At 50.5% G+C, this 69,892-nt stretch overlaps 2 protein-coding genes across 2 annotated transcripts; both read left to right on the top strand.

Moving 5' to 3' along the window:
* The first annotated feature begins 2,565 nt into the window (after positions 1-2,565).
* On the top strand, positions 2,566-21,243 carry TSPAN15 (tetraspanin 15). The gene is made up of 8 exons (XM_076339406.1): positions 2,566-2,683; positions 8,056-8,241; positions 10,490-10,564; positions 12,985-13,080; positions 14,640-14,756; positions 18,277-18,324; positions 19,699-19,815; positions 20,291-21,243. Exons 1-8 carry the CDS (start codon positions 2,588-2,590, stop codon positions 20,441-20,443), a joined length of 888 nt encoding a protein of 295 aa, XP_076195521.1. The 5' UTR covers positions 2,566-2,587; the 3' UTR covers positions 20,444-21,243.
* A 13,025-nt stretch (positions 21,244-34,268) lies between these two features.
* Positions 34,269-34,817, top strand: NEUROG3 (neurogenin 3). Its single transcript, XM_076338161.1, has one exon. The coding sequence runs from the start codon at positions 34,269-34,271 to the stop codon at positions 34,815-34,817; it is 549 nt and encodes a 182-aa protein (XP_076194276.1).
* Positions 34,818-69,892: the final 35,075 nt, after the last annotated feature.

Raw genomic sequence — 69,892 nt, forward strand, 5'->3', positions numbered from 1 at the left:
TGCCGTGCTGAGTCACTGATCCCAGGCCTGAGCAAAGGGTGAGAGATGCAAACAAAAGATGTGGATCTGGAAGGGTGAATAAGGTGCATTTTGTCTTTTGGAAAAATAATACAAGAGAATATGGGCAGTAGAGGCTTTAATTGTGTTGTACGTTGGACTCGGCTCTGGGAGGAAGGACCTTTGTTCAGGGAACAGCTCTGAGAGCAGGACGTGAGGACCATGAGCATCCACCTTGGGTGGGGAAACGTGCAGCTAGACTGCAGCTTTATCAGCCAGGCTTGGGCTGGAAAAAAGCAGCAGAAATGCTGCTGGTAGCTCTGAAAATGTTAGGGTCTTTCCGACACTCCCCGGTGCAGGGCTAGCTACAGGTTCACCTCCCTTTTCTGCAGATCTCCTAAAGCCCTGGGTCTAACGCTCTGCAGATCATGGCTTTTGAAGACCGTTCACGGGATCTGCTATGCCCTGTACACACTTGCACCAACCCCGGTAGCCCTGAAGGTGAGGGAGGAAACGTGGAAGCTACTGATCCTTAATGTGAACAAAACCACCACTAGTTGAGCCATCGGGTGGCCTCAGGAGCAGATGTTGTAATGCACGATTGGCCTCGATGCTGGCAGAGATGCCAAGCTCTTGGCTGGAAAATTGCAGCTCTGTGCTGCGTTGGGCTGAGGTGGAGAGAGCACAACCCGGAAGGACCCTCAGCACTGCAGGCAGTTCATAACATCTTACATTAAACCACCATTTGCTGCTAAACTATACTAACTGGGCCCAGAAATCTTGCCATTTTATTGTCTAGACAAAGCCTAGGATTCAGACAAAGAAAAGCATTATGCAATTATTTTCATACAGCTTTGTAACAGAAACCTGTTTTGACGTATTAGCTCAGTTCAGAGTGAAAACAACAGGAAAATGGACACTCCTTTTAATCGGCTTCCTCCTCCAGCCGGTTGTGCCCTGAAATTTTATTTGCAGAAATCAGAGCGTTAGGAAAGTCAAACCAAAACTACTAATTTAGTTAAATACACAAACAAGGAAAACACGTAAGTAACAGGAATGTGTTTGGATGTGAACGATGCCCGTGAGACATGAAGAACGTGTGGTAGACTCCAATTCCCAGCGCTTACACGACATGCGATGCAATTTCCAGCCTGCACGCCATTAGTAAGTGTCAGGGCTATTTGCAAATTTGTCTGAAAACTAAAGTTGTTGATATTTTAGAAGATGAATGCTCTAGGCCATTGTATTATGTATTATTGTCAGAAACATAAGAGGTGATGAACTATTCTGTTGTTGGCAGGGACCCAGGCTGAATTGTTTGTTTCCCAGAAGCAGAGTTTAGCACTGCACGCAAAAGTAATGGCACATTTTGTAATAGAATTATCCAGGAATATTTTTTAGGCTTTATAAAAGAGGTTTTGGTAGCAACTTACTGGTTTATTGTATGTACCTAACAAAATGATGTGCGACCGACCACTTACGCAGTTTTACATATACAGCTCGGAGGTTTTCCACACTCTTTTTGCTAGATAACTTAAGAATAAATGCTGCCGCACTTCATCTTCTCTGATACCAGACGCTGATTTTCAATGCCGTCTGTCTCTGCTCTGGGCCAGGATGCAACAACCAACTCTGTGACAGTTGTCTGCCACTTTGAATGAGACTTTTTTTCCCAGAGGAAAATAGTCCTTTGTGGGACAGGAGTGCGGCACTGCGAGTTTGAAAGGGCTTATTTCATCTCGTAGGCATGAATGGTGTTTGCAGTTCATGATCGCTGTGTAAGACCCAACACTGACCCACTGTCACGGCAGCAGGACATGGATAAATGTCAGTGTAGGCAGAAAACGCGGCCAGTGCAATATGCCTGTTCTCTGTTGCACTTGCGCCGTGTGATTTGCAGGATGGGACCTTCTTTGCACGTGCAATTGCCTGGGTGTTATAATGAAAGGTAAATGCCCTAGTATTGCTTAATTGTGCTGCTGTAAAGCGCAGGGATTCTGCTTTGCGGTGTTTGTGCACGCTTAACCAAAAAACCCAGCATGCAAGCAGCAGCCTCGCATTTACGTATTATTGTCCACGCTGTCTTAAATGGCAGTTGCAGAGGTTTGTGGATGCGTGCGTTGTTCTGGGCTCCGGCAGCAGCCTTAGATGGCTGTTTGAGTAGCGATGTATTTTTTTCTGACGTCTCCAGCTGTGGGGCTAGTCCTGAACGAGCAACCCCTCGGCAGAGGCATTTGCAAAGGAAACTGAAAGGGGAAAAAAAAAAAAAAAAGAAACAAAGACGAAGCCGCAGCCGGGAGCGTTTCGGAGCTTTCCCTTTCGCTCCCGACGTTTCCCCCCGCGCTATTTGTGTTTCTCCGCCGTGCGCTGTGCCACCCCCGGGCACCCACTCGCGTAACCCTCCCCGCGCCCCCCCGAGCCGGTCCCGCTCCCGGAAACGGCGGCCAGGGCGCCCCCGAACCCGCCCGGCCGCTCCCTCCCCCGGGCACGGGCCGCCGGGAAGGGGCGGGGAGGGAGGGGCGGGCAGGGCAGGAAGGAGGGAGGGAGGGAGCGAGGCTGCGGGCGGCGGCAGGTGCTGCGGGGCGGGAGGATGGCGGCGGGGGACGCGGAGCAAGTGCGGTACTGCGGGCGGCTCCCCTACCTCTGCCTCAAGCTCACCCTCATCACCTACTCCACCACCTTCTGGGTGAGGGCGGCGGCTGCCCCACGCGTGGGCTGCGCGGTGGGGCGGCGGACGGAGAGCGGCGGCGCTCCCCCAGCCTGCGGCCGCGCATCGGCGGTCCCGGGGGCGCGCGTGGGGCGTGGGGTCCCGTACTTGACTCCCGCGGCGAGCGCCGCGTCTTCCCGGGAAGCGGGGTCCCTCCTGCGCCAGGCAGCGGGGTTTTGCAATAATTAATGCTTCCGCTGCTCAGCCGGCGGCTGGCCCACCTGTGCCTGTGCGTGTAGCTCCCTGGCCTTCCCGAGGGACCGACAAACTGGTTTTGGCGGATGGGGACTTGTAGGGGTTGAAAGTTTGGCAGATAAAATCATCTACGCGTGTATTAAGATATACCCTTTTTCCCCCTAGGGGAGCTGGGTAAATAAAGCCTTTGCCCTACAGAGTCGGTCGTCGGTGTATAGGATAATTCCTTTTCTGAGTGGCGGCTAGATGATACTGTGAAGCGTTAAAACAAAGGCGTGTACACTTGCTGTCCTCAACCAGGCGCCAGGTAAAACCCACGTGCTGTCTCCTGAAAGTGGTAAAGTCCCAGCCGGTGGGTCCAGCCTGTTACCGCTGACTTCTCGAACGTGGCAAATTCGCCCTGGCCAGGCACCCCCCGGGCTGGAAGGAGCCGTCGGGGCTCGTTGTAAGGACCGTGGTTTTAAAAGGTGCTTTTTCAGGCTCCGGGACGCGGGGGCTGATGCTGTCTGGCTGTGCTGGTTCCAGGCTGTACTGATGTACGAGATGCTTAGGCGGGGTTTCTTTCTGGCTCTTTCAGTTTAAACGCCACTTAAGCTCTTGTTTTGCTGCTCTGTGTTTCTGTGGTAGTAGACGCGGTATTTACAAGGTGGGAGCGTAAAGCTTGTGGCGTGTTGTGTGGGAGAAGAGGTTTAGATCCACCAGGTCTGATAGTAGGTGTTTGATTAAAGCTACGATTTAAGGATGAACAAACATTGAAATGCAAAGTGTTTGGGTGTAATTCAGACTTTTTGGGATCCTGGATATCTTTTGTCTTTCTTAGCAAACAAACCAACCAAGGAAAACCCTTGGTTTAAGACTCCCGAAGTTTCCTGCGTTACTCTACAGCAGTTACTCTGCAGGTGCGATTTTTGGAAAGGGGAGATTTATTGCATTATTTCTCAAACCCTTTTTTTGCAGCGTGTCCTTCATGAAGGATCGTGTGCGTTGTCTGCTCCACATTTTCCATTGGCAGCAAGAGCTGTCGCTGGTGGGATGTAAAAATTAATCTGGTAGCAGAAAAAGGGTCCCTCTGAAACATTTCTCCGAGTGTCCATGGAAGACAAAGCTTCTTTCAAGCAGCCTGGGGATTTTATTTACTCTTTGCAGTTGCTTGCTCTGGATTTTCAGTGCTCTGCCCTTGTTTATAACCAAGCGCTTTCATTTGACAGCTCTGCTGGGGAGATGGTTTGCTAATGGAGAGAGGGCGGCAGGCGCGACGGGGGCTGCGGGAAGGGGAAGGATGGGGGCTGACGGCATTTGCTCTCGGGAGCGCTGGCGCTGGGCAGTGTGCTCCCAGCATTCAGGCCAAACACGCGCCGTATTGTGTGAGGTAGGGCGCGTGGGTTTCTCTCTCAAAATTTTCTTTTATTCTAGCGTGGTGAAGTAGATCTCACTAGCTGTAAATATCAGCGGGCTGGTTCTTTTTTCAGCTGTGTTAGTCTTACTGACTTTTTTTTTTTTTTTTTAAATTGGTGTAAGTGGGAGTAAAGTTTGGCTGTGGTGTATTGGCTTGCTTAAATTTTGGGTGATTTGTGTTCTTTTGCTGCTTTTCGGGGCTTTGACGTACGGGATGCTGAGGCCATTTGGTTTCCTCCCTGCTTTTGCTGTTCCTCTGGTACATTTGTGAGTGATGAACACGTGGATTCGAGTCCCTAGGATTGCTTAAAATCACCAGGAACTAAATATCGGCCTTATCCAAAAGCAGAAAGGAAATTAAAGCATGGCTGGGGTTTCCCGAGGGGATGTTTGCTACGGGCCCTATCGCTGCTGTGTCTTCCCATGTCACCCAGGGCTTTTTTAAAAACCAGTCATCACTGTAACTTTTTCAGGCAAGTGTTTTGCTGGTGAACGAGGCTGTAATGTAATTTTTCTCGCCTGGCTGAAACAACATCCAGCATTTTAAACAGAAGGTGCTGTTGTTGAGCGGGCACTTCATTTAAGAATAAGTATTGTAAATACAGGGTTAAAACCGCTGCTTATAAATAAATGCTTTTCCTTTCTCTTGGGAAAGCAACTTCTGTGCGTGCAAAAGCCCCAGAGAAAGTCCCTGCTATTTGCTGGTGGATACTCATTTAATGCAAGTCAAGGCCAGTTAATTTTTCCTGCGGACACAGTGTGAATTGCTGAATTGGGAGCTGTTGTGAAGGATGCAGGATGTAAACAGTATGTATATTTGTGGGCTACCTACGTAAAAGTTGCGTTTCCACCCCTGGTCACAGGAAGGGAGAGCACAGTCTCTGAGAAGAGACATGGGTGGGATGATTGCTGAGTTAGCACATCTGCTTGGTGTAAATAATTGCTACTATTGGTTTGACCAGATTAAAGGTTTAAAAGACTTTTATTAAATCCTTAAAGAAATAGAAGATAATAAAAGTATAAATCCTGCTTGTAAGGAATGAGGAGGGCTTTTCCCCCCCATAATAGTTTTTTATGCTTCAAAACCTGTATAAAACTTGGAGCGCGTGTGTGTGTCTACTGTACGATAGGTTGATCTGAGTTTTTTATTCGTTAGCTGGTGCTTTTCCCCTGGCACAGCAGCGGTGCTGCTGAGGGCGGCGTGAAGCCTTCCCGCCTCCCTGCGGCACATGCCCTCTGCATGCCACGGTTTGCAGAACTGTTAATTTAGGATTGCTCGAGGGAGTTTTATTACAGGGGTATTTTGTAGTCCTCTTCTTGGGGAGTGTCAAAATTTTAATGTCTGGTATCCTGAAGCCTTCCAGAGCAGGCGGCTTGGTGCACTTCTAGAAGAGAGCAGCGGAGTGGGGAGAAGCTCCCTGTTTAATCCCCTGTGGGTCACGAGATAGCTTTAATGCTGTAATTTGTCTGGGATGTGATATCGGCCACCTTGGTCCTTGGGGCCAAGCTGGTTTTGGAAAACGAAAAGCAGGACTGAAGTTTCTTGTACGCTTAAAATGCTAGAAGTAGCCTTGGAGGGTGTGTGAGCAAAATGCAGATGGAAGGGGATGAAGATACATATGTATATAAATATCTCTATATGTGTCTATATATCTTAAGCTCTTAAAGTGGGAATGCATCTTGTATTTCTACTCACAGGCATCTTTGAATCTTTAAAACTAAAGACCACCTTAAATTGAATGTTTTGATGAGAAAACTATGGCCAAGACAGACATTTCAGTAAATGTTCTAGTCTTGAAACAACACACTTCTGAAATTCAGATCATCTCCATCAAGCTTTAATCCCTGTGTTTTATGTCCAATGGTTTGTTTGTTTTTTTACAATCTTCTAAACAAAGAATCTACCAGGCAAATGTTGAGTTTGTTAACGGTGCTTTAGGGTTTGCAGGATAGACTGTCTTTAAGTTGTGTTATCTGTTGCGTTCCAAGCAGGGTAAATGCGGTCCAGACACAAAGGTATCAGGTTTTTAGGTTTTGGGTTGGTTTGTTTGTTGTTTTTTAAATAATAATAATACTAGAACTCCTGAATCACATACACGTGTACAGTCACCAATTTTATATTTTGTAATTGTTTTGTATGGTTCTGAAACTCTTTCCTGGATTGTTATATCTGTGTTTAAAAATTTCAAACTGATCTGTTTATGTTGTCTTCTGCTTGAAAAGTGATTTATATGTTATTACTCAAATCATTGAATTTTTTAAAAAGCAAAGCTAACGCTACAAATTGACCATTTAGTAATAAAAAGAACTAATTACAGTTTTACAGTAGAAGCATATAAATGGTAAATTTGGGTACCTGTTATTTGTCCACCATGTTTTCTCTTCTGCCTTCCATATTCAGTACAATCTCTGAATTTGTCAGAGGGAGAGTTACTCTCTGAATTTGGTCATGTAAAATTTTAAGTTGCTTTTTAAATAGCTTCGGTATATTTATTTTTATGGGTGAACCCTTCTAAGATTTTCCCTTTTTAAATGACAACTTGGTGGCATTCCTCACGTAACGTCCTTTGGGTTTTTTATTCTTACCTGTAGAAAATCAAGAATTTCCAGGAAGTTATTTATTTTAAGATATCCCATAAGTAAAAAAAAAAATATTTCAACTGTTGGGCTCACGATCTTGCAACTAAGTACGTTGTGTGTCTGTGTAGACCTTTGTGTGGGACATACCATGTGAGATCAAAAAGCTTCGTATATTTAAGAAACGTGCTCTCCTCGCCGTTGGTGTGCAGGGAGCAGACTTGGGGTTATTGCCGAAATGTTGGGTCAGAAAAGGGTTATGCTATTTATCAGATTGCCAAAATCATTGATTTGAATCTGGGCTCTTCCCTGAGGATGTGCCTGGCTGTTGGAGTTGGCAGTAAAGTTTTTCCACTGCAATTTTCATGATTAAGTGTTGTGGGCTTCCCCCCCCCCCCCCCCCCCCTTTCTCAAATTCAGTATAATTCAAAGCAACTTGCAGCACGCTGTAGGTTTAATACCAAATGATTTTGACTTAGCTGTAATTATTTTGATTGAAATACCGTTACCGTGTTAAATGAAATGCATCGCTTCTTGCTTCGCTTGTCAGCTTTATCTGGTAGTGCTCAAGAAAGTGGCATAATTTCAAACTTGCAGGGTTTTTTTGTTTGTTTGTTTGTTTGTTTTTTAATCTGGTGCATTTCCCCCAATGGCAGGAGGAGTGGAGGTATAGGATACACCTGGCCATATTTACTGAGCCTAAATACAATAGGAGCTGATAGGAAGAGACATACAAGCTGTTGGTTGCAGACTGGTTTAGAAATTGTGTTGTTAGGGGCATATATACATACACACACAGAGAGGGAAGGACGGACAGACACGCAAAAGAGGAATATTAATGCCAAGGCATTTGCTAGCGTATGTAATATATGTGATCTCAGATGAGTAATAAATTACATTTCAACCAGTGACATATGTTTCAATTTGTTTAACTTCCAGAATGTTAAAACATTATTAAATATATTTTTGAAATGAATGAATCTTGTTTTTTTCCTAACTCGGCTTTTTTCTGCTTTAGTCTTTGAGGTGTTTTTTTTTTACCCATACGTCTGATTTGAGTGTTTCATTGTTTATAATTAATTCTGAAGTGAGTAGTCACAGGTTCACGTGTACTCACAAAACATCATCTCTCTGTTTATTGGGAGAAAGAGTAACACTTGTGCTCTTCTCTTTTTCTGTTCCAGGTGATTGGAGCCCTTGTCCTCGCGGTTGGGATTTATGCAGAAGTTGAAAGACAGAAGTACAAAACTCTAGAAAGTGCCTTTCTAGCCCCAGCAATTATTTTAATACTTTTGGGCATTATAATGTTCCTCGTATCTTTTGTGGGTGTACTGGCTTCTTTAAGAGATAATTTATGCCTTCTTCAAGCCGTAAGTGTTCGTTTTTTTATTCTTAATTTTTAAGGCTCATTGCTCTTGCTTTTCAGTGTCACCTGAATTCAAACCCATAACTATGTCTGCATTGAAAAATATTTTTAAAAAGTTGCTTTTTTGCTTTTAATTAAATCTGAAACTGCTCTATGGCAGTGGTCCCCTAACCGTGGTCTGTGGATGTCCCTCCATCAGGGAGCAGCAGTATTTCGTCTTGCCAGCGACAGGATAGGCGAGGGTCAGAGCCCGGCGCTGAGAAAGCTAGCTTTCCAATAGTTAAGGGCTTTATGGAAAACAACCAGGAATGTGAATTATTATCAGCCGGCGTGGATCTTGTGCAAACTCAGCTGTTGACATACCATTTGACGCTAAGCCTGGCACCACAGTGCCTGCTTTTTCTCTGGTCTGGCCATAGCATAGGCACATGCCCTGCTTAGGGGAACAGTGTTGGAGAAGAAGAAATAGTGCTGCCCCTCGGCCGAAGGAAAAGGCGAAAGCTGGCTGCAGCTTCCCCCGTCAGTACAGGGGGATTTCCTAAAGCTGTGAACCTGCTTGATGGGACGTTAAGTGCAGAGATGAGCTGCAGTCTCTTACGGTTCACTTCTCGTTTCAACCCGGAGGAAGCCGCTAGAGAAAGAAACCCCAGGTCGGGCTGTCGTCCGTCAGGCTGGCGGTGGCTGGAGTCTGTCTGCCTTTGGCTGGGGAGTGGAGTATAGGGGGGCAGATGGAGAGAGGTGTGTTACGACGTTAGCTGTATAGCACCGCAGGGCTTTGAGAGAAGGGCCCTAAGGGGGAAACGAAAGGGGCACAGGTTTTCTGTCCAGTGTCTCTGAAAGGGGAAGTTTTAGGGAAATTCCTGTATAATGCTGTGGTTGCAGATGGAAGTTGCACATATGACTAATAAACAGGAAAGCGCGAAAACATAATTTTCACCTTCACGTCAGTTCAATGTAAAGAAATGGTAAATACGTGGTATGTTACATAGGCCAAAGCAAGAGGTAACTGTGGATTCTTAAATTAGGCTGGAATTTTACTGAGAGTCTGTCCTTAGGCGGTGGTGGCTTCTTTCACTCTGAGCATGGTGGTGTGTCCTCGTCTGATGCCGAGACGACATTTTCTGTTCCTGTTGTGGTAGCAAACCCGGTAGGGTATTTAAACGAAGAAAGTCCCTGATGTCTGCTTCTCAGGCTGATTCCAGATTTAGCAGGAGAAAAGAGATCTGTCTGGTGAGTTTGTGACACTGATACTGGGTACTGAAAGCACAGAAATTAAACGAGCTTTCGGGTCAGGGCATTAGAGATTATTTTCAGATGAGAGATCCTAAAACTTCTTTCCTGACAAAGTTCACCATTAAGAAGCAGACCTAAATTCGTGTAACAGCCATCTTTTATACCTAAACAATCCTTTGGGTTGGAAAAACATTTCAAGGACTGGCACGTCACAGCTATCTCATGGTGTTGCTATGGATTTCTTCATCATATTCATATTTTGCAGGCGCTTTGATAAGTAGTCACAGATGCGTATGTTGTGGTTGTGTGTGAGTGAGCACATATATATATATATATATATATATATATATATACACACACACAGAGATGAATAAATAAATTGAGAGCGAGCAGGTATAATTTTTCTTACCGCTGAGCATAGTAAGTGCCCTGTTAGTGCCCATCATGCAGCCTCTGCGCTCAGCTGGCTCAGTGATGTAGTACTGCTCAGTTCCCTCTTCTGAAGCAACACACTAAAAGGTACCAAGCCCAGAATTTTGCTTTGATTTAACACTGGCAATTTAGTAGAAGGTGGCTTGGATTATCTTAAAGCACTGCTTTACCCAAGAAATGAAAGCTAACAGGTAAGTACTGTTTTTGTAGGAAGCATAAAAACATAAAGTTCGGTGTGGTTTGTAGCAGTCCATTAATACGCTTCTCTGGGATGCTGTTATGGAGAGAAGTATCTTGGCATGGTAAATGCATCTATTGGTTTTGAGGCCATTCAAAGCAGAAAAATAATGTGTTTGCCAATTGGGCAAAATCCAGAATGACTCAAGTGAGGAAAAAAGGCTTTCTTGTGACATGAACAGTTTTATAAGAACAAAACCATAATTTTTTATCTTTCTTGAAAATGACATCTCATATGCAGAAAACCAAGTATGTTGGCAATTGAATGTTACAGACTTAAGGACGCTAATTGAAAGAGTAATTGGGGTTTGTTCTGTTTAAGGACTCGCTTGCAATTATTTTTTCTGCAGTTCATGTACATTCTTGGTATCTGCTTGCTGATTGAGCTGACTGGTGGAGTGGTGGCTCTGATCTTCAGAAACCAGGTGAGCCGCTTGCGTTTAGGTTTTGATCACCAAGAACGTTACTTACAATCCATGATGTTACAGCTATGCTACTGAGCAAATAAAAGGCATTAAAATTGTCACCTGAGCACTAATTGATGGAAGTCTGAAGGCAAGTCCAGACTTTTCAGGGCCTTTCAGGTTCGGGGATGGGTGGGATTGGCCACCTGTTCTGGAGACGGATTCCGGATTAAAGAACTTGGAGAAAATCTGGTAACTAAGAATGCGCAATACAGGCAAAACGAGTTTCTAGCTCTTCATGTATTACAAAGTGCTTTCTTCTCGTTTGCCTTCTGGGTCTCAGATGGCTGATTTGGAAAGTTTCCAGCTGGATTTGGAGACTTTGTTATTTTTTTAGTGGCCAAAATGTTTTACCATATGTAAGGGACAGCTCTTCCCTGCCCACATCCATAAGCAACATAACTAATTTCCGTAGGAGACCCCATCGTTTACAAGCATGCTATAATTATATAAAAACCTTAATTTTTCTAAATGGAAAGCAGCAGACTTTTTTTTTTTTTGTGTTAGAAATGTTTTAAAACATAAATGTGTTCACCATGGCAAGTACTACATTTCTGTGCTTTGATTTTATTCTTTCAAATCTGGAAAAATATGAGCATTAAAAGGAGATGCTGAATAATAAGACCTCTTCCCTCCCCACCCCAGTCCTACCAATCTCACTTCCACAAAAAGAAGTCATACGTACTATGTGACATATGTTATTTAAAAAAAAAAAAGCTTTAAAAAATATTTTTTTAAAAATACTGTCATTGTTATTTTGAAGCAGTATTATGTTCTCTCTAGCTAATGTCTTCTTACTCCGTGCCCAACCGGAGTTGTGAACTTGATTTGAGAGCAGAGGATGAGTTACATTCGTTTCTAAGAGCTGTCGTTAGCTGTTGCTGTAGCCTTGCGCCTTGGCCCCGCGCAAGGGGGGGTTGTGGTGGGAGCGCCACACAGGGAGCGGATCAGCCAGCCCGGTGTAGGAGTGTGGGCATCATGGGATGCAGAGAATTTGGTTGACAGAAAAATAAGTAAATGCCAAAGATGGTATTTGCTGAGAGGGAGAGGAAGAATTGCTGTTGACTTTCGGACAAAGAAAATGTATTGTTGGGGGTTTTTGTGCAGTAAGCGTTTTCCCGACACGTGTATTGGGTGTCTGAGCAGGACAGCTACACTCAGGGACAGGTTTCTTTGCTTGTTTTATGAGGTTAATGGAGAAGTTCAGGTTAGTATGGGGAGGAGAAGGAAGTATTTAATAAAAGCTTAGGGTAATAGCCTCTATTTAAATGCTGATTGGTTTGCACATCTCATTGTTTTTTTCCATTTCTTTCTCTGTTTCCTTCTCAAATCTGTTGAGTCTAAGTGAGGTGAAACAGGCAGCATGAGAGTAGTTGGTATTTGCTGCTGTTTGTTCTTGGCCAGTTAGGATAGTCCTGCAGAAAAATCCCTTCTTATTTCTAATCATTGATGTGATAATCATTTTTGTTCTGTTTTGTTTTTAAATGTTGCAGTTTGTAATACTGAGAAAATGAGTAGGTGTATTTCAGGTTTCTTTCTGACATGCAAGGATTTAGCTTTGATCATTTTAGCAGCTGCCTTGAAAGGAAAGTTGTTACATTCTAGTTATGTTTAGTCTCAATTTTTGCTATGCTATGATGGTGCTGGATGTTGAAAACATTTTTTTTTTTTCCCCCGTCATCATCTGAACTTTGAAAGTGTTTTGTTGATTTAATTTCTAATATGCCAAGCTGAGGAGATACTGTTTTATATCTGCCACTGCTCCACTGCCATATTTCTCAAAACCATGACTATAAAACATACAGATATGAGATCTTTTCCACTTTTTTTCTGCTTAAGGTGGAATAAAGCTCATTATCTGGCTATTATGGATTTCTTGGAAAATAAAATGGTGAAAATAAAATTCATGGAAGATGGTGAGCAGGGAGACATGGCTCTTGGCACCATGGTCTGCACCACTCCCTGGGCGACAAGACCCACCACCCAAACCTGCCATTCTGTCACCCACAAGATGCCGGGGATCCCCAGTGCCCAGTGGGAAGGATCCTGCCTTCCCATTCTCAGCCTGGAGGACAATGAGACCATCTCTGGTAGACGCTTGGAGAGTCTCAGAGAAGCAGCACCTCGCTAGAGAGGTGTTGCACTGTTAGCACTTCTCAGCACAAAACCAGCAGCGAGGCTGCTTCCTTAAAAGAGAACGGATGGTCAGTCCGTGCAGGACTGTGCTATGATTCATTTTTAACTGGTATTTGGTTTTTTTATTAAAAGAAGAAGAAAAAAAAAGCCTTTCCTCTTGTGCTCATCAATTACACTTGTCACTTTAACCTGTTCTTTTAATTTTGTTTCAGCGTTTTGAATCTTGTTTTACTTCTGCCTTCTAGACAATCAACTTTTTGAATGATAATATAAGAAGAGGAATTGAGAATTACTATGATGACTTAGACTTCAAGAACATCATGGATTCTGTACAAAAGCAGGTTTGTTTGGGTTTGTGTTTTTTTTTTTGTCTGGGACTACTTCAGTGCCGAGGTGTGGTAGGTCCTTGGCAACAGCTTTGAGTTTTTCCAGTGATGTGATACTCAAATTCTTACTGACAAGGGGGATGAGATCTCATGCATCATCTGTTACGGCGTTGCTTCGGGCAGGGCTCCTCCAGCATCCTAGCTGGCATTTGAAGCCCCCTAAATCACTGCAAGAAGCAGGGACAAAATGCAGCTTTTGCCTTGGTAGGCGTGATTTGGATGCTCAAGGCCAGATCCTGCAAACATTTAGGCTTATACGAGCCCCACAGCTGGATTCAGACAAATTCAGCCTAAATTCCACCCAAGTTCTTACCCGAAGTGTTTCTGCTGGCTGGTCCAAGACATTCAAAAGCATCTTGTTAACAGGAGGCACCACACAAAGAGAAATCAGGTGGCAATTAGGCTGTTTGAACCTGGGCTGTTGTATTTTCACTCGAGGGCACATGGCAAGCTCTTTAACAAGGTGGTTATTCAAAAGAAGCATATATACCTGTAATTAAAATTCAGAAATTGTGTTGAGCCCGGCTGAGCATTACTTAATGGCATGTGTAGTTGACTCACAGCCTCTTTTTTTTTTTTTTTTTTAAGGCTGGTGTGTTGAAATGTTTATTGGATTATTGAAGAGTTCTGCCATACAGTTCAGAGACTATAGAAGAAGCAGAAAATGTTCAGAAATGCGATGTCAGGGCCCACGTGATGACAGTGCCCATGCCAAATAATGATTAAAAAAGAAAAAATTAACTTGGGAAGTGATATGTATATTTTATGACATTGTTATGGAGATGGCAGCCTGCTTTGAAAAACAGAGTTAGCATGGAAAGTCTGTCAAAAGCCAACCATCCTGAGGAAATTTTGTCATTAGACTTCATAATGCTTTAAAGTTTCCATGCGCTGCCCATAATTATGTGCATGTACAGCGAATATACATTTTAGTGATTAAATAAACTGCTGCTTTTCCCTGTTTAAAATGTAAAACGAATATTTGTACTAAGTCAGTGTAAACTTACAGTATTTGTTTGCCAGATCTCAGTTCTACTAAATCACACCCAAAATGTTTTGGTGAGACTTTTTTTTAATGCCTTATAGCAACACTTTCGTCTTTTAGACTCATTTAGAAATGTAGTTGCAATCCTTAAAAAAAAAAAAAAAATTGAAGTATATTACAGCTCGAGATGGAGTGAATGTAAAAACATTGCTTAATGATGTCCAGACCTGAAAAGATTATTTTTCAACTCGGAAAAGATGGGAGGTGGAACTTAGCACCGAGTACTTTGCTCTGGCACCCTGGGTAGTAGCTCGATGAGTGACAAAGGAACGCTACCTATATCTTTAATTCTTTTCAGTTGTATCTATCATATACATTCATATGTGCCTTGCTGATAAAATGACAGAATTGCTGGGTAGCTCAGTGCTCTTAAAATTGCTTTATTCTTACTTTGTTTTCTAGTTGTTAGAAGAGTTTCTGTTGAGATACGAAATTTTTTTTCCTTTGCCTTTTGTGTCGTTTTTTCCAGTTTAAGTGCTGTGGTGGGGAAGATTATAAAGATTGGTCACAAAACGTGTACCATAACTGTGCGGCGCCAGGACCACTGGCCTGTGGGGTGCCGTACACTTGCTGCGTCACAAATAAGGTAAGTCCAAGTCCCGGCTTCTTGGCATCGCTGCTCTCTGCGAGGTCGCCGGCATTTGCTTGGAAAGGTACCTTACTTTAGAAAGTCTGGGGGAAGAAGCGAAGGAAAATGGGTCCCTCCTGAAAACGGGAGCTATGGATCTGTGGGTCTTGACAGCTTGAAAAGGAGAAAATAATGAATTAGACGTGTTGGCTCTGGTCCATGTTACTGTCCCACTACGCAGTCCTAGAAACGCAGAAGGGATCTTGGGAGCTCCTCTAACCTCATGGCTCGCCTGGACCAGGGCTGCTTAAAATTAAGTTTTGCTGGTGTTTTCCCCAAGGTTTGCTGCTCCAGCTTTGCCAGGAAGCCTGGGCCCCAATTGTTTCTGTGGGTGGGGGTTGGAGTGATGTGCACCAGCTGCTGCATGAATTAAAACCCAAACAGAATGATCCCGTCATCCAGAAAAAGCCAGAAATGTGGGCAAATGACCTTAGGGTCAGTGCATCCTTGTGGGTGCAGGTCTAGACTGCAGCTGCTGCTCTACCGTAACCCATCCTTGAAAACTGCCCGCCTTGCCACCTTGTAAAATCCTCCCTGGAAGGACACCCTGTTGGCTGGAGTCTGGACCAGTTTCTCAGTCTACGATGAACTGGTATTAACTGGTGCTGGCAGCACTAGGAGCAGGCGTTAAGTTCCATATAAATGGACCTTGTGTTTTATATAAATTTTAGCAGTTTTAATTCATCGTTCTTCATTTGAGGGATGGATGTAATGCTGAATTTGATAAAGAACTATTCCTCAACTTAAAACCAGTATGGGCAATCCCTGCCTCACTGGGTTTTGGTCTTTGGTCTGAACATAAGACAGAGAAGTTGAGTATGTGTAAGTGCAGACGGAGTAGAGCTCATGATGGATAGCCTACTGGTGCCTGTTATGTGCTGCCCTTTCAAGGTCTGCCTTACGGATGGGTGTTTAATTAAAAAAAAAAAAAAAAAAAAGGAAAAAAATGTAATAATTGTGCTAGTAATCCTGCTGGCTGTTGCTGAGAAATGTGTATAAGGTGAAGGTGGTTATTACATATGCTTACACATTTTTTGTGTATGAGAAGGAGTCTGTTTAAAGCTGTGCTGAGCTTTGATTTATTCTCAGAAACCAAAGCTAAACAGTTATGTTTTAAGTCTTAGATGTTTGAGAATAAGCGAGCCGTGTATATGAAAATAATATGTGCTGATCCACAGCAGCACGGAGCAGACGAGCTCAGGATTTTGCCCTCAGCTGATGGCAGAGGAAGATAGAGCTGGCTAGTAAAGAGCAATCTGGCTTTTTATGGGTCATTCAAAATACTGCTTGTTTTTCTGTATCTCTCATTTCTCTGTTGAAGTCTTGCTTTAAAAGGTTAGTCCATGTGTGTGGAAATACAGCAGTACTGTGAAGGCGAAGCGCTGCAATAACCAGTGACTAATAACGCTAGGTGCCTTTTCAGCCGTGGCACAAATAATCAAACACATTGAGGATTTCAAATGCAACCTGTCTGGCAGGAAAGCACTAAAATAAGAACTTCTCCGAGGAAAACAGGGAGTATATTCTCCATGTGCTTCATTGGCAACTGGGAAGGTGGGGCTGAGACTACTTGCAGCCTAAAGGTAGCCTGCGAAGTATTAAGCTCAGTGAAGTTAATTGCAAGGTGGAGAGAAGCCCCAAAATAACAAGCAACCTTCTTATTTAAGGGTAGGCTGTTCAGCAAGACGCTGCAGTACGTTAGGGCTTGTGGCTTTGCCACCCCGGGATGCCATCGATGTGCCTTGTAAAGTCCAAGCGGCGTGGACGCATATTAGGCAGGATGACCCTAGCACGTGGCTGTATGGCTGGCTGCCTTAAGAAAAAAAAAAAAACCAACCAGAAGATGCATACCTCTTCTATTTTTGACAAATGCTTCCAAATACAGGCTGGTTTCTGTCCTGGAAAACTACAGATATGGTTTGTGATTACTCATTCACTTTGTAGTCATGGAAAACTCCCCTTAATGTTGGAGGTTGGATTCTGATCCTCTTAAAAAGCCCTGTGCTAAGACGAGCCAGGCTCATGCTGGGGGGGACTCTGAAGGGACTATTTTCAAGTCAAAGTATTTATTAAAGACTTACACTAGTGTAGCAGATAAAAATTAGTCCCCAAGTGCCTATAAACCTCTGTTTCTAACGCATTTCTCTCTGTTGTGTATGTTTTCTTGTGCCATGGTGTCCTGTTAGCAAATCCTGTGTTTAAAATTAAACGATGTGACTCTGCTCTGGTTGTCACATGTTTTGCGGATGTCCACGTGTTTGTTTGTTAGGCTTAAGCATTTTGTAAATGTGAAATCACTCACAGCAGACGCAGCAACACGCTGATGCCTAGTATTGCAAACCTTGACTTCCAAGGTATTTATTACCTGTGGTTGACAGATGGGTAGTCCTCACGTTTTCGCAACAGACCTGTGAAATAGTCAGAGTTCTTTTTTTAGGAACGCGCTGAACCTTGTTTGTCAGATACTTGCGTGTTCAAGGTGAGAGCCTGTTTTTTTGGGATCTTAAAAAACTTGAGCCTGGCTGGTGTTTCTGCCATTTTGTAATATCCAGCTTCCTTCCATCTTTTGCAAACATCCCTCTTCCTTCTTGGGGAGGTGACCTGGGAACCTCAGCCTACCGCTCTGAGGGCACCAGCATTTAGAAATCTCATCTCTATATCTTGTCTTAATTTTGAGGGAGGGCATATCAATACGGTAGAGTTTGCTCTGCCTTATTTCCCTCATTTGTGTATTCTCATTTTCCTCCGTGTCTTTGGTTTTGTACATTGCTTCCTTTGATGCCAGTGGGCTTTACGTTGGCTGATTTGTAAGTGAAGGACAGTATTTTCATGTTAGCTTTGCCAGGCCAGGTAGAGCTTCGGGATGCAAGCAAAATATGAAATGGCTATAGAAAATGCGTTAGTAATCTGTGATGAATGCAAGCATTCAGTCTTTTTTAAAATATATGAATTTTATATTCATATATATGATATATAAAAACATATTATAATAAATTTGGTCTTGTAAAATGTTCATGTAAGCATACATAGTATTGGACGTTATTTGGGGTTTAGATAATTCTGAGCTTAAATTTCTCATCGTGGTGGCATGATGGACATGTTAACCCCTGGTTTTCTTAATAAGATGTGTTAAGTTATTAAGGCCTTAAAATTAAAACCAGCTGTTTGTTCTGTGGAAACAGCTGTGGCTTACAGCTCTGTTGTAGCTAGCTTTGGTTTCTGATGCCACGCTGGTTTTGCTGGATAGATACAGTTCAAATGTCTTGTGTCGTGACACACTGGCAATACTGACTTCTCTAAAATCATGTAGAGCTCTATCTAAATCTGACCCTGGGGCTGCTGGAAGAAACCAGTGTTGGGCTGGGAAATAACCCTGTTGTTGCTTTTATATGAGCTGGGTGAACACAAGAAGAGTAAAAACATTTTTTTTGTGATTTTTGTTTTCTGCTATAGTTTATATTTGTTGTTTTCTTTTCAGACAGACACTATCAACACTATGTGCGGATACAGAACCATTGACAAAGAGGTAACGTAACCAGTGTCCACCTTGTCGTGGCAAAGGGTGGTGCTTCTCTGCATTTTTTTGGTCAGTTATAAAATTGTCTTCTGCATACTTAAATCTACCAGACAGTGAAGTCAGCAATTATAATTATTTTATCTGGAATAACTTTCATATATTAAAAAAACTAATCTTGTTTGATTATGGTATCTTCCCTTCTTTGTGTCTTCCATGATTCCTTGTTTGACGTGCATGAAGCGCGTCTTCCCAAAGCTCATCCCCCTTATGCTAATTCCACAATTAATGCAAAGAAAACTGCTTTCATACTTTTAAGTAGTGACTTCAGTTGGGGAAAGCTTTTAATACTTAAAAGCCAAAGTTTCTCACTGAGTAAAATCAGTTTTGGTAAAGCCAACTTAGCTGTTTCTAAGTATTTTATATCCCAGTAGTGGGTGTTTTATTTTTAAGCCTGTAATAGTTATTCCTGGAAGAGGAGTGGGACTTCCCAGGTTGTGTTGGCAGCCCTCTCCTCCCTCCAGGAGCAGGATGGGGCCGCCTCCTTCTTCAGTCTTCCCTCTTGGGAATAGCCCCAGTGACTCCAGAGTAGAGACTGCCGGCTCAAGGCACTAATTGCAGAGTGATTAAGAAGGGAAATCAGTAATTGGATCTGCGGCGGGTTCTCCACTCCTAGCTTTGGAGTGCTGGTGCGGGGAGTTGGTCTGAAAAAGCCCCTTTCCCCAGCTGATTTGCGGCACTTGGCGCACAATGCCAGCTTCAGTTGTTGGTTTTTGGGATTACCGGTTATCTTTACATATGACCTGTCTTCATTTAGATTCATTGATTTATGGCTTAATCACCTAAACGCTCCAGCCTGGCTCTAGTGCCCAAAGCACTTAAGCATATGCTAAACTTTACTCCATTCATCTGCTTAGGACCCTTTGCAGCCTCAAGTGCTTTCTATATTATGGGTTGGGGTCATGGTGCAGCTTGCAGGACTGAATCTGAAATCCTCTTGTTCCTGCCCTTTTTAGAGTCTATTGCAAAGCACTTGGTCCGCAATTTATATTTTTCTACTGCTGTACTTTCAACTTGGAAGCAGAGATGAAAGCTAAAGAGAGACTTCTGTACTTTCCAAGTGGTCTAAAATGAGAATCGGATGCATTTCATTTAGAAAAGTAGTGGCAAGGAAAGACTTAAAAAAAAATAAAATAACTTGTTCAGGCATGGAGCAACCAAAAAACAGGTGGAAGAGTTAGTGATGAGATCTGTGTCAAATTCAGTGGGTTTAGAGAGATGGGAAGGAGGACCAAATTTGCCTCCTTGAAATTTGAATTATCATGTGTAACTGTATCATATGCCAGTGCAACTGCCTGTTTGAATGTCTGCTCTGTTATTTTGCAGCGCTTGAGTGTTCAGCATGTTATATATGTCCGTGGGTGCACGAATGCAGTGCTTATTTGGTTTTTGGACAACTACAGCATCATGGCCGGCGTGCTGCTCGGCATATTACTACCCCAGGTAAGAAGGGGCCAGTGCATTATCCATTAAAGGGAGTATCTGATTTGTTGCTGTGGTATGTGATATCCCATTTTACCATATTTAATTATAATTTTTTACTTAAATTTAACGTAACTGATAAGCTGAGGTGGCATTCCGGTATTTTAGTAGCATTACTGTGATATATTGCAGGGTTTGGTTGGTTAATTTGGTTTGCTTGGGGTTTTTTTGAGTCCTCTCCTCCCCCTAGCTGCGTCCACTAAGACTTTGCTCCAAGGCACAGGGGTGGTAATTAGCTGTATTAGCTCTTCACAAAAATAATCCATTTATACCCCTATATGCCAAGAAGAATAACAATGTGAGATTCTCTCTGTATATATACCGCATACCTGCCCATATATCTGGCATATGGATACATAATTTGTAAAAACTGCCGCAAGAAGCGTTAGATAAGCAGTATTTGATCTCTGACTAGAGATGCCCCTTCCTTTCACAGTTCCTGGGAGTGTTGTTATCCTTGCTTTACATAACTCGGGTGGAAGATATCATCACCGAGCACAAGCTGAGCGAAAGACTGTTTGAAGAAGCACAGCAGAGATCTGCCTCCGAGTTTGCTGGAGCCGGCTGCTGCATGTGTTACCCGGGGTGACTTTGGAAACCTCAAATATAGTTAAAAAAAAAAAGCAAATCCACCTGTTCTGGTTTGTGGTGGCTTCTGCGGCTATTACAGACTGCGGGTGTAATGAATCGGCCAGCAGACCGGCGGCGGGTTGGCAGCGTGCCGATACCGCCCTAGCCTCGTCGCTCTCGGTGTGTCTGCAACCAAAGACGTACCAGAAAGGCTCCGTGCTGCCGACGATGCTGCTGCGGTATCGCGATGCTGCTGGAAGGTGGATTGTGGATAACTAAATCTTTTTTTTGGTGATTACTGAGTGATACGCAGCCGGGAAAACTATTTTGGGAAGATTTGAAGGTAGATTTCTAGGAAGAGCCTTTGCGTCTTGGGATGTCATATTTAAATGTTTGTCCTTTCCAACTTTATTTTCTTACTTCTTACTCCTTCCAAAAAAGACTTCTTACTGATCTACATGGTGAATATTAAGTATGTGTTTAGTAAATTTTTTATGCTAATCTCAATCAATTTACTGACAATAATGGATGGGATGCTGAACACTTTCATCGCTCAGCCTTTTGTGCCTTTTAATAATGGGGCAGATGCCAATGTCGTATCAATCAGGTAATGCTTGATATATTTTTAATGCAATTTATTGCTGTCTGGCTTTTGTATAAACTTAGGGGATGTTTGAATCTTGTCTGTACTGTATTTTTCCCCTTTAGTAAATTAACTAGGTGATTTATTTTCTTTTTTTTTTGTAGTTCTGTATGTTGAGATGTTTCTAATTTTTATTCTTCTTGTCAAAATAAAAAAAAAAACTTTTTCTAAAAAAAGTGCAAAGATTAAAATGCTTCTTATTTTCTTACCTAAGTTAAGCCTGTCTGTCAGATGCAGAGTCAAAAGGCAGAAATACCTCGAGCTGTGATTCTGGTTTGGGCACCGACTTGCCTGGGGTTTTGGACAGAGTCACTGAAGGTCTGTGCCTTGTTTGCTTCTCTTAGTGACTTCTTGGGAAGTCACCGAGAGCTCAGGGGTTTTTGTTGTTGCTTTGTCCTGAGCATCTCTCTGCAGTCTTTCTGGCCCCAGCCAGGCTTGCAGGTGAAACGCACAACCTAATTACTGTGATGCTTCAAATAAACAAATTCAGGGTGAGAATAAAGCGGATTTGGCTTATATCCTGTCTTTGTGAATCTCTTCTTTTCTGACGCTCCACTAAGCCACACAGAGGAATATCTGATGTCATTCTCTCCTTGCTGCTTTTCTTCTGCTTTTTAAATTTCCTTTTCCTGGACGTGTTTTCTGCTTTCTTTAAAACTCAGTGTTTGCTGCTTAGCTCTCCGCCTTCACCAAGGATTTCTGAGGAAGCTTCATGCTTTTCCAGGAGCCAAAAAATGACTCATCCAGTTCTTCAGTGTTTCTGACGGTGTCTAGGGATAAGAGATCCTGCTGTGTTATCAAGCCCATCATCCGCAGTGCGAGGTTATTTCCTACACAGCACACTCTAGCGTTGGGTCCCGCACATGGTTACATATTTAATTGCTCCATATCGTTGTCACCTAAATTTTGCTGGTCTCTGTCCTGAATAATGTATTTTGGTAAGTTAAGAAGCAAGGTGTGTTTTAAGGGTGGATTTGTGTACAAAGAGAGGAAGGGGAAAAGGAGGGGGCAGCTTTGGAGGAACAAGCTGACTGCTGGTGAAAGAGAGGAGGATTGAAACCAGAATTGGTTTATTGTGGAGAGTGGGCTGGGAAGGTGGGAGCTGAAAGCAACAAGAGCTAAGGTGTTGTCAGAGGCAGAGCTGTGCCCTGGCCTTTAGCAAGGGGAATGATGCTCGAATTTGAGATGGCAGGAAGGCTATAATGAATTGTGAAGGAGGGAATGACAAAGGTAATTTTTCTTTCTTTACTAAGTGTTGTAAACGTTGTGGTGGTTTGAAGTACAAGATACCTGGAAAAGTAGGAGATGACGGAAGCGTGGTTAAAATTTGGGTGGTTTAAATGGAACAGGGAGAGTATTTGGGGATACCAGGGAGCAGTTCTCCTTTAGCAAGGAAATTTGTGAGCTGTACTGAATTTTCAACCATCCTCAGTGCTCTTTGTCATATGCAGTGTTTGAGGAGGGGGGTTACCTGACAATCATGAACTAAACATGTGTGACTGTTTAATAAATGATTAATTCAAATACTGTTGACCCTTCCCATTCCCTCAGATCTGAGGAAATTAACTCTTCGCTTCACAGGCCCATGGTGACTGGAGGGAAGGATGATGCCCATCAGGAGGTGGCTGGAGGAGAGGGAGGCAGCAGGTCTCTGCTCAGCTGCCTCCAGGCACCTGAGCTGTGGGAGACGATGGGGAGACTGTGATGGGGGGATGAATTTGCTCTTAAGCACGAGGCTTGGCTCTTCTCAGTGTGCTGTGCTCATGTCCCATTAGTAGACAGATCTTTTAATGGGTTTGCAGTGTGCACAAGGTGTTTTGTGTGCTTACAAGTAGCTGGTTTTATCCTGAGCCGCTGAGCCTGCAGGGGTGTGCTCTGTCCTGCCTAGTTCATCTGCGTGAGTGAGGTCCGGAGGGGATGTGGTGTGGCATTAGTGAACCTGCAGCTCATCTCTGGCTGATGCTCCACACACATCGCTCATCCAACTACCAGCATTTTCTTTTTAAATATGCACATCCCCATGTCCACAAGCTAATCACCTGGAAGCATGTGAAGGGCTAGACTCAAAATGTTGTCCTGGTCTGATTTTTGCGTCTGGCTGTAAGTGAAAACCACTGTGGCCACACTAGCGAAGATCATCTGGGCTTTTCCAGACAGCTGACGTGAAAGTTGATTTTAAAATGGGTGAAGAACGCTGATCTAATTCAATCCCTGCCTTCCTGGCAGGAACAGCCACATCTGGACCACTCCTTGCAGATGCATCCTTAAACCTGCTCTTAAAAAAGCTCCTTGCCTGCTGTTTAAAAGGCTGAGGCAACTCTGCAAAATCCCGGAACTGTTACGGGATTTTTTGTGTGTGTGTGTGTAATTTTAAAGTGCTCTGACAACTGTGAGCTTCCCATGGTTCATCCTCCGCATGCTCCTGCTTTCCTCGTGCTTCCCAACGCTCTGCCCTCTGTGGATGTTGGGCAGCTGTTTGTGCTCCCTGCTTGCAAAAATCACCCCCGCCGGTCCTTGCTGCCTGACCCCTGCGTTGCCTCTCTCCTGCCAGCACCCCGGAGCTTTCCTGCCTGTCGTGGGACGGCTGTACGGAGCAGCTGCCTGTTCAACGACCAGGAAACTGAAGGGTTGCAACAACTCCTCAGTGTCGGCTGCCTGCTGAGCTACTGGGCAGTGATACCTAATTTAATCGCTCTGCCTCCCCTGTGGGTTTAGGGAGCAGGGTCATTGCACCAATTCAGCAACGTGGAGGGGTTTTGCACTGAGAATTATGTGCCATTCAGCTAGAAATAGAGATTTACCTTCATATTTCAAATAGTTACAGGCTATCCAGGCACAGTCTTGGCACAGCACTTGGGCAATGCATGCTGGTGAGCTGAGGGCTTGGCTGGAGCATCGTGCATGGTATATACTGTACTATGATGTTACGTGATAAAAATCTTTAATTAGCGCAGTTCCGGAGGAGAAATGCTGAGCAGCTCTCCCTCTGGTGGTGTGGGTATGCCATATCACAAGGCACTAATTAAATCTCTGCTCGCCATGAATTAAATCTCTACTTGGCGTGTCCATATGGCACCGGGGTTTCTCTGATGGCCCTGTCCCCTGCCCTGCTTCAAGAGGCCCCCTCGCGTGGGTACAGCTTCCACGGGCTTCATCCCCCCCAATCTGGAAATCCCTCGTTAGCCCTGAACCTCTGCAGCAATTAGCATCTGTTTATGAGGCAGAGCGGGCACTCGGGATGTGGCTGCTCATTACAACCTGACCTGGAAAACCAGCCTCAGAGGCAGGGTGAGCTAATTTCCTACTGATGGGAAAAAAATCGGTGTTTAAGATCTAAAAACCATCTAGCTAAAAGTTGTTTTGCAGATTTGTATTCCTAAGGCCCTTTTCTTCGCTAGGACTTCCCAGCGCTCGTGACTTTTCTGTACAAGCTGATTATTAAAAGGTGTTTGCCTGGGTTCAGGAATTGCTTCTTGGTAAGAAATAATCTGGTGGGTGTTCAGCCTCGGACTGCAGGTTTTCCCACTGCCCGGGATTCTCTGGGCTCCACTGGGCCAGGGAGGTCAGCTCGACCCGGAGCACATTGGTGGCACATGAAGTTGCTCTGGGTTTGCATCTTCGTTTGATGTCTACGCCTTTCTGGGGAGGGGGGAGAGAGGGCGACATCTATATCTGTGGTGGTGAGAGCAATGCTGCTGTTTAACTTGTCAAAATTACGTTCAGTCCATTGTGCTTAAAACTGATCCAGCCCCAGTCTGTTTTCGTACCCGGGATGGGAGTACTGCTCTCATTTGGATTCAGCTCCTGGCCTGAAGTCTGTCTCTGCAGCTATAAGAGCTAAAATTTTGCCTCGCAGCAGTGATAAGAGCCCTCAGCAAAGGCAGCTGTTAAATCCCCTCAGGAAAGTGGGTGTCCTGCCCGTTTCCAGCATGCTCCCTTGAAGGAGGTACTTTTTCTTCCATGGAAAGTTTTTTCCTTGATGAAGAGGTAGAGGTAGGTGAAAGCTGCTGTCCTGGAAAGGAGAGAAGAAGAGCCGATCTGCGTGGGATGTGCACAACAGGGCAAAGCCGCCTCGTGCTTCTGGGCGTTGGGTACCCGTTTGCAGATCACACCCCTGTCACAGCGCTCAGCCCTCTCTGGAGATTTCTTGTGGTGCAGCGCCACGGGTGGGGGTGTTACTGCCTGCAGCAGGTTTTGGGGATGGGGAGGCTTTGCCTGGGGAAGCACAAGGAGCTGCCAGCACTGGCTGAGCATCGCTTACTGCAGCACTCCCAGGATGCTCGGTGACCCCGCAGTGGGAACCGTGCGGGGCTGATCCCTTGGCTGGAGCAAAGCAAAGCAGCACGGTCTCCTCCTGCTTGAGGCTACAGCTTGCTGGGTTAAAATAAGCATAACAACGCCCTGGGGGGTTTGGAGGGTGCTGGGACAAACCTGTTGGCTGAAGGGCAAGAGCTGGGGGGGAATGGGCTGGGGTGTCAGGCTGGTAGGTGCCTGAGTGAGGAAGGAGCTCTCTGTGAGGTTCCTGGAGCTATGTGCAGGTGCTGGCAAAGCCATTGAGCTGCTGGAGAATATTGGGTCTTGGAGAAGTTTGTGTGCAGGGCTTTGAAGTTTCTGGGTTTTTTCAAATGTAACTGTGTCTTGCTGACCAGGACAGCTGCTTCCTTCCCATGTTTCCCAGCGATGGTGCTGGGCACTTTCCGGTCTCATGCAGCACGCTCCTTTGCTGGGATGGGTAAGGGCAAATTCAAAGGGCTTCATGCTGGTGCTGGGAAAGGTGCCTACACCGGAGGAGCCGTGCAAACAGTGCCCAAAGCTCGGCTGCAGGCTGCAGTGAGTCAGGGTACATGGTCCTCTGGGGGGATGGCCAAGTCTGTGGTGGAAGGGGAGAAGATGCAGGTAAGGAATGTTAAGTGTGAGCTCTGAAAGCCTCGACCTTTCCAATCATAAAAGTAGGGAGCCTGTGACGAGGTCTCCCTCAATCCAAGACCTTTGCTGCTGGTGCTCACTGAGTTTGGCAGCCGTCATGCTGGAATCGGGTGTATATAACGCTGCTGTTGGGACATGCCTTTGCCTCTCTTGGGTCTTCTTCTCACCATTCTCTCGGTGGTGAGGGGCTGTGCAGCTGCAAGCCCTCCTGGCTCATCTCAGGGCATCCGAGGTGATGGTGATGATTTTCAGTCCCCTGGCTTGCCACATCATCAGGCATATTCCAGGCTTGATGTGGCTTTGCTGGCTTGCTTTCCTTGTAAAATGGCATCGCTAAACACAGCACTGAACAGGACTGCTGCTGCTAATGGTGCTCACAGCCCTCCCGGGGTCCCTCTCCCTGTGCATGGGGCTGGGAGACACGTGGGCATGGCTCTGGGAAGCTTCCTGGCCCAGCAAAGGGGACAGATGCTGGTGCTGTGCCTGTGCTCACCTCAGCTGAGACAGTGGCTCAGGTAAAAGCAGTCCATGCCCTGATGGTCCTCAGCTTCCCAGCATTTGGTATTTCCTAAAATAGTGTTCATTCTCCAGGAAAGGAAGGTGAAATATCCAAGTCCCCCAAAACAGCTCCATCTCTGGGCTTAGTTCGGTTCCCAGCCAGCTGTTAGCTTATTTCTGTATAAAATGTATTTGTGCCACCAAAAGCATCCGGCCCACCTAAGGAAATGAGCTTTGTAAGAAATACTCTCTCTCAGTCTGGGATGTGTGTGTGTGTCACAGGGTCATCCCACAGCCCTCATCCCAGGAGCAGGGACAAAGGGACAGGGACAGATGTGATGCACCTTTTGAGCATCCCATGGCGAGCGGCCCCATTGCCTAACAGTGGAAGGAGAGGCCATCATCACCCGTGGGACAGCTGGAGCACCCCTGCTGCACCTTGCCCTGCCTTCTCAACCCCGGTGCCCTGTGAATGGGGCAGGATGCGGCCCTGCCGTCCCCAGCCTGGCAGCAGCAGCGGCGGCACGCCAGCCCCCCGCCCCGATTATTGTTGGGTGTCAAAAAAGACATTGAAAAGCAAGGAGGAGAGCTGTGAAGAGGGTCACTTTAGTGGCTCTTTCTCTCTCTTTTTTTTTTCCCCCCGAGAAGGAAGTTAGAAAAGCAGAGCCCTCAAAGCCGCATTGAAAGGGTGACAGAGACAGGATAATGCATAAGATGGAGGGAAGGAATCTCAGAGCACTCGCCACGGTGTTTTAATGATCTGTTAACAATTACCCCTTTCAGGGCAGAACATATGGTAGATGGTTTGCTTTAAAAAAAAAAAAAGGGACAAAAAAGAAAAAAGAAATTACTTCAGAAACTTAAATGATGGTGGAAAATGGTGAGGATTACGGTGAAGAGCTGGGGGAGGGAGGTGTAGCCCCCGGAGCAAGGGGATATCAGATGATGAGGGGATGTGGGATGATGTGTCCCTGAGCACGGGGGCTTTGCCGGAGCCAGAGACTCCAGAAAGGTGCTGGTACCCAGGAGCTGCCGGGGGTGGCTGGAGCAGGGCGCCCGAAGGAGCCGTAGTAGGTTTGAAGAAATGTGGTAATGAAGGGGTGCTGATAAAACCCAGGAAGCTGCTGGGACCTCAGGACATGTACATTCATGTGGGGGACAGCAGCCTTGTGCCCCCCACATCTCCGGTGCCAGCGCTGTGCCACAGGCCTGCGGCAAGGTCGGGACCCAGCTCAGACCCTCGCACGGCTTCAAAGGACTTGGCAGTGCTTCATAGGGTGGCTGGGGATGGTCTCCATCCCTGAGGGGTTTTGTGGGCAAGAGCCCCATCCCTGCAGGCTGCCTTTTGGGCTGTGGGCTGGAGCATCCCCCACAGCTCGGGCTCAAGCCTGGCTTGCACGGGCACGGCGGCAATGAGCCGGTGCTCCCCTCCCTGCAGCTGGGGGCTGGTGTAGCCACACAAATGGCTAAAATGCTCTGGATGCGCCCAGGTGGGTGAGTGCTTTGAGGTTTCCCTGCTGTTACCTGCCATGAGATCACTGCCTTTCTCCCACTGTTACAACCTGTTAGCATGAGGTTCAGTCATGGCTCCCTAAAACCGTATTGCCAAGGACGGATACAGGCTGCAGGTAACTTGTCTTGCAGAGCTGGGCTGCAGCTAAAATTATGTGTTATGATTGCATGGTGTTTTGTGTGAAAATATCCAGAGTTTTTTTCCTTTTTGTTGCAAATACATAATTTCTCATGGAGATACAGAAGTCAGGCTGGCTGCTCACCTTCCCAGAGATTCTGGAACGGGCTGGCAGGAGGGGCTGTGCCACTCGTGGTCTCCCCTGCTTCATTATACACCTTGACTCAGGGAAGAAAATGATCCCTTTTGGATATAAACTTGTCTTCCCCTCAGCACTGCAGTTTTGCAGGGCAGGAGAAAGCTCCGATTCAAAGGTCAGGGTCTCAGCAGATGGACCCCAATGCTGGATGAAGGGTTGGGAGAGCGGTACAAGCATCTGGAACCAAGGTGGGGTGTGTGCAGATGGGCAGGGATAGTTGGGGAAAGCTGGGACGGGGCGCCGAGGCTGCCTGGTGGGGACACCAGCACAAGGCATGCCAGGAGAGGGGCACGAAGATGTGGGGATGGGAGAGAGGGGTGGCAAGGCTGGGCACAGAGGAAGATGGGTGAGGGGGGATGCTTCTTCCTGAGACTGGAAGGAGGGAGAAGGCGGGAAGAGATGGGGCTGGTACAGGGATGGTCAGGGAGGGGATGGGGTCATGTGTTGGGGATGTGGGCAGGTGAGCTACGGCAGCTGGCGTTGCTTGGGTTGGTTGTGGGGGCTGCAACCACATTCAACCCACCGGGATGGTTGGTACCAGAACTGTCATCATAGCTCTGAGGGCTGCCAGATGTGTACAGCACAGCTGGGAATGGTGCTGGGAGGAGCATGAGCTGGTCCTGGGCAGGTCACAGGGCCAGTGGACAAAATATCCACATCCCTCCTGCTCGCAGTGGATATTTGGCTTGAGCAGTGACCCCAGCACCATGCTGGGCACATCGCCCAGCAGTGGCAGTGATGTGGCAGCAACGTCAGTTTGCAAAGGAAGGGTCAAAGCCCCCACATCTTGCTCTGTCTCATGTTGAGGGCTTCAATGAAGACCTGGAGAGGGGTTAGTGGTGTGTGAGTCCCTCAGGGCACCTCTGCTTTTGTTTCAGGCCAGGCGGGGAATTTCTTTCCAGACTCCTGGCTTTTAGCAGCTTTTTCATTTCTCAAAAGCCAGCTCTGGTGCCTTCTGGTATGTTCAAAGTTTGACCGGTGGAGCCTCTAAATCAGAGAGAAAAGCACATCTTTAATTATTTTTGGAGGTTGGAAAGCACCATCTGTCTGTTTGATGGGCAACTGGGGGGTGAGGAGTTTCAGAACGAGCCAATATGACCAGTCCACACCACTTATAACCTCATCATGCATCAAAATGCCAGAAGTTAGATTTTAGCCCTTACAGGAGAGAAGTGCTGATCAGGAAGATGGCAGTCTGAGATCAGCATATCCATGGTCTGTGAATATATATTGATGGCCAAAGGAGGGTTGATGCAAACGAATACTGAAGCCTCAAGTCTGTGTTGTCCAACTGGTAGCTGAAGATGACCACTGCCAGATGGTGAAGTCCGAGTGCTGGAGATATCCTGCCATAAAAGCTTCCTTCTGTGGAATTGTAGCTGTGGAGACAGTAAATTTCTAATTACGGTTATTCTTTGAGATTTCCATGCAGGCAGATACACAATCATGGGCTTACTCTGAGCCACTGGGGCTGCTGGCAAGTTAAAGACGGACATGTGCTTGAACGCCTGTTAAGCCCCCGTTGTGTTTCATTCAACCATCAGAGGAATGTTGTGGTGGTGGTGGCTTCTGCGAGATCTTGCCAGAAACTTGTAAAGCTTAAAGCACTTGGAAAACCCAGATGAGAGAGTGTGCTGGATGTGTAACCCATCCTGTCTGCCCAGGCTGTCATCAGGGTAGAGGAGAAACCCTCTTTCTGGCAGGAGAAATGGGCTGGGGCAAGGAACCACTTGCCACAAGTGGAGAGGGGAGCAAGCCTGGCAGAACTGGCAATGGTGGGAGGCAACCGACTCCCAGAGAGGTGAGGACCATCTTTCCCTACCCGGGCAGATACTAAGATGGTTGGGTAAATACTTTAAGGTAACAGGTTTCACAGCACCCACCTGTAGGCATCACAGCCCAGTATCTGACTGACCTTTTTGTACTTGGTATTTGTTCCTTGCCTTTCCTTTCTGTGGTATTTCTTTTCCTCTCCTCTCTCTTATCCAGAGATAATCCAGGTTTTTGCTATGCTTGAGATTGTTGCATTCTAACCCAAAATATGTTTCAGTGTCAGAACAGCTGTCTGCTCTTGCAGCCTTGTGAAGCCATCTCCTGTGAGGCTGCGTTTTAAGCACGGAGAGAGGTTTACTGTAGAGCAGGATCTCACACTGGAAACTCTTGGGTTTTCTTTCCCTCTGCACTATCAGGGCTTCTCCTCTTCTGCTGCAGTGACAGCATCCCTCACCCCAGGGCTCCATGGGGTTATTCCTGCCCCCAAGTGGCCTCAGCCCCCAGCCCTTGTAAGTCAGAGTATGTGAGATGCTGAGCCCGGCTCCCTGTGGGGCTACAGGAAAACCCATCAGCTCTGGCATGGATCAGGCCTTTGAGGCAGATTTCTGCAGCACAGAGAGGGTGAGGGCTGCCAGATGGTTACGGAGGGGATCGGTATTTGCAGCTGGCGGGATTTGTGCCAGTGCTGTCCATGGCAGGAAGGGGCTCTAACCTTAGGGAGATGGTTACTCCTTGCACAGCCCCTTCTGCCTTGAGCAGAGCTCACTTTGCCTCCGCGGGCAAAGCCAGCAGCCCTGGCCCACGCCGGGGAGAGCTTTTGCTAGCCAAGCCCTCGGTGCATGTACCAGTTGCTCTGGACACTTTCTCTTGTGCCGGACCCCGGCCACAAAAGGCGGGAACATTTACGGTGGTGAAACGTCCTTTTCCCAAGCAGCCTTTGCCGCTCTGCCCGTTCCCCGCCCCGGGGGGCCGCTTGCTCGGCGCTCGCCGGGTAATTAATGATTTCCCGGGGAGGCTCCTTTCACCCCGGCGGGTACCCCCGGCCCCTGCCCGCCCTGGCCGGCCGCCTCCCCGGGGCCGCGGCGGCGTGTCCCCGCGGCGCTGCGCTCTCCCTGCCCGGGGCCGGCTCCCTCCCCGGGGACGCGGCTCTGCGCCCGGCCGTGCGCCCCGTCGGGCGGCTCCAGGGGACGCGCTCCCGGCGCCGCTTGCCGGGGCTTTCCTTTCTTCTCCTTTTTTTTTTAAAAAGTATTTTTCTTTTTGCGCCCCTTCTCCTCTCCCTCTTGTAGGAAGAGGAGGGAGGGGGGAGGAAGGGAGAAATATTGTCTGAATTCACAAAGGGGGGCATCTGGTGCACCTTGCGCCTGGCATCTGTGCTCCTTGTGTCCCGAGCAGCGCGCTCGCACCGGGACGAGGGGCAGGAGGGGCAGGCGTGCATCTGTTGGGCGCCACAATAAAGTCACAAAACAGAGGCGCGGAGCCGGCCCAGCCGCGCTGCCCGCTCAAAGGGGGACGCGGGGCTGCGGCTCCCAGGTATTATGCGCCGGGTAGGTAGGGCCGGGGCAGCAGCTGCTCCGGCTCTGAAGGGCTGCGCTCCGCCGAGCCGCTCGACATATGGCCCCGCAAATCACGGTACCTCCTGAGCAGCCCCGGCCGGGGGGGGGAGCGGGGCAAGGAAGGGGCGGCCCCGCCGCAGGTGCCTCCGCCGTGCGCTCCCCGCTGCCGCCGCGGCCCCGCGGGGAGGAGGCGCGGGCGCGCACCGGCGGCCCCGGGGCGGGCGGAGGGCGCAGAGCGGCCGGCGGTCCCTCGGCCCCGGGGGAGAGGGGTCGGGAGCGGGCCCGACCTTATCCGCCCTCCCCTCTCCCGAGCAAGCAGCCCCCGGCGGGCGGGCGGGCTGCGGCCGAGCCCCGGCTCGCAAAACGTCCCCGACGCCTGGCAGGCGAGAGATGCGCCGGGGCTGGGCTGGTTACCATATGTTTTCAATAAAATAAGACAAATAGGGCCGGGAGATAGGGATTGCAGTAAACCTGTTATAAAGCAGCATAAACTAGCCCAATGTAAACGGCAGAAGGGCCCCTCCTGGAAGGGCCGTTGGGTGCCAGCTCCGCGCCGGGGCGGCCCGGCCAGGTGTGAGCGGGAGCCCGCCGCGGTGCCCCCGGAGATTTTTATCACGTTTGTGGTAATATGGTGCTTGTTATGCTAACTATGAGTAAACATACCCGGCCGGGCTTTGTGGCGACGGGAGGGAGTTATCGGAAAGTGGCAGTGGGAAGGTGATTTAACAATAAAGTTGTCTTGTTTGCCAGCAGGTGATGTCTGCCCCCAGCCCCATGATTAATGCTTCCCAAAGCACTCCACTTTACAATCTCTTGTAATTATTTATTAAACGAAATCTATTTATTATTATTTTAGCAAACAGCGGTACCAGGTGGGGCTTTCTTTTCCTCTTCAGCTTTTGTTTGAAGGACGTTTGAAGTGGGCAGTCTGAGGCTTGGAAACTCGCTCGCCAGATTTTTTTGTCATCCAATTGCACAGGCACAAAAAAAACCCCGCCGGGCCCTTCCTATTCATCCTCCCCTGCCCTCCGGGCCGCCCCTCGAGAAGGGGCGCCCGAGCCGCCGCGGTGGCCGGCCCCCCTCGGCCCCGCTCCCCCTCCCTCCGAGCGCCGCCGCCGCCGCGGGGGAGCGGGGCTGCCCGCCCGCCGCGCCGCGCCCCTGGAGAGGCAGCGCGCACCGCACCGCCCCGCATCGCACCGGCCGCGGCCGCCCCGCGGGGCCGGGGAGCGGGCCGGGCCGGGGGAGCTGCCCCCGCCCCGCCGCGGCCCGGTCGGCCCGGTCCGGCCGCTCCCGGCGCCGGTATCCCCGGCCGCGATCCACCGCGCCGCTTTGGTGAAGGAGCGGGGGGCTCCCGCCCTGCCGGGACTGACCCCTCCCGGCGGCCCTGCCCGCACCCCCGGGGGCGTCGGGCCGTGCTGGGGGGGCCCGGCCCCGCCGTCCCCGGCCCCCCGCCCTCCGCCGGGGAAAGGTGCCCCGGGCCCGGGCCGGTCCCCGCCGCCCGCCGCAGCCGGTGCGCAAAAGTCCCCGGCACGTTTTGCGCACCGAGCCCCGGCGGCGGAGCAGTCCTCCCCGGGCCCAGCGCCGGGCTGGCGGAGCGGGGGTGGCCGGGGGCTGCGGGGGGACCCTTCCCCCGCGGGACCCAGCCCCCGTTTCCCCGGGAGGAGCAAAGACACGGCGCGGGGGGGGCAGGAGAACGGCGTGTCTCCCCTCCCGGTGCCGGCGCTCGCCGCCCGCAGGGCAGCGCCCGCAGCTCCGCCAGTCGGTGCCCGGGCGGCGCGGGGCTGTCCCCGGCGCTGCGGGGGCGAGGAAAGGGGCCGCGGGAGGCGGCAGGGTCCCCTCGCTCTCCCCCGGGGGCGGAGGGGGGGTCACGGGAGCGCCCCGCAGCGCCGGGGAGGCGGGAGGTGGTTGTGGCTCTGCCGAGAGGAGAGGAGCCGGAGCGGGGCCGCGGAGTTCCCCCAGGGCTGGCACCGGCGGGACCCCGCCGGGGGCGCGGGGCCCGGCGCTGCCCCGCTTTGCGCTGCCGGGTATTCGGGAGCCCCCTGTCACCGCCGGGGCCCTGTGCCGGGGCCGCCCGCCCCGACCCCCGCCGCAGCCCTCCCGCGGAGCTCCGGCGTGCGCGGTCGCCCCGTTCGGGGTCGGCGGCTCGGCTCGGGGGTCCCGTCCCGGGGGAGGGCGGGCGGGGGCCGGGCCGGCGGGAGAGGGTGGGGCTGGGGGTCCCGGCGCGGCGCGGCGTGGGAGCCGGAGGGGTCTCGCGTGGCGGGGCCGGGGCGGCGGGCGGTGCCGGGCCCGGCACGCTCCCGCCGGGCTGATAAGATAAAAGCGTGCCAAGGGGTGGGTGCGGGCGGGGGGGGCGCACACGCCGCCCGGCCGGGAAATCCCCATTGTCTGCCGGCCCTATATATATAGGGGCTTAACGGCAGTCGTGTGCCGGCCGCGCAACCTTTCCTGCCCGCACTCGAGGGAAAGCGGGGAGGGGGGAGCGGCGGGGGGCGCGGAGCGAGAGCCACTCTCCTGCCCCGCAGCCTCGCCCGGGCTCAGCAGGTACAGCCGCGGGGGAGAGGGCTCCCCCGGGCCGGCCGCAGTGCCGCTCCCCGCCGGCTAACGAGGGCTTGGCTTTGCAGGATGGCCCCGCAGAGCGACCGCTCGCCGGGCGAAGGGCAGCCCTATTTCGGCGGCGCCGAGGACGCCTCCTCCGCGGCCGGCGGCGGCTCCGCGGGCAGCCGGGGCGCCTCGCCGGTCCGCACCGCCCTGGCCCCGCGGGAGGCGGCGGCCCGCAGGAAGGGGAAGGCGCGGCGGGGCCGCGGCAAGGCGCGGAGCGAGGGGCTGCTCAGCAAGCAGAAGAGGAGCCGGCGCATGAAGGCCAACGACCGGGAGAGGAACCGCATGCACCACCTCAACTCCGCCCTGGACGCGCTCCGCAGCGTCCTGCCCACCTTCCCCGACGACGCCAAGCTCACCAAGATCGAGACGCTCCGCTTCGCCCACAACTACATCTGGGCGCTCACCCAGAGCCTCCGCCTGGCCGAGCAGGCCCTGCCCGAGCCCCCCCCGCCGCCGCCCCCTCCCGCGGCCGCCGCCGCCTCCCCCGGGCCCTGGGACTCGTCCTGCCCCGCCGCCCCGCCGCCCGCCGCCCTGCGCCGCGGCCCCGCCGCCTTCCCCGCCTTCCTCTGAGCCCGCCGCCCGCCTGCTTTCCCCCCGCTTTTGGCCTTCAGAGAGCCGGCGGGGCGGAGGGGGGCCTCCCCGCGCTGGGCGCCGGGGGGCGGCGGGCGCCCCGCTACCCCCCGCCCCGTCCCGCTTGGCTGAAGCGCAGCGGGAGCGGCCGGACAAAAACAAATCACGGTTTTGTACTCGGAAACGGTAAATTATATTAATTTGTCGCTATCGGTATTTATTGATTGTATTTCGTAACAAATATATATTTTGTATATAAGAGTGTTTTTGCCAGCGGTGGTCCGGCTGTTTGTATCGGGGAGGGGAGCCGCGGCTGTATTTTGGTTTTTTTTCGAAGAAGAAGAAGAGGAGAATAAAGTGTGCCGCGGTCAGACCTGTGCAACGCCGTGTTTTTCCCACCGAGGTTTCAAAATCGCGCGCAGCCCGCGCCGGGGAGGGCAGCGCCGGCCCTGCGGGGGCTTGCGCGGGGCCCCGGGCGGTGTGCCCGGCGCGGGGGCGGTGTGCCCGGTGCCGGGGTGGTGTACCCGGTGCGGGGACGGTGTGCCCGGCGCGGGGGCACTCCCCTGCGCGGGGAGGAGCGGCGATGGAGAGCGGCGCAGCGGGGTCCCGCGCCAGTGCGCACGCCGGCGTGTGCCCGTCGGGACCCACGCGCGCATTTAAAACCGGCCTCTCTTTGCTGACGCCCTTTCCCGCAGGGCTGCGGCCGGCCCGTGTGGTACCCCGTCCCGCCGGGCAGCCGCCCCGCTCTGCCCGTCGCGTCCCGGCAAGGTGCGCCCTGCTGCAGCCCTCCCCACGCAGGCGGATTTTCAGCGCCCGGCTCGGCCCTGGGGCTATTTTGGGGATGTCCCCGGGGCACAGCGCTCCAGCTCCCGGGGCGGTGCGGGTGCCCGGGGCAGCGTTGCCCCAGCCCGACCCCGTCCTCCCCGGGGGAGGGCTTAGCCGGGGCAGGCGCGGTGCTCGGGGGGCAGCGGCCGCAGTCGGAACCTGCAGCCCTGAGCGGGGGGCTGGAGCGGGGCGGGGAGCGTCAGGCCGGTTAAAAACGCAGGAGGTGGGAAAAGCAACACCTCCCACGCCACGGCAAGAAGAGAAGAGAAGCCGCATGAATCCCGCGAGTCCTTCCCAGCCCTCTCCTCCCAGGGACTCAATTTGTAGCTGGTAGATTTACGGCCGGGCCGCCTCCTCTCTCCGCGCTGCCCCAGCGGGGCGGCAGTCGCTAGACAAAGCGGCCCGCGAGGCCAAAAGCCCATTGTGATGCTAATTGTTCTCAGCTGAGCCCGTTTGCCCGCGGCAAAGAGACGCTATTGAGGCAATTTGTAGAACAAAAGAAATTTGGTTACTGGAAACAAAGACGCACGCACAAACACCCCCCCAACACCTCCCTCCCGCACCGCAACAAAAGGGGCGAGAGTGAAACCTGACCGGGTACGGGATCCCGGGGGCCGTGTCCCGCCGCCCCCCCCCGCCCCGCCGACGGGGGGGCATCCCCCTCCATCCCCCCCTCCGCGCTGCTCCCGCTCCCCGGGAGCCGTGGGGCGGGCGGGGGTGGGGGAGACCCACCGGCGTGGGGAGGGGTTGGGGGATGGTGGGTGCGCGGTGCGGTGCGCGGTGCGCGGAGCGGTGCGCAGAGCGTCCCCTGCGCCCCGTCCCGCATCGGCGCCGCGGGCTCTGGCCATGGTGCTGAAGGCGGCGGCCCGGGCCGGGCCGGGCCGCGGTGCTCCCCCCAGGCCTCCGTGCGCCGCTGCTTCCCCCCCGCCGGGGTTCAGCCTTCGGGGTCCGCCCTGGCCGGGGACTGGGTCATGGGGAATCCCTCCTGGTGCGGACCCCTGCCCGGTGTGTCTCTCCTCGGACTTGCTGGACCCAGCCCAGGCGCAGGGTAGCTGTGGAGTGCTTGTGCATTCAGGTGGACTGCAGGCAACATAGCCCAGTCCTGCGGCGAAGGGAGAGGCCAGCTTGGCCCTGGTGCTAACCAGACACTTCGCAGCTCAGAAAACACATGGGGCTTGGTGGATTTTTGAGAAGCAGTGATCTGTTCTTGTGCACTTGATCCAGTCTCGGTCAATGAACTGTCCCACAGAGAGGGGCTGCAGGTGCCCCATGCACCTGGGAGAAGGGAGCGAGGGCACCGTGGTGCCCGTGCTGACAAGCAAGGCGAGCAGGTCTCACTTTCTAGTTGAGCTTTTTTTGAGATCTGCTCTTTCTGCTGCCTCCTGGGACCCGTTCATCCATGCAGAGCCCCACTATTTTGCCTATTCATTGCTTTGAGAAGCAATACCCACATTGCTGGAGAAACACAGGCCATGGGGCAAGGTTGAGGACTAGGAAAAGGCAGTGTGTGCCTATCTCTGTGTGTACTGTTATAGTCCTGAACGTGATCTATCTGCGTCGTAGATCAGATAGGCAGAATGAAAGACCTAATAGTATTCCTCCCCCTTCCCCCCTTTCTGGCTGAATTGCGTATTGTTTTCATACTCTAACAGTCTGCAAAGTGCTCCAAGGCCTCTGTGTGTGGCCACAGGCGAAACACCGTGGTTATTTGGGTGATAAAATCATTTAATGTTTTCCCTGCTAGTCCAGCTCCACTCTGATATCTCCCTACGGGAGGTATCACCTTGCCTTAGCTATCTGCGTGTGCTGCGGGACTGAGGAGGATAACACCACACTCAGTCTGCAAAAGTAGCATTTTTGCAAAAAATTGTGAAAGGGAGCTCAGGGTCTATATGGGCAAGAAAAGAGGCAAGAAGAGCCTGAGAGCCCCGTGAAGAGCAGGTATTACAAAAGTCCCAAAAGGTGTTTATACAGCAGTATTTTCAGAAAGTGGTCACTTTAGTAGGTTTTACTGTGTTGCAGATTCTTTTCTCTGGAGGCTTAGGATGCTTCTGGTCTTCCAGCCGTGGGGCTATATGCTGGGGGGGGGGGCGGGGGGGGCGGGTGGATTTACTACCTCTGGAGAACTAGTGACTTCTTTAGGGGCTTGAATGCATTTTTTTTTTCTTTGCCTCCACATTATTAGGTTAATCATTGCTTGAACTGGTTGCTATGGTTTTGGCAAACCCATGGAAACTTGATAATGAAGACTGAAAGACTCCTTTTCCATTTATCTTTTCTCTATGTTTAGTGCATGATGGTCTCATTTCTCTTGATGGGGCTGTCCCAGCGCCAGTGCCCAGCCTTTATAACCACGGCTGCTGTAATGGCCTCCGGACTTTTTGATGTGGAAGAAACAGGTGGCCGCTGGGACTGCAACCATTTCAGAGACACCGGCTTGTGCGCTCGCATACTTGCAGGTGACGGGTTGAAAACAAACTTAGCCTGGGTGCTGCCAGGTTTGGTTGCTGAAATCCCATGCAAGGCAGACTCAGCTTTTATTTTTGCAGCCAGGGGAGACCCCCTCACTACAAGCTGATGTTTTCATGCCCCCAACACTCAGTTTTAGGTCTCTCTCTGTTTAGACAAGAAGATTTTTGCATATGTGATATTATCCTCTATTACAGAAATAAGGAGGCTTTAAACCTGCCTCCTCCTGAACCTTCCCTCCCCTTCATAGCTGCATTTTGCTGCTGAACTCTGGCTGTAGGGATATTCAGCAAACACTGCCCATGCCTCCAAAGTGGAGTCTCCTGCAACTGCCTCACCAATGCTCTGTTCTGCTCAAGGTTAAAATGGGGGATTGAGGATAACAAACAGTTGAAAACAGAGCCTGTAAATTATCTGCATGGCTCAGAGAGGCCAGGCTCATTGCCAGGGCCAGGGAAGGGGAAACACCGGAGTCCTTTCCTCAGCAACAAACTTGTCCCCCTCCTCCTTGCTCCTGGCCGGCTCCCTCGTGTCTGAAGGCTGGCGAGAAAATGAAGGTGATTCCCATAATCCCAGGGCAATTCCTTTGACCTCAGGCCTCCATTCTGTGCTCTAAATATGGCTTTAAGTGAGTCGCCTCCTGCCCTCTCACATTGTCTGCCTTTGACATTGCAGTCAGGTTTCCTGGCGGAGGAGGCAGCCGGGGCTGCAAACCACTGCCTGTCCCCTCCACGCCACTGGGAATCAGTGGGGGCTCCTGCAAGCAGAGCAGACTCTCTTGCCTCGTGCATCGGGGCACCCCGGTGTCCCCTGGAGGTGCTCCTGTGCCAGGCCATGGCAGGATGCTCGGCTGTGGCTGCACGTCCGTCCTCCCGCACCGCCCGCACGTTTCAGTGTAGCCGCGCTCGCCGGCAGAGAAAAGGCGAAGAATCGGGATTCTTTCACATGGTCAGCCCTCAAAAGTCTGCCTTTCCCCCCCTCCTCCCAGCTATAATGACAATCCAAAGAGTTCCTGATAGGGTTTTAAAAGATGCTTATTCATTCACCGTCCACCAAGCATGAAAATCCAGCTCATTTGTTCATTTGTTGCCATTCTTCACCCAAACGACCCCACAGGGGCTGAAGCCTGTTGCCGAAAACTTGTCACTCACACTTTTAACTTCTTTTTGTTGTACTTCTCTTTATTTCATTCTTCTGGGTCCCCACCTCCGCCACCACCCCACCCTCTCCTCCGGTCACAAAGGCAAGTCTGGGAAGCTCTTTAAAGCTGCAGTGCCCCCTTTTAAAAATCAATACAAAAAAAGCAATAGCTGAAAGGAGATCCCAAGTTTGTGTAAGGAAGGGGGAAACTCCATCCCGTCTGCACAGCCCAGACGGGGAGGGTGGGAGGGGGGACGGCGCCAGGTGTCAGCGCCCCCAAGCCGCCTTCAAGCCCTGCCTGGGGTTCAGGTGGCACCCTTGCCAAAAGAGTTGGGCCTTTCTGCATTGAAGGAAATGTAACCTGAATGTTTAAGGGGCTTTTAAGGAGAGGGCAAAGGCATCAACCAAGCAGTGAGCTCCCCAAGGAGCAGTCACTGGCGTGGCCTCTCTCCCCACAGTATCCTCTCCTCCACTCAGAGGCTTTTCAGCACGTGACTGATGCAGCAGCCCTGCTTTCTAACAAGAACTGACCCAGGGCACATCTCCCCTTTTGAGCTGTGGGCTTCATAGTGAAGAAGAAAAGGATAAATCAGTGTGTATTTGTATTTGGAACTGGGCTAGGCCGTGCTAACTAACTTCTGAGCAGGTCCTATCTGCTTGTGAATCCAAGTCCCTGGCTGGCAAACTTAGACTCTTCCCAGCTTAGACTGTTTAGTGATGCTCTGCCTCCCTGGAGGAGGAGGAGCATGATAACGTCCATGGCATCTTTCTTCATTTCCAGACACACAGTGTCCTCAGGTGGGTTTTATGGCAAAAACTTGGTGTTGGTTTTGCTCGGGTCATCCTGCTTCCCTGGTTAATGCTCTGACTGGGGATGCTCCTAGAGAACCCACGCTGGGGCAAGTAGGAGACATGAGTTTGCTGCTGCGCACTTGCTGGCCCCTCAACAGCTCCATGCACCCTTGTAGTGGTGTCCACTGGGGCATGGGCGAAAGCAGGGTGGTGGGGATGAGGCATCTGGGACCACCTCAGCCCCCCCCATCATCGCTGGGTCTCCTGCCCTAGTGAAAGCATAGGGCTTCCCTCCCTGAGGGACACACACAGGTTTTGTGTTTAATGGTCCCCATGGACATTTCTGATTGCATTTAATCCCTGCAGCCAGGCGTTGCACAGCTGCAGCCATGAAGGAGCCGTGAAGCTTTTTGCTTTCATTTCAGCCACAGCTGCGAGGTTTTACCTCATTTTTCCGGGGCCTCAGATGTGATTTTTGCCTGGACTTTGTGCAGTTCTGCCTGGAGCGGGCCCCAGCGTGAGGAATCATGTCTCCATCTTCACCCTGAAGGATGTGGATGAAGCATGGGCTCCTCACTCAGGCTCAGCTCATTATTTCAGATAGCAATCACAGCGAAATTACCTCCCCCTCCCTTCCCACCCTGTGTATGCAAGTGGAGCTCGTTTACTCTCTTCCTCAGTCTTCAGTACCCAAATTTCAGTGGAAAATGCTGCCACCAATATACCCAGGTATAAAGGCACCTGCCTGCTCATACTCCCCTCCCCAGGGCAGGGGCACTGGCAGGAGCTGAAGGGAAAAAGAAAAACCCTCTCCCTGTCACCTCCCAGGTACCAATCCATCATCCCCAGACGCTGGGCACCAGTGGCCCAAGCCCTCCCGCTCCCTCCCTGGGCAGGTCGTTTCAGCTGCCGAGACCTTGCTCTCGTGGGACAGGGGGAAGATTAATGGGGCAGGTGCTGGTGCCCAGAGCTGGCCCTTGCCCTGATAAGGTGGGAGCTGAGATAGCACTGGGTCAATACTCGGCGGTGGCCACCTGGAGCTGTGGCTGGAGCTGCCTGAGGGACTCCAGGGAGGAGAGGACCCTGGGGGTCCTTTGCCCCGCATGGTCCAGCTGTGTCCCACGGGTGATGCAGCTGCCGTACCCTGCCACAGCCCGCTGTGCTGGCGGGGACCCCCTGCTTCTGGCCAGACCCCCAGCCTCCCCTGGCCATCTGCTCCCCCTACCCACTCCCGCCCATTGGCTTTCACCACGCAGCCCGGCTACCGGGGAAAAGCCAAGGTTTCAGCCTCCCCTGCCGTTAATAATTCCCGAGGGAGTGCAGCGTTCCCATTTATCACCCTTCCTTTAAAACCCAGCTGTTATTCATGTGTGTGCCCCCCCCCCCCTTGCTTTTCCCAGTGCGCTGCTATGCCCTCGCTGCATCCCGTGATGCCCCAATGTCCCTGCATTTGGGCAGGAGGGGGTTTTGTGCTTGAGGAGGTCCTCCCATCAAATCCCCCCCTGATTAGGTGCCAGAGTTTGGAGATAAATGGTACTGCTGGCGGCATGCATTAAAACTGTGAAAGGGCACCTGTTGCTGGAAAAAACTGCAACCAAGTGTTAGCTGAAATCTTTTGTGGTTTGAAACTGCTCCTTTGGTAATAAACCTTGATGTGGTTGATCCTCACCTGCTCCTGGAACTGAGTTTCATCAAGTACTCGGTGGTGGGTGGATGCCCCGGAAAGAGCCTGCCAAATTTTATTACAATATTTTCTTTCAGGAGCAGCGTGCTCCTGGCTGCAGGTTATTTATCCCGCTGCCATCCGGCTCTGTACCTGTGAGATGCTCCTGCCCTGCCTGGCTCACTTTGGGCCACTTTACATTTATCTCAGTGACGTGGGAGACTTACAGATGGGACCCCGGGGGTGCAAACAGCAACTGTCTTTTTAACTAAATTTTTTGTGTGCACTTCAGCAGCCTTGCCATCCTATGGTTTGGCTTTTGCAATATCACAAGAGGACTTTTTGGGAGGGCTTTCTTGTTTTCCCATGGTCTGTCCCTGCTCTCCCGCGGGACACGGTGCTGTCCTGGCTGCCCTGCGCCGGGCTGCACGGCCGATTAGGGATCCCCTTTGTCACCTAATTGGATTTTTCTCCCCTTGTTAGCCCGCAATGAAAATGTCATGGGCGGCAGGGAGGTGCCCATTCATCTTGAATTAAATTCGGTCGCCTCTTGGGTGAGCCGCGCCACTATTCACCCCACTGCAGGCAGCTGCTGCTCACCAGGGGATGCAATTGGGGGTCCTGCTCCTGCAGCCACCCCGGGGCCGGCCGTGATGCTGGGGAAAGGGGAAAATACCCAGGCTTGGACAGACACAAGAAAGGCTGGGGTCTGTGCAGCCCCCGGTTTCTCTCTCCGGGTGGTCCCCATGGCTTGCTGGGGGATTTTTGGCCGCAGCTGGCGTGCGGGCCATGCACGGCGGTGTGTTGCCAGGAGGTGGTGCTGGGATCCCACGCCCTTGGCCTTGGCCGGACACGGGCCAGGACGCCAGGCTTCGGGCGTGCTGTGTTTTCCAGGGAGCCATCGGTTGTGGGGGGCTGTGAGGGGCGGGGGGAGGCGATGGTGGGTCATGGCTGGCAAGGCAGGAGCCCTCTGCAAGGTCTCGATGGAAAACCAGGGAGCCATGGATCAAACCGGGAAGGACCCTTCCCTGGGAGAAGCATGCCCCGTTCCCAGTGCCCGCGGGTGTTACTCCAGCATCCTCCTCGCACACCTTTTGTGAAGCCAATCTGAGGTGTTTTACTACCTCTGAAACACAGCTAATTTTGATTCTGCTCTCTGCAAATCGCCTGCAGAAACAAGCCAACCCCATGCAGGGAGTCTGGGGATGCTTTTGTTTTTTTCCAAAAGTAAGAGGACTTGAACAAAAATGCGGAGAAGTTGTTGGAAGGACAAATCACAACTTATGCCTAAAGAGCAATATTTTGGGGAGGTTTTTGGTCCCTTGCTGCTCTGACATTGCCTAAGCCTGCCCATGAACCCCCAAACCCCACTGTGGTGCAGGGGGGGTCCCTGGGCAAACCATGCTGCAGCCAGAATGGGTTAGAGATGGTTTCTTATCTGAGCTTTTGCACTCCGGGCTGTGGCAGGGTATTTCATGAAAGGCAATTAAAGAGCTGTCAGCCCCAGAGGGCAGCTCAGCTCTCAAAGTGGGGCTCAGGTCAGGCCTTCTTGGCCACAAGGTGCTGGGAGCGAGAAAGTGATGTAGAGGAGATGGGAAATGGGCTCTGCCATGGGATGGGTCCGAGCCAAGCCCTTGGGGCCATCTGGGGGTGAGCCCAGCTACGTAGGTGCTATGTAGTCCCTGGTATGTGATGTTAAATAAGAAAGAGCAGTGGTTTTTTTTAATACACCATATGACCAGAGAAGGTGAAGTTATGTGCAGCAAACAATGGTGTTGATAACTTTTTCCGTTCTTCGCTTTCCTGTGAGTAAACATCTATTCTTCTTACTTTTATAAAAGCATTCAGCATGGGAGTGTGAAGCGGTCAGGATTGTTTCTGTCCTGACTGGATGCCTCCCAGCCGGGGAAAGACTTTTCCTGTTGCCTGCCCAAATTCCTCCTCAGTGATCTGCTAAAGCCCAGGGCGGCTTTGCCTTTCCCTGACCGTGCTTGCACCCGAAAACGTCCCTAACCTAAACTTAAAGCAGATGAAAGAGCTGTGGGTCTCCCAAGGGAGAATTTATGATCTGCAAACAGACGGATACTGGCAAAACGTTTTTTTCTTGCTCTCCTGCCCTTTCTGCTGCTGACATATATATTTGGAGAGACACTTGGAAAAATGCGGCCCTGAGCGTAGTGTCCCCAGGGGGGCTTTCTGAGTTTGCAGGGGTTCACCAGTGCCGCAAGCAGGCGATGGGCAGGGAGGAGGAAGAAGGGGTCCATGGGGGCGTCGGGAAGGGAAGGCCATTAATTTCCTTACTCAAATGGCTTCTGCCAATGCTGCCTGGGAACTGGGGTCCTCAAAATCCACCCTATGGGAAAGCAAAGCCAAGCGATGCAGGTGAGCGCCCCGCTGCCTTGGCCCACAACCCAATTGCGTCAGTGGTTGAGCTGCGAAGCTGGGGCTCCTGCTCCAAGATATTTTTATTGCCTGGGAACCAGGCTGAGGAAAGGTGTGGCCTGGTCTTTTTTTTTCCTTCCCCCCTTTATTTGGCCAATGGAGATGGCTTACATTTTGGAGCAGCGCGATGGGCTCTGCTCTGCAGACAGCTCCGTGCAATTCACAGGGCCACAGAGACACTGCTCATCATCCTCTTTCCCCCAAATAGTTATTTTTCGCATCCCCTGACGGTGTTAAAAATGAATGCATCTGGTTCCCCTGGAGCAGAAGGTGGAGGAATGCTGGGGAGCCCTGGGCGGGGCGAGGGGGGGCATGCTTCCCGGCTCCCTGCAGGAAGGAGCTGCTGCCGGCAGCCTTAAAACAGGTTGGTGCGTCACGGCCAGTTGTTTCTTGGCACACGCTGGGAAACCCCAAATATGCTACAGGACAATACATCAAGAGGGCGAGGGAAAACAATAATATCTCAGGAAGCAGCCCGGGATACTGCAGGGGAGAAGCCTGATTTAGACTGTTTCCTGGCCTCAAGGTCCATGCCATGGTGTGGCCGTGGCTGTCCCGGTTGTACCTGTCACTGGAGGGGATGAGTGAGACCATTTGCGGCTCCCTGCACACTTCTTAAGCTACTTATTTGCCAGTTATTTATTATTTTGGCAAGTTGTTTGTTTCTTGCATTTGTGCTATTTGCAAGCAGCCTGGCCCATGCAGAAATGAGCTCTGCTGCTGGAGAGGGGGGGAAATGCTGGAGGAGGTGCCTTGGGGGCGAAAAAATATGCATTTCTTATAGCACTGGTCAAATTTGCCTCCCGTGGCTGCTCACCTGAGCTTGTCCCCTGACGATGCTGCCACTTGTCCTTCTACCTCTCCTGGCTTTGGCATGGAGACTCCCGTGGGAGGGCAGTGTGTCTGGCCCCTCACCTGCTCTTCTCTTTAGAGATTGCAGAAAATCAGGAGAAGGTAACTTTATGGTCAGCCTTTTTCCGAGCCCCTTTTGCATTCACCTGCAAATGCCATGTGGGCAACCAGCAATGGGACTGCAGTGGTCTGAGCCACCCTGTCCCCTCATGCCTGCCATGGGGCATCTCTGCCACCAACTCTTCACCGACTCTCATCTCTCGTTATTGCACCCAAACCGCTGGCCCTGGTAAGGCCGTGGCAATGACCTGGCTTTGCTGCAGAAGCAGGGAATTGCAGAAAGCAAATTAAAACTACAAGCAGGTGAGAGTGGAAGGGGCTGTGCTGCCTTCCCTGCTGCTCCCCTGTACTTTTCACCCCGGCAAGTTCAGCCCCGTAAAACACAGATGGGGGATCCCCATGGCTTCTTGATTACTGTTGGTGTAACCCCTTGCAGGAAAATCTTGCCAGTGGAAACAGGGTTTGGCAAGGCCTGAAGCGGGGTCAGGGAGCAGCGTCTATAGGGGTTTTTGCTATAGGGCATTTTGGTGTAAAGCACTGTTTCCATCCTTGGACCCCTGGGTTCCTCCAGGATACCCTGGCACAGCCCTGCTCTGTCAGAGACCTTGGAGGGGCACCAGCCAGGTAGGGGCTGGCTCAGCATTTTCATATTTCTAGAAGCCAGATTGTTTTCCCAAATCTTTATATATATTAAAAAAATGATTTAAAAAAATTAAGATTAAAAAAAAAAGGTCTTGGCCATGGGACCTAGCTCTTCGGGGCCAAACCGTGTGGCCTCCACCAGAGCAACATGGGATGGGTTCCCACCACAGCAGAGCTCCCCGAGCCAGCCGGCAGTGCAGCCTGCTGGGCAGGGTTTTAAAGCCTTCATGGTTTGGAAAGAAGAAATCAGTAAGATGGGTGTACTTCAGCCAATAATGCACAGCAACACAAATTTGATCTAGTATTTGTATTAAAATAGAAGTTAGAGAGCCCTTTCTCGACTCTTATTACTCTTTATATGTCTTTCTTGAATTTATTCACTCCAGTCAGCATTCCTAAGTAGCTTTTTTTTTCTTATTTTTCAACAGAAAAATGTTTTCACCTGGACTAAATGGCTCTGCTCCTGCTCTGTGAGAGTCTGGGGGCTTGTAAAGGCTCTGACAAGCCGATGGGCTGGGTTTCGGGGCTGAGTCACGGCAGGCTGCACCAAACCTCTGCCAAGGGCTCCCCACCGCACCTCACAGGGTTCACGCAGAGGGGCTTTGCTGTGTTCCTGAAAGGCTGAGAAATGCCTATTGGCCAGCCGGAGGCTTTTCCTGCCCCGCTGAGATGGGATGGAAGCTCCTTTCCCATGGAGGGGCCCCGTGCCTTCCAGTATTTCCCCCCAATTACTTTAATTTCCCTCCCCACCCTTTTTCTGTAACTCTGCTGTGCCGTTTGTGATGATGAAAACTATTTTAGTGCCCAAAGAAAAAAAAGACCCTGGAAATCAAAGTCTCTTTTTAGAGTTTCTCGGAATTGGAGCGGCTGGGGACTAATAAAATCCCAAGTTACGAAGTGTCGTGGAGGTTGAAACCCTCCCACTTGTCCCACAACGAGGGCGAAACAGGGATCCATTCATCGCGGGGCCATCTCCTATGGAAAAGCTGAGAGGAGAGCCTGGTGATACACGCGGCACCGGTGGAAAGGCAAGGAATAGGCCGGGCTTTGTAGGAGGTGCTGCAGCCCGGGCTGGGTGGAGAGGTGGCTTTGGTGATGCTGGGATCTGCTGGACCTGGCTGGGACCAGACTTTGGATCCGCTGAATTGGCAGCAGCCAAGGGAACAGCCAGCGGCCCCACAGCCAGAGCAGCCACTTTCCCTGCACTTTGGGACTTGGCTTGTACCCCAGCTGAACTTTATTTGCCAGGCAGGGCAAATAAAGAGGCTTTTTGCCCTGAGTCCCTGCCCTACGGTTACTGCAACATGCTCAGCCTGCCATCGAACACTCTGCCATGCAAAGATGAGTTTTGGTCTATGCTTTGGGGACGGGCAAAGAACGGCTGTGTGCACTAATCCTGTGCTGGATTTAACTGCCCAGCGGGGCTGGGTGCAGGATTAACCAGGGCATGGTGAAACACAGTGCAATGGGTATGCACAGCACAGGGCCAGAGGGCACTGTGAGTCCCCCGAGGACAAGCCCCAGCAGGGCCAGGACCCCTGGATTAGTTATCAGTTGCATCTCTGTGTGTTGAGCCTTGAGGGCACTAATTGGCCTTAACAGCCCTGAGCAGCCTCACCTGGGGCCTCCCCACACCCATGGGCTGGCTCTATTTAAGCCCAGCCTGGGGTCATTGCCCTTTCTCTGCCTCCAGCTTGGTGTGGAAGGGTGCAAGCTTGGGAAGAGAGCTGAGCAGTCCCTCACTTCTGCTCTATGGAGGTGGGTCACCTGCCGTGCCAAAGGGCTATTCCATGAGGTCCTTTTGCTTCCTACACCCCAGCTGTTTTGAAGATTAAAGCCCCTTCCTGGGTCCTTGGCAGACACCTGATGGAGGAGCAGCTTTTTGGTAGGAAGAGGCTGCATGGGGAAAAGCCATCATGGGGTGGGGGAGGAGAGGGCTTCATCCAGCAAATGCATTTTTGGGAATGGTGAGCCGTGCCCAATGTGAGGCCAGTGGTGTGGGGGAGTGGACAGGTGGGACCCTCCAGCTGGATCTTCCTCTTCCTGCTCCTGGCTGCAGCTATGCAGGCAAACCTCCAGGGTGAGGACACAAGGCCCAGGCTTGAAGCAGGATGGCTTCACCTCTGTTGGCCCTGCTCAGTGGAGATGTAGTGCGGCGGGGGGGAAAATGCTCTTTTTTCCATTCCCTCCCCAATCCTGGTTTGAGTCCCTCCTCTCTGCTTGGCAAAGAGCCTGCCTGCCCCTCACACCCAGAGGAACATGCGTAGGTTTTGTGTTTGGCTGTGGCAGTTTGCAGCCCTAAATGGATGAAGGTCCCTGGGGAGCCTTCTGTGGGGTGAAGAGCTGGGTGGCCAAGCTGGGAGCCCTTCTCCAACCAGATCTGCTGTGCTGCTGCATTTCCACTATGGTCGGTAGAGACAGGAAAGCTCTCCTGGAGAGTGAGTAGGGACCCCAGATGTTTCCCTGAGAAGCATTATTGCCAAGGCACCACTTGGCTGGTGACCTCCAGGTTTCCTTTTGTTTCCTGCCATCTGCATAAATACCCAGGAGAGGTTTCCAGCAGCTTATCCCTCCGTTCCCAGTGTGCTCCCATGAGTCTTGCCTGATGGGTGAGGAGCTGTGCTTTGGAGGCAGGATGTAGAGGTAAACTAAGGTAACATCATGTCAGCTGGGTCAACATGATGATCCTTAAGTTGCTAAATTACCATGGATTATGATATCCCACTTAATGCAGGAGATTTACAGCGCATCAGTTCATATAACTGCCTTTCCAGAGCCTTCCCCATCCACCCCTCCTCAGAGTCAGGCAGTGCATATATGGGAATGGATTTGCTTGGGAAAAATATTTCGTTCTATCAAGAGCCCCAGGGGGTATTTATTTTTTTTTATTTTAGGACGTGATATTTTTCTACATTCTGTTTTTGGTTTTTTTGGAGATCTGGAATTGGCCAAGCAACAACGCCTGGCCGTGTGTTGCGAGGCTGTGCGTGCCTCTCCTGGCATGGGGCTGCTTTCTATGGTGTGGATGATGCTGGACAAATCTGTTGAGCAGAAGGTGCCAGAGAAGGAATTATCCTTTAAAACACACACAACGTGCACGCAAAATATTCCTCCCTAATGCAGCGCTTGGGATCTGGGCAAATGACAATAGCAGAGCAGTGGGGCTGCGTGGGATGCACGGCTGGCCCAGCCTGCCTGCAGCAATTGTCCAGCCAATGCAGGCAGGGCTGGGGAGCCGCTGGCAGCCACTGAGGAAATGCCGAGAGTTTTTTAAAATCATTATATTGGCCAATGTGTCTCTGGTTTCTTGATGGTTCTCCCTGCCTGGGTACCCTGGGTCTGACGTGTTTCCCTGTGGCTGAGCTGGATGTAAGGATTTCATGAGCAAAAAGTTGGATATATGGATTTTTTTCCCCATACTTATTGCATTTAAAAATACATTTTTGGTAACAAGTGGGGAACCCTGCCTGGCTGAGCAGGGGTTGCTCTGCAATGTCCCCACCACCAGCAAAACCCATCTGGCAGAGAGGGTTGGGGGAAAAATTAACTGTTAAAACACATGTACAAAACGCCACCTTGCAGGTAGGCTCAAGCCCTGCCAGACAGGCAGTGCCCACTGGAAACCATAACTCGAGTGGCATTTGGGTCCAGTGACAAGGATGGGAATCCGGAGGCCACTCGTGAGGGGCTGCGGGGCAGGTGCAGAGGAGAAGCACCATATGTTAAACAGCCCCGAGGAAGCTTTCAAGCCTCTGTTGTAAAAATCCCCCGTCTTTCTCCCTGTATTTAATGTATCTTTGTATGGACACTAATTCCTCAAGTATCCACGCCAGGGTTGACTTTTAGTATGTTTGTCCAGGCAGGCTGCCAGCGAGCAGTTCCTACAAGGCTCCCAAGCTCTGATATTTGTTAACGCTGCAGTAAATCACAGCGGCTCTTTGGGCAAGGTTTTTCTTGACAAAACGGTGGAGGCGAGAAAAAGAGAGAAGAGACCACAACAAAATGCAAAGGGCTTATTTAAGCCAGAGAAGAGTAACCGGGCCGAATGAAGCAGATGGGGGACAATGAGGGAAACATCCAGCTCTGTGCCCTCCACTCCCCCGTCTCCCTTATTCATCGGTGGGCAATAACTGAAAGAGGAAAAAGCCTGAGGCTGGTACTTTTGGCTGAGGAAGGTGATGAGGGAAGCCCAGCTGTCCAGGTCAGTCATGGAGAAACCTGCTGAGATGTAAAGGTCTTGGGGGGGAGTGTCAGACTGAGCTGGAGCTTTGGTAATGGTGGGATTATAACCCTAAAATCTCCTGTATAAAGCCCCTTTGGTTACTCTTGTCCCCCTGCTGTATTTTGGGGGAGGATGTGTGACGTAGCCCCTTTAGCAGCTGGCTGTGGTTTTGGGTGGGAAGATGGTTTGGCGGGGAAAACAGCTTGCTTGGTGTTATTGAATGGGGAGCTCTCACCGCAAAGCAGCCACCTTTGTGGCAGCATCTCCATCCCAATGTGGGCCGCATCCCGTTCCAGTGCTGCAGCCCCTCTCCCTGCACCTCCCCCCAGCCCTGCTGCAGCATGAGTATTTATTTATCCCTGCCAGCCTTCTGTCTTCCCTCTTTTCCCCTGCTTATTTATGGCCGTTGCCTTTCAGCTCCCAGCCACTGCAGCCTGAACTTGGCCATTATGTGTGGCTCGTTGTGGAGGCCATCAATCTGCGGGGCCAGCATGCAGCCTGATGGACTTCCCTCATCATCATCAATTTTCCTCGCTGTGCCGGTGCATCCCTTTGGATCTGGGGCAGCTGCACATGTGCTGCTGGTGGCCTCCGTGCTCCCACCCCGCACACCCGCTTCATCCTCACAGAAGCCTTTTGTCCTGGGATGCTCACAGGCATCAGGTGGGTCTGCTTGGTCCAGATGTCCAAGCAGGGCTTGGGGTGGCTTCAAAGAGGTGATTGGAGTGCATTGCACCAAAAAAAAGTACATTATTTCTCTCTAAATAAGCACTGTGGAGTCCTGCTTAGCCAGCCTGACACTTAAGCAAATTCTCTATATAAATTTGGCAGGAAGGTTGTTCCTATTCTATATCTTGGGTGCAGGCAGAGGTGGGCTTTGCTGCCTTTGCAGATTGATGCCTTCAAAGGGGCTGCAGAGGTGAAGCTGCTGCATTTCTTGCCCTTGGAAGGACTCCCAGGGTATTTTTCCCATTGCACCATGTGTGGGTGCTGTTGAAGCATCGTGCCCTGACACACATGAGGGGCTGGGGTGGGAGGTGGCAGCTCTTTAACAGGAAATGGCAAAACTCCCCCTGGTTTCAGAGTGATGTTGGGGATGATTGCATGGGTACCACCAGCTGCAGCTGCAGGGATGTGTTTCGGAGAGGAGGTGAGAGATGCTGCTGAGCTCTCCCTGTCCGGCACCAGCAATGCAATAGCCTTTGCACTGTGCTAGTTTTCAGGAGGTGCAAATCCCCTCGAGGAATGGCTTGGGCTGCAGGGAGATGACACCCAGCTCAGCCCTTCCATATGCCCCCCAGGGCCATGGGACATTAGGGTGTCTAATGCCTCCCTGAACTGTCCCAGCCACCTCCTCCTGCTTGTTAGGGGTGGGAAAGCAGCTGGAAACTTGCAGGTAATTCTCAGTGGCTGGATGGTTTCACCCTGATTTACCCAGAATAAGTCAGACCTTGAAATAAAGCACTGTTCAATTAAAAAAAAAAAAAATCAGGAGAGCTGTTCCAGCCAGGCTGTGACTGGGGCCCCGTGGTTTGCTGGGTGCAGTTGTCTGGGGCTGAGGGATGCTTTTCCTAGCTGGACATTGATGCAAACTGCCAAGGGCAGCTTTGCTCTGTGTGGGAGTGGTGCTCCCATGGGAGGTGCCACTGCCCCCTCTCTCAACCAGGCAGCGGAGGCTGTGGCTTTTGAGGGAGAGCCAGCGAGGTGCCTGGTCATTTGCCAGAGGGATCAAAGTTGCTTGGGCTGAAGCGAAGTGGGGCTGGCCGCTGATCGGACAGCAGCATTGTGGGAGCTTAATTTCATTAGGAGCACTGGCCAAAGCCCCTGGTGTCCTGTGGATGCCGACAGCAGCTCCTGGAATGTCTACTCCTGCCCACAGCCAGTTTGGGTGTGTGATTGTGGCTCTGCTGCTGCCTTGCTGTGGGTGGCACTGGGCTGTCACCCCCTGACCCATGTGGGGAGGTGTGAAAACCCAGGCTGGGTCTCGCTCAACTGCTTCAAGTTGCTGCCTCATTCAAAAATAACCAGGTGGCTGTGGTGGCCTGGCCATGGGGGTGAGCAGCTGGTGGAGTGCCTCTCCTTCCCGCTGGTATTTTTAGGGGTGGCATTTAGACTTGGCACAGGTACAAGCAGCTGGAAAATGCGTGGCATTTCCTCTTCCCGACAGGCAATCTGGGGAGGCTGGATGATGCCCGTGGTCCTGCTGTGCCGGCTGCCTGCCTGCAGGTGACTGATATGAAAAGCAGGGACGCTGAAATAATGTCACCCCCTGGTCCTGCTGCCCAAGGAGGCACTGGGTTTTGGCAAGGCTGGTGCTTGCGGGTGTGGCCGAAATGGGGTGGCAGGGTGTTGCATAGTACCTGCCATGCCTCTCCCCCCTAAAATGCTGCTTATTCCCAGTGTGGACTGTTGCATCAAATCACCAAAATATCACTGTTTTGCATGAGGTGCTTTTGCAGGGTCACCTCTAGCTGCAGACTGCTACGATGGGCATTTTTGCTGTTGGTCTGGTACAAGCTGGGGACTTGGAGCTTGAGCCCGGTTTGTACCCCCTGTTGAGCCTGCCATCTTCTGACACTGTCGCAGCTTGAGTGAGAGTAGCAGCCTGGCCACCTGCTGGCCCCTCTGCCTGATGCATTTGCCATGAGCAGAAAAATGTGACCTGCAGTCTTGCCCTTGCCCATCTCCCCTCCTCTCCTTCCCCCACCTTTCTCCCTTCACCTGGAAAAAAAAATCCAGTGTTGAAGCCCCATCTGGAGAAGTCTTTTAGGAGAGGGGAAGTCCATAAATTTCCCTCTGGCTCCCTGACCTTTTGGTTTCCCAAGGGAGGCGTGTGGAGGGAGAGGAAGTGTTTTCCCGGTGGCGGTGACACGGAGGATGGGGGTCTCCCCTTGCCGAGCCAGATGTTACATAGATCTGCAAACCTGGGCTGTTGGTGGGGAAAGGTACCCAGAGCTTTGCCTTGAAGTCAAGGAGAAGGATGCTGGCAAGCAGGCTACAAAAGTTTTGGTCTGTTCTGCTGGGGATGGTACTGGGGGAAATGGAAACCCCCCAGCTTTGCCCAGCAAGACATACCCCCGGCACGTGTGCAGGAGGAGTGGTGGAGGTGAACCTGATCTCGGTATTTCCATTTCATACGTTATAAAGTGCATTGTTATTCTTCGAAGCGATGTAAAAATCGGAAGCGCTATTCTCCGGAGCCTGGCGGGGAGGAAACCTGTGGTCTTTTATCAACCTGGGCTGTCCTGGCTGTTGCAGCAGCCCGTCCCACAGCACATGCATTTGGGTTTCAGCGCAGACGCTCCCCGTGGCGTACTTGAGCCTGAGGCTGAACAATACCTGCTTTTTTCCCCGGGAGTGGAGCGGGGCTGCCCTGCCTTTCCAAAGGGGAGATTTATGAGGTGCTCGAGTACAGGGGACACTGCCTGACACTGATTGCTTCTGCTCCTCCCCTGCTCGGGAAGGAACGGAAGGAAAAGGCATCCTTTTCAGCAAAGGCTGAATAGCAGTTGCCACAGTGACACCTGGCTTTGTCCTGGTCTGGGGTAATACAGTATGGTGCAGCACCAGGTAATGCCTCTACCTCTAAAAGATGGGTTTCAAAGCTAAACTCAGCTTTAATTTCTAGCAATGGAGTGTTAATGCTGGATCAATTAATCCAGGGTTTCCCGTCTCCTTCCCCTGAAAACCAGGCATGTCCTAAGGCAAGTTGCATCGGTGAGGTTTGACTCAAATCTGCTGCTTGGCTCACTGCTGCTGAGCTAACCCTAATATCACCCTCCACCTGTTTTAAGGAAAAGTGAGGGGTTTCTAGCCAGCTGTGAACCTGAAGCCATTGCATGGGGCTTTCCCTGAGGTGTTACATGGCTGGACAGGGCTGGGAGGTGTCCCTGAACACAGCCCAGGCAGTGGCACCTCTAGTCTGCTTGGTGAGGACACTTTATTCTTGCTCCAGCTGACTTAAGGATATAAAGTTACTGGTGTCTTCCTGCTGTCCCTTAATTTTGCTGTGGGGAAGTCTGGGTCAGGTTCATCTCTGGTTAGATGGTGACACCCTGCCTGGGGTGATGGCAATAAACCACCTACCCTAGGCCATGCTTCTCTTTCAGTTTGCTGGAGGATGCTGTGGCTCCAGGTTGTAAAAGGAGATTTCTTTGGGGATCCCCCAAGGAAAGGTGCCAACCAATCTACTCTTAAGAAAGAAGGTGGGGAGCTTTCAGAGGATCTCAAGTGGGCAGAGCCTGGTCTGTGTCCAGACTTCTTGCCGTGGAGGACCCACAGATGCACCCAAGCAAATCCCCCCCTGCAACTGCAAGCTGAGAAACAAGGTAAGAGGCACAGTCGAAACCCAATGTACACCACAAACAGCCTTTCTGCAGCCCCATAGCTGCTCATATCGCTCCAGGTACTTTCAGGAGAGCACTTCCTGCTAAAGCTGTACTCCTGGGGTGGCAGCTGAAGGTCAGGGGTGACTTATTTGCTGAAGTAGCCAGAAAGGGCTCCACGGGGTGTGTGTGGGTGTCCCCAGCTGGCTGTGCCCCCTCTGAATGGCTGTGGGCTGAAGTGGGTATCTTTATCAGAGGAATTGCCTGCGAGGGTTTAATCTACCCATCAGGTCTATACTGTGCCTCATATGCCCTGGTGCGTGTCCTCCTTCAGGACTGATTTTATCCACAACTTGGACACTTAGTGGGGATTTAAAAGGTTTGGCTCTGTCCTCCTGCATGTGCATGTCCATGCTAGCATGTATAACAGCTCAGCTCAGGGGGATGTTGCTGGCCACTGTTTCACAGGCAGCTCTGCACCTGTTTCTCCCCAGTGGTTTAAAGCATAATAAAAGGATATAAATACTGTGGTGACGCTCACATGGGCCAGCTCACAGGTGGCATGCAGCCCACTGCGGGGGCCATCAGCTGTGCCTTGGTGGGTGCTGCCGTTCGGGGAAGGCAATTTGAACCCCTTGGTCTTGCGGCATCAGGGAGAGATAGCTAAGATTTCTTTATATTTTTTTTAGGGAAAAATCCACCCCAACCCTGTTTGACAGATGTGTTTATGAAAATGCATATCAGTGCTGGAGAAAGGCTCTGCTGCAGATGAAAGGAGAGCTGTGGGGCTGCAATGATTTCTACCCCCGCTCCCTCCGGGCCTCAGTGGTGATGGGTTCCCAGTGCCTGGCGCAGGGGAGCCATCCTGCACATTTTCCTTCCATCAAAGGCTCTGATTTTGCAATTGGGAGGTGGAGAAAGCAGCCCTGGATCCCAAGTGTTGCCTGTGCTGGTTAAAAGTTATCAGGAAGGAGCATGCTCCTGCCCATGGGAAGCCTGTGCTGAAATCAAGGGTGGCCCCAGCCCTTGTCCCACAGACCCCGCCTGCTCTCAGCAGTGCAAGCCTGTAATCCTGCTTTCTGACATCACCCTCAGTCGTCAGAGTGACAGGTATGACATCACGGGAGAGGATTAGGCCATACCTAGAGCAGCAGGTGCTGGTGGCCACAGGTCCCCTCTGGCACATGTCCTGGCAGCCCCTGCATGTTCTCTTCTCTCTCCAGGGAAGGAGCATCTTTCCAGGAGATGGCAGCAGCTTTTCGGAGCTGGGACCATATTTCTAGCCTGTTTCTGAGGACCGGCAGCTGGGAGGCAGAAGGAATAATGGGGACAGAAGACCCAGCTGGGTGAAACAGAGAGGGTTCTTTGGGGAGCTGCTGTTGTGACAGCGGGCACCTTGGCTGATGGCAAGCCTGTCGCCAGCAATACTCCTGGGAGTGTAATGCAAGGCTTCCCTGACTCACAGGAGACATCACTAAAGCTTGCGGTTGTTTTTTTACAGCCTGGAGTACTTTCTGCCTGAGCTGAACCGTCTTATGAGATAATTTTTCTTCTGTATCTTTGTGCACATAAAGTATTTGGAAACTTTACAGGGCAGCAATTTTTTGTGCAATGGAAAGTGCTGCCCGAGAGCTCCTTACGGGCCCCTGAGGCACATAAGCACCTTCAAAAAGGTGTAGGTAGGACCGGAGGGATGAGTGCACTGATCTTCTTACCAAGCTGTCATGTGGCCGTTAAGGGAGGAGAAGAGTTATAGTTTTTCTTCTAGCTGGGAAAAAGCATGTTGGCAGGAGAGCTGTCAGACCCCAGGCCTGCTGGAAGGATGGTACTTAAACTTTGCCTGAAAACTATTCCGGTGGTGGGAGAGGGAGCCCAGTTACGGGGCATCCTCCTTCAGAGACCTCAGCAAACCCAGGATTTGGGGCAAATTGAGCTGGTGAGAAGAGCTGAAATGTAAAGCTTCTGTACAAACCAACTTCCCCCAAATTCCAGGGCAAATGTTAAAAAGAGAATAGCATAAATAACACAGAGATTGCATTTTACGGTGATTTCTGTTTAGCTCTTGGTGCTGCCAAGCAACCTCTTTTGCAAGCAGAAGGCAATGCTTGCTTCCTTCATTCCCATGAGCCCTTCTGGGCCAGAGGAGCAGTGTTTTAGGAAACAACGTGACACCCAAAGCTTCGCCAGTGCTTTGAATTAATTTGAAGTAGCTGAGTGAATGCCCCATCCAGCCCCTAGGCGCACAGAAAGCCTCTGAGGTTGCCCCAAAGCCTTCCAGCACAAGGCAAAGGGATTTCAGGAAAGGAAATGGAAAATGCTTTGGAAATTGGTCACAGTGGCTGGAGTTTGCTGTCACTGGGCTCCTCCTGGCAGGAGGAATTTGCTCGTCCCTGGGATGGATGTGGCTTCGGCTAAATAAGGAGCTCTTTGCACATGGCCAACAACTCAGTTGTGTTTCAGGGTGGAGAGTGGTCTGAGGTGGCTTATAGCAACACTGTGATCTTCAGGCAGTTGTGGAGGTGAGGTTTGGTCAGTCCTGAAGCCTCTACAGCCTGATTTTTAAGCTCATTCACCATATGTATAATCCAGCCGAGTCACCCCCTCCCTGAAAATTGCAGTCTGCCTCCACACACAGAAGTGCTCCTTCTGCAAAAAGGCCTGTCCCTACAAGCCGTTGCTGGGACGTGGCCTACAAAACCCCATTTGGAAGACTTTCCTCTGCTGAATGCTATGGTGTCTGCAGGCTCTCTCTCTCCCCAAACCTCCTGTGAGGTGCTCCCTTTTCTCGCACCCATCTGTTGCCATTGTGGTGGGGTTGTGCATCTCCGGCATCCCATTGCCTTCCCTTCATTTGGGCTGGAGAGCCCAGCTTTGCTTTGCTCCCTGCTTTGGCTGTCTTGCTTTTTGCTTTTGCTTTTCTTTGACAAGCAGGTGCCAATAGCCCTGTCTCTTCCCATGGCTGCCCTCTTCTGTCCCCACCAGTTGACACTGCAACAGGACCCGGGGAGGGAGGGCTCCCCCAGCCCCAGCTGACAGTTTCTTGCCTGATGGCTTTGTGAGTGGCTCCAGAGACAGCTGGAGGCTCCCTGGGCTGCAGAGACAGGCACTGCTCATAAATAAACCCTGTCCATTTGTCTCACTGCCTGGGTGTCTGTCTGCTGCCCCGTTCCCCAGAGCGGGGAAAAATGGGGATTTACAGCGGGCTGGTCTCCAGCAGGGTGCCCAGAGCATCCCTGCTGGGAGCACCATGGTCCTTCCCCAGGGCATGTCTACATGCAGGGCTGGGTTGGGGCCTCCTGTGTGTGGGAGATTGGTCTCACCAGTCAGGGACCAGTATCCTTTTGCAGCTGCTGGACCACCCTTCCTGACCTTGGTTTACAGCTTTTGTAAAGAGATGGTCCAGGAGCAGGCGTGACCCTGAGCCCACCTGCTCACCTCCCCCCCACCCCGCTCTTGGGCATTTGCTCAGGTGGAGAGTTTGAGAGCTCCTTGGATTTGTGTTTGCACCAGAGCAAGGAGAGCTTGCAGTGCTAACCGTGGTTAGCACTGTTTAACCTCTTTTGGAAAGACCCGGGGAGAGATAGGTTCCTCCACCCTCTCTGCCCTAGGTCTGTGGGGGGTGAAGGTCTTGTGGGGAGGTGGTTTAATGGGAAACTTTGTCTGGACTGTTCTGAATACCAGTCTCGTGTTTGGGGAATGTGGTTTGTTTTTTTGGAAGCTCCTGCAGATGTGAACAGAATAAGCCCGAAATGCTGACCGGGAGGGACATCCATGGGTCGGTCACTGCTGTCCTGGTGCTCTTGATGTGTTACAAGCTCAAAAGCTTTGGGATTGTGCCTTTTGGGTGTACATGTGCAGTCATTTAATTCCTCTGTGCCTCTGTTTTCTCTTTTGTAAAATAAGGATAATGACATGGAAATTCTTTTAAAGGGCTTTGAGATCTAAGGCTACATAAGCAGGGGGACTGTTACAGTTCATTGTAATGAATCTTATTTGACGCCCTGCCTTTGGTACCCACTTGTGCAGCATGAGGCATCAACTTCTGCGTGCCAGGAACAAAATGAAGGTAATGGTTTGGATCTTGGGATCATCAGCAAATCCTTATGCCTTTGATAAGAAGAGTAAAGCCCTGCCTTTTAACCAAACAGTGCAATCTGGGTGCCTTATGATGCTTTTTTTTTTAAAAAAAAAAAGAAGCAAGTGGGATGGGAGCAGCCTCCCAAGTGGCAGCAGGGGTGCAGTGGGGCTGCCAGGAGACAGTTTGCAAAGCAGGGAGAGATAAGACACCAAGTGACAGCCGCTAGTGGGCCGCTTCCAGAGGGAAGGGTATAAATAGACAACAAAGAGATTTGGTGTCAGAGCAGCGCTTGCACCTTCCTGCTGCCCAGCCCAGCAGGCGCGAGTGGGGAAATGCAGCTGAGCCGAGCCAGCAAAATCTGCTCTGGGATTTAAGCGCGTATGGATAACGTAATGACAAGATAAGGCATTTATCAGCCTGTTATGGTCCTCTGTCCATCTGCAGCAGGCTTGCTCTGTGGCGCTGACTGGCTATAGCAGGTGCACTTGGATGGTCTTAATATCTACTAACCCCCTGGCCAGAGCCTGGAGCCGCTGGCTTCTGCCTTGACTGCCCAGACTTCTCCTACACAAGGCTGTTGCTGTCCTAAAAAGGTACCCTACTTGTCCTGGCTCTATCCCTGGTAATTTACAGTGACACCTGCCATGTACTGCCCCAGGTCCAGGCTTATCCAGCCCCAGCTGCTGCTCTTGCAGGGTGCCTGGGCTCTGTGCTGGGGGCTCGCTTGTCCTGCTGGGTAGCCTCCAGCCTTGCCTGGGCTTTTCCTGCCCTGTGCCCTGGCTGGGCTGTGTTTCCCCCTGAGGTGCTGTTGTCCCCAGATGCTACATTTCTACCCCGTTTCCCCACCCCCTCTTAGGGTGAGAACAAAGCCACCAGGCTAACAATGATATAGTTATGATAGGTTGATGCAATGTTGTTGTTTTTGCCATAGCAGCACCAAAGGTACAGGGGGAAAACTGCTGTTTCTTAAAACACCAAGGGTGGTGTGTCAGTAGGCAGTAAGTCCTCTCCAAGCTTGCTGACTATTTTCAGCACCACCACCATTTTCATAGCATTACCTGTGCCTGCACTTTGCCACCTTTCAAACAGCGTTGTGCCTTTTGGGGTCTGGGCTTGTTTCGTAGTTTGCTGCTGGGGCTGGCAGGTTTCGGCTCCCATGACGTGTGTCCTGCCTTGAGCAGCTTGTATGGACTCTGTAAAGCACTACCATAAATATTGCAAGAACTTAGTGAAAATGGGGTGAAAAGAACAGATTTAGGCTGAGGAAGGAAAATGAGTGGGAAGACATATCACAAAATCTGTGTGATGGAAAATCAGCCCAGCCTGTAAGAATAAGAAAAGACCAGGTTTGTATATGCCAGTGTAAATCCACACCGGCTTTCTCCGTGGCAGGGTATGAGGAGAGGCATCTGCGGGGGCGCGCATGGGGCTGCTGGGGCTTGCAGCGAGCTCAGCTGCGAGGATGCTGCAGGCTGCAGTGCTAGGGACGGACGGACGGGCTGACAGCGGTATTCAGGGCTGGGAGCACAGAGCAGGACTGTTCTCCTGTCTGTCGTCCATGTGAAATTCCTGGGAAGGTCTTTTGTGTGGGGATCAGCTGTCGACCAGCTGCCCATTTTTAGGATGGCAGATCCCATGCTATGCAAGGGGAAGGCTGATGGTGAGAAAGGTGTGCAGGGACACTTGTGTGTGCCTCTAGGCAGACCTCACCTGCGCTCCTGCACTGCAGGTAGTGTTTTCTATCATCATTTATACTGCTCTATGCCTGGGTGTAGGTACATAATTGAGCAGAGACTCAGTATTTATGCACAGTTGTGTCTGCTGATGGGTTTGGCCGGCTTTTTACAGAAATGAAATGGGATATGATAGCAGTGCACGGGCCTCTGATGTGTCCTCCCCACTGGCCAGCTTCAGCCTGAGCTGAGGGCAGGGAGGGAGAAATCCCCAGGCATTTTAAATTTTCTCAGTTTGGGAAAATAGGTGGCCTTGCAAAAAAGTTTAAAAAAAAAAAAAAAAAAGAGATCTTTTCATGTTCTGCTTGAGGGGAAGGCTATGTGTGAGTATACTTGTATCAGACACCAGAGAGTCCAAACCAGATATTGAGGATGTAGTAAATGGGGTTTCATAAACTCCATTGCTCCACAGCTGTGTACGACGGCACGTATCTTCCTGTGCCAGTGACTCTGTTCTGCGTAGATGGACTTGTTCTTTTATGACCAGGTGTATGGAAGTGCATCCATGTGTACAAATACAGCTTTTTGGGGTTTGTTTGCTCATCTCCAGGCATGACCTGAAAGCTTTCCTTAAATGTAGCTGAAAACAAGTCATTCACTGAGCAAAATTAGTCTTTGCATAATTTTTTTTTTAGCTAACATATAACGACATTTTTTTTCTACTGGCTCAGCTCATGGATTCATCATCCACACTGGTGATGCTGAGGGAGAGGAAAAGAGCCCATAGCTGCTCTTTTTAATAAGAAAGCCTTGCAAATGCTCTGATGGAGAAAAGTCTCTGCCAGCAGCACGCATGCTTTCTTTACATGTGCTAAACTGCTTGAGATGCAGCTGAATTTCTTTAAACAAAAGGCATTTGTTTAAAAACATTTTGACGAAAGTGTTGCAAATGGATTTTTTTTCATAGGAAGCGAACACTTATGGAAGTGTCTTTACCTGAAGTGGGGTTTTCAGTTACATGAAACTTAAATGTACATGTTCCTTTCTTTTCCATTTTTCTTACAAAAATGTTTGGTTTTATGTTTTGTCATTTAAAAAAATACATCTTTTCTTTTTTGTCGTCTTTCCAGTAGATAAAAAGAGAAAATGAGTACAAGGGAAAACCCCGCAACAATTCACCTGCCTCCCAAACTTGTTGCCAAACACTTTGAAGGCCATTTTGAAGGCCCTTTCCTGTGGAAGGATGCTTTCTTCTGCATCCAGCCCTGATTAGAAATTAGTATTCTTGAAAAGGGTTTACTAAAAAGGAAGACAATTGCCGTGTCTCCTAATGCTTCTCTAAAAATATACAATCAAAGGTCCAGGCTGATCAGGGCATAAAGGTACAGCAACGTGCTATTGCACTGCAGTTTGGAGAGCTGCTTGGTGCAACTCAGAGCAAAGGCAAGGAAGACTGCAATTGCTTTCGTTTGCTAATTACATCTGTTGCCTGTCAGGGCTGAAAAAATACAAAAATAAGAAATCCTTTGCTCTCAGGCTGCAGTAATTCCTGCAGCAAGTGAGCCTTTGGTTTTTAGCTGGTGTAAAGGGTTGTTTATCAAAGGAATGACAAATGCCTGTAATGCTGGGATGCAGCGGTGTTATCTTGATTGCCAAAGCCGTGTGGGATACAGCTTCCCTGCTCTCCTGCTCTGGGTGGCAGCGCTTGCTGTCAGCACTCTGTGGTGCTACGGCTCTTCATGGAAATCCTCCAGATTTGTGGAATGATGGAGGGGATGTGCTCTCTGAAAGCTGTAATGATGAGAAGCTTATGTGCCTGTATTTGTATCTGCTCCTGGCTGGTGGGAGAGCAGCACCAATGGTGCAGTGTCCCAGAGGCTCCTGAGCACCAGTGGGGTGGCCTCAACCTCCTGTCAGTTTTATTTTCTTGCTGGTTTCTGCCCCCATCCTGGAATAAACATATGCATATGTACAAGCCTGGAAAGAGAAAGCAGAGTCTGCACCTAAAACCTCTCCTGCATTGAGCCAGGAGCTCCTGGCACACACGTTTTTAGGGCAACTTCTGCAAGAAAGGGGACTGCCTAGGCACCTCTTGCAAGTGCATGCAGGTTAGCAGTAAAGCGCAGTATGCTTCAGCAGCCGGCTGCTGAAGTCCTGACATATGGGGATGTGATGGTCCTGGATTGCAGACCCCCTCTGAATAATGCCAGCAATTGAAAACAATAACAGAGGGAAATGAGAACTTCAGGACAGCAGCCACTGCTCTTTAAAAAAACAAAACAAAACCAAACCCCAAACCCCAACCTTGGTCTGGGCAAAGAAACAGCGAGGGCTTGCCAGCAGTAGTGGCTTGCAGTAAAGTCTTGGTGTTTGCAGAGCAGTGGCCAAGGTGTTACGTTTTTGACTCTAAATGAGGTTAATGGAAGTTACGTGTACTCAAATCCCTGTGCACTACTTTGAAAATGCAGGAGCTAACACTGGTTATTTATTGATTTCATTTTGTCCCTCTGGCTCATGTGGGAGGTTGAAAGTAAGAGAGCAGCCGCCTGTGCATATGTGTATGAGAGGGAGGGGGACAAATTGTGTGTATGGATATGGAGAACATGGGGCTGGAGCTTTAGGAAGTTTGCAGTCCCCAGGTTTGGGGATTTTTCCAGGCACCAGTTCAGATGGTCCACGGGGGGCCCTGCCTCTATGTGCCCATCCGTCCTCAACCATGCGGCTGTCCTGGGCAGCTTGCTCCGCTTCGCCTGCAAGCTGCCTAGGGTTACAAAAATTGGCAGCGCAAAGAGGAGCAGAGCGCCACTGGGTAAGCTTTGCTCCACAGGGACACTGGGTCAAAAACCCACAGAAAAAGTAAACGAGTCAGCTTAAAAGGTTGGTTTATTTTATTTCTTTCCCCCCCCTCTTTCTAGTTTTTCAGAATCTCAGCCCATGAAACTTGGCGGTTCCTCAGGATGGAGGAGGGCAGCTTCTGGTTTACATGCAGCAGTTGGTACCCAAGCATGCCTGAAACATCTGTCATCAGTGGAAATGAGCATCGCTCTGGCAAGGCTCTTCTTTCTTTGCAGTAAAGAACAAGAAAATTTGCTTATTTGTGGTTAATGCTTGTTCCAGATGGCCAGAAATAATACATGACACACAGCCCTACTGTTGCCCAAACTATTGAAGTACTGTGGAACATGTTTGCAGCACAAAGACAAGCTGGGGAGATTGTTTAACTTACTGGTCTCCAGTTTGGAGTAATTCCTTCAGCCACAATATAAATGCAGCCTCCCAGCAAGACTAAACTTTCTCATAGAGGAGAGCAAAATTTGCAGAGAACAACTGTGCTCTTCTGTCCTCCTCCACTGAGATGATGGCCTCCATGCTATCATCTTGGTGGCCACTTTGAGGCCAGCGTTTGCCACTGAAGCAGATACAGACCCTCCACTTGCCACCGCAGACCATGGTTTGCCTCTTGTGTTGATGCTGTGAAGAGGTGGCTTGTATGCACTTTGGATGTCATACCTATATGCCACATGCATATGGGAATTTTTGCATGGGGTAGATGCTTTTGGCGAAGCTTGGCCAACTTTTGCACCTGTGCTGCTGCTAAAACTCATGTGAATGGGGGGGACTTCCCCTCTCAGTGCCCCAATGTTGGTTTGATTTACCACTCCCCTTGCTAATTCAAGGTGTTTTATGGTTTTTGCGGTGCAGACAAAGCCCTAACCTGCCAAAACCTTTCGCTGTGAATTTTATAGGACTGGAGTAGAGGTCTCCAGAGGAGAAAGTCTGCCTTCCTGCTCTTCAGTTTGCTGGCAGATCTGTTATGAGGTGAGAGACCTTTTCCTGCGTTATGAACTGCCTTTCCGGCAGCGGTGATGTGGTGTGAGTAGTCTCAGCCAGCGTGTGGGGAGCAGGGGGCTCTGGATGCACGCCCCTGGCCTGTGATGCCCACCTTGCCATGGAAATCGGTCAGCGGCTTTTCTGGCCCTCGTGCCCAGTGCAAGTCTTCTCTCTCCTGCCCTGGAAAAACTGACCCAGAGAAAGGTGCGATGTTTCAAAAGGGGCTGGGAGGAGAGAGAATGGGGCAAAGCTAAATATCATCAATGTCTTATGCCTGCAGAGTGACAGGCATGTATGATGACCTCCCCCCATACCCCAGCATCCATAAAATACACTTTTTTTTCTCTGGGGTGTCCTTAAATAAAGAAGCATTTTCCTAGTCAAGCCCTACCCTTCATGCCCTGGCCCTGCACCCTGCTAACCAGGGGTGATGTCCAGCCATGCTGCCCCTAACAGCTTCCAGAAACCTATTTCCTATGTCACCTTATGCATAGCCCCCTTGCAGGCAAAGGGTTACTTGCTAAGATGCAGCTCTGCCTAATTAAGAGTAACAGCATCTTCTGCTGCAGTGAGATTTGTTTTTTGAGAATTTATCGCTCAGGAGCATGACCCTGAAATAACTACCTGGGCTGGACTTGGGACCCTGTGCGTTAACCCTTTGCTTCAGCCTGGCCCCTGAGACCTGCCTCCTTTTGCTCCCAGCTGAGCCCTGCCCTTTGCCGTGATCCAAGTGACTGCTGGCAGTCAGGCGCAGCCAGGATGTCTCAGATGTGCTTTCAGGTTGGAGCAAAAACGAGGTGAAGCCTCCATGTGTCTTATGGTTTTGATCCCAAACAATATGCTGACGGTATAAATTAGGAATTGGCTCAGGCTCACTTGAAGCTCAGCCCAGGTTTGTTTGAAACTCAGCCTAATTTCTCCTGAAAGCAAAGCTGGGTTAGGAAGGGGGTGCTTGACAGGTCACAGCAGCCCAAAGAGCTGCAGTTTATCAGCCCACAAAAGCAGGACTGCCTGTATTTCTAATTTCTTGCCTATACAGAGCCATGCAGATGATGGGCAAAGATGCCCTTGGCAGGTTGGAGCGAACTGGGGGTTGGCAGCAGTGAGGATCTTGGCTGCCCGTGGATCTGAACACAGTTAGGCACTTAAACATCCTCCCTGATCAGCCCCCTGGGAAAATCTTTATCTCCCCTATTGCTGCCTTTCCACACAGGTGCTGTATGTGTCCTGGCCGGTGCCTGCACCAGCTCCTTTTGTTTTTGTGCTCCTCGAGGCAATTCTCATCCTCAGCAGCACTGCAGTGGGTGAGAGGCAGGGAGCCATGTGGACCCTCATTTCCCAGAAATGGAGAAGAAAAATGATGGGAAAAAAAATTAGAGAGGGGCTTGCTGCTCTCATAGTTAGCAGCTGGGCCCTAAAATGGGCTGTAATTTGGAGGGTCAATCTATTTCCATGACAGGAGCAAGCAGCCAAGCTGGGAGAAAGTTTGCAAGCTGAAAAATCAAGCAGAGTTGGTAAGTCTTCCACTGTTGGTGGGCTCAGCCCCCAGACTCGTATCAGGCTGGGTCTTTCAAGTGGAGGTAGAAGGAAATGCGTGGGTGGGAGGGCACCCACAGAAATAGGGGAGCTCGGCTCGTACCACTTCAGCGTGGGGAATAAGCACCCAGTACTGTGTGAAGGGTGCTAGTGGGACCAGGGACTGCTGAATGCCTAGGGCAGAGGGCTCCAGCGGTGTCTTTTGGCAGCTCTTGCCCCAGCAAAGCCCCTTCGAATTCCAGGTGAGCTGTTTCCATGGCCTGCTTTCTGCAGTAATTTTGGTTTTATTGCCTTGGGGAGAGGGTTCCTGCAAAGAAGTGAAACGCAGGCAGGGGTGATAAAAGGTGCAAATTGAACTGGCCTCATGCAGTCCCTGGGAAGCAGCAGTGGATGAAGAGATTTCCCACTCTTTTACAGCTCTCTCCTCTTTGTAGTAAATTGGGCTTGAGGTGTTACTGCAAGGAAAACAATATTTTTCTGATGGCTCCATTACAATTGTGACTGTCCCCTGCAGAGAGCCCTATGGACTGGTGTTTTCTGTTCATTACACCTCACTCTGCTAAGACCTGGTTTCCTGCTGGCAGTCTCATATCCCCCATCTTTATTTTCTTTTATTTCCCTAAAAAAATAGAAAGGTAATTATTTTTTTCTTGTACCCCTGCTTACCTCCCAGACAGCCTTACTTCCTTACCAATGGAGAGGTGCAAAGGTGGAGCGGGCAGCAAGGTACCCTTGAGCTCTCACCCCTGGTGCCTATGGGCCCCTTAGATCTTGCCTTTCCCCTTTTTCCTGGTGGAAGATTTTTGAAGGAGGAGGGAAGGAAGGCGAGGACCCTCTACCCATCCCTGACCTGGAGACCCGGGGTCTGATGCTGCATCACATCTCTGGCAGGAACCATAGCCCTGATGGGGCATCTCTCCCTGCTTGCCTTTGGATTTCCTTCAGCTTGGGGTCCCAGCAGATGCTTTGCAGCCTTTCCACAAATGTTTGGGAAGAGGAGCCAAAGTTAGGCCCTTCTGGCAGCGTTTCCACAACAAATCCCTGGCTCCCGGGGAAGATGGATGTTATTAACCCAAGCTGAGTTCATGGGGGGTCCCCAGGCTGGTGCCAGGGGCTGCTGCTGGGGGCTCGCCTCCAGCTGGTGGTGTCAACTGAGGAGAAGATAAAGGCAGTGGCTCTCCCCCATCCTTGCCAGCTCTGGTTGTCCACAATGAGCTGAAATCCTGGCTGTTCAGATGATGAGACAGAGTAGCAGGAGTTCCCCTCCCTTCAGGGCTATCCACTTTCCATTTAGCGGGATTAAGGTCTGACCATCCATTCCTGCTCACTGTTTGTCTGGCCTTCCCTGATTTGGCAGTGCTCCTTGCTACTTGTTTCTCTTCTTTGAAGGTCCGTGCTCCACTCTGATGGGGGGTTCCTGGTTTTGGGGGCAACAATGTCCTTACCGAGCCATGTCCAGGCTGCGAGGCTAACATTAGATAAAGGGGAGGTGACTCAGCCCTTTCAGTACATGTTTCCATGTCCCCAGCTGCTGTAGGAAATAAACAGTAAGTGGTTAACATCAATAGTAAGACACACATAAAGGAAAATATTGTCCTAACAACGTTAGATCTATGGTTTAAATTGGTCAATGGCAGGAAATTTGGAATTAAGGACAGACACTTGTCTCAGACTTCTCCATTTGCCTTGGGAAATAAAAATAATTCAGGCACAAAGTGAATGAAATGGCACTGGAAATGCCATATTACTGCATTTCCTGGCTTTTATGGCAGGGAATGAAGAAGGAAGAATAAATGAGGTCTTTTGTGTCCTTCGGTTCAAAGTGATGGCAACAAAATCCATCCAGGTCTCTGGAGTCAACAGGGACTGAGACCAGTTTTACTCAGTTTTATCATTGTGTTGTGTAGCCAAGCCACTGGAGAGGTTCTTCCTTTGGGGGCAATTATTTTTGTTCTTTTAGTTGAGCAGTTTATTGGACTTTTTTTGGTTCAGCTCCACTGGGACTACTTCAATGCTGGAGAACAGGTTCAGTCCAAAAAACCCTCATGTTTACTGAGGTACGGAGACTTTTGAAGGTTAGAAATATTTCCAGGTCAAAAATCAAAGCAAAGCTTTTGGAAGTCCATCACTTGCAGGCACTGTCTGGGCAGAAGGTCTGAAACTCTTGCACTATGCCAATAGGTCTGTAAGTCACGTGTGTGCCTGCAAAGTCACCTCCCGATGCTCTTGATGGTAAGGAGTGTTTGTTCAATGATCAGCTTCACAGATGTCAGTGGGACTGCTGCAGAACATGAACCGCAGGATAAGGGCCAAGAAAGTCAACTGAATGTCTGGAAGCTTTTGCAGCCTTTAACTGTCAGGAGACAATTACATATTTCTGGAAGAAGGTGCTGGTCCAGAGCTGTTAAGCAATCCTGTTGACAAAAAGGTAACTTCTGTAAACTGGAAATGCCTTATTTGTCTTCAGTTCAACAGCTAACCTGGGAGATTTCTGTGAACAGCCCAGTTTGGTGTGTGTTTAGGTTGGCTCCCAAAACCCAAGAGAGGGAATAATCAGGTTTGAAAAGGATATTGACTGGGTCCTGGGTCAGGGATGCTGGTTTTTCCCTATGTGTCTCAGCATGGAGGAGGGGTTGTTAAGACTGGAACAGAGATGGACACAAATACCAGAAAGGCCTTCAGGCTGGAAATGTGGTGGGCATGTTACATCACTTACTCTTTATCCTCTTTTTTTTGAAGAACAGTCTGTGGACATTTGGAGATTATGCTGTTAGCTGAATGAACAAGAGATTAATGTTGGGCTGGTTCATTCTTCTACCCTCCACCCATCTTGGAATTTGTTACCGCCCTGCCACTAACTGAAATAACGTGGGGACCAGCCCTGCACAGCGCTGCTTCCTCTATCCTAATTTCCCCATAGTGGCAGATTTGTCCACAGACACCACAGACATGCGCACACACATACGTACACATGCACACGGACAGAGGAAAGAAGGAGGCAGACTTTCCAAAAGCAGGTTTTCTTCTAAGACAGCTTGGTCAAACCAGGATCCCAAAACACAAGGCTAGCATCCATCACAATTCCTTTTTACCAGAATCAAGAAAGGCCGAGGGGTGTTAATTTTATGTTTGCCTGCATACATGTTTGCCTGTATGTATTTAAATGTGTGCACACACACATTTAAATGCACATATGTCTGTGGGAAGGGTCTAAGCTGGGTCTTGTCTGACATTTGGACACAATGTCAGTTGAGTTATCTGAGTTTGCTACAGTTCTGAAAACAGCCCTTCTGTGACCTGCTGTCCTTCTTGCCAGGGTCAATAAAAGGAGCTGGAGGAGCCACCTTTGAGGCTCCTCTGTTCTGCCACCACACATTGGAGGTACCAGCTTGAACAGGAGCAGATGATGGAAGAGTAGCTGTACATCTCCAGATGCCAGGAAGGACAAAAGCAAACCTCCCTCCACCAGGAAGCAGCTGATTTCCCTGCAAGTGCTACAGAGGATCCAGCCTGTCTTGAATGTCCCTCTGCATGTCCCATAGGTGTTAAACCTATGACTGAGTTTCAGTGGTATCTACTGGCAGGGAGCATTCTGCCTTTGTGTGGGGTGGCAGATAGGATGTGACATCTGAGCCTGTGGGTGTCTGGTGACATAACTCCAGGCAGTGCATAGAGACACCCATCTCCCTCTGTAATCAGTGGAGAGCGAGTGGGGTCCTACATGAGCTGAATCACTCAGCAGTCCACCAGAACCCCAGGAACATCCTCAATGTGTGGATAATGCACATTTTTTTAATGTGTAACACCAACTTCCCTCTGTGCTGACCTTACCTGCAGCTGAGCAGGGTTGTGGCCAAAAAGGTGGTGAGGTCGTAGAGAGCAAAGCCAGCGCCTGGCTCCCATGCTGGTGTGCCACATAGGTGTGTTACACCCCCCCTCCAGCCTCGAGGGCTGAGGTGTGCTTCCTGTGCAGCTCACTAGTGTGAAGACTTCAGTATCTCACTTGTGGGAGTCTGGGAATTTGGCTGCCCCTGGGCCATGGTGTCTGAAGTGCGGGTCCAAACACTTGGTGTGCATGCACTCTGTGGCTGCTTGGAAAATGCTGCTGATGGAGCCAAATTCCTTCCTCCAACTTGCATGCAAACAAGCCACTAATTTCACCGGCAGTTGAATGCACATATCTAAGGGCAAAATTTGGCCAGAAGCCTTTGGGCAGAAGTTTTAACATAACCACACAGGGGAAAAAAAAAAACCCAAACGATGGGGAGTTGCAAGTGGTATTTTGCAGAGAAAGAAGGGGGGGGGGAAACATAGCAATCAAAGCGTTGAAAAGCTTTCCACTAACAAAACTCTTCTGAGTTCTTTAAACAGCACAATGGCTATTGATGGATAAAAAATAAAACAGGACGGCATATCCTCTTGAATTTATTCTGGTCCCGATGGACGGCCCCGGCATTTTTTTCGGAAGAAACTCTTGAGTAAACACATTGTCTAATGTGGAAAGACATATAGCGTGTCATAAAAA

Source organism: Aptenodytes patagonicus, chromosome 5 (assembly GCF_965638725.1).
Source record: "Aptenodytes patagonicus chromosome 5, bAptPat1.pri.cur, whole genome shotgun sequence".
Classification (NCBI taxonomy): Eukaryota; Metazoa; Chordata; class Aves; order Sphenisciformes; family Spheniscidae; genus Aptenodytes; species Aptenodytes patagonicus.

Bases quoted from the DNA above. Each gene is read 5' to 3' on its own strand.
- TSPAN15 (XM_076339406.1), top strand. From the start codon at position 2,588: ATGGCGGCGGGGGACGCGGAGCAAGTGCGGTACTGCGGGCGGCTCCCC. The intron at 14,757-18,276 runs GTAAGTCCAAGT...TTTTCTTTTCAG, and splicing joins CTTGCTGCGTCACAAATAAG to ACAGACACTATCAACACTAT. The intron at 19,816-20,290 runs GTAAGAAGGGGC...TTCCTTTCACAG, and splicing joins TCGGCATATTACTACCCCAG to TTCCTGGGAGTGTTGTTATC.
- NEUROG3 (XM_076338161.1), top strand. From the start codon at position 34,269: ATGGCCCCGCAGAGCGACCGCTCGCCGGGCGAAGGGCAGCCCTATTTC.